Source organism: Choloepus didactylus, chromosome 8, assembly GCF_015220235.1.
Source record: "Choloepus didactylus isolate mChoDid1 chromosome 8, mChoDid1.pri, whole genome shotgun sequence".
NCBI lineage: Eukaryota > Metazoa > Chordata > Mammalia > Pilosa > Megalonychidae > Choloepus > Choloepus didactylus.
Genome location: NC_051314.1, coordinates 16,739,126 through 16,809,347, shown reverse-complemented (window position 1 = coordinate 16,809,347; position 70,222 = coordinate 16,739,126). Strand labels below are relative to the sequence as shown.

At 48.5% G+C, this 70,222-nt stretch overlaps 4 protein-coding genes across 6 annotated transcripts; 2 read left to right on the top strand and 2 right to left on the bottom strand.

Annotated features, from left to right (window-relative positions):
• Positions 1–10,451: 10,451 nt before the first annotated feature.
• TEX33 (testis expressed 33) lies at positions 10,452–30,661 on the bottom strand. The gene is given in 10 exon segments (XM_037848244.1): positions 10,452–10,576; positions 10,781–10,891; positions 23,197–23,341; positions 24,021–24,272; positions 24,274–24,402; positions 24,405–24,467; positions 24,469–24,497; positions 27,032–27,091; positions 30,452–30,541; positions 30,616–30,661. Coding segments are annotated over 8 exon segments (843 nt in total). The 5' UTR covers positions 27,054–27,091; positions 30,452–30,541; positions 30,616–30,661; the 3' UTR covers positions 10,452–10,484.
• An 11,138-nt stretch (positions 30,662–41,799) lies between these two features.
• Positions 41,800–49,026, bottom strand: TST (thiosulfate sulfurtransferase). The gene is made up of 3 exons (XM_037847047.1): positions 48,894–49,026; positions 47,606–48,237; positions 41,800–42,289 (listed from the first exon to the last, which is right to left on the bottom strand). The coding sequence occupies exons 2-3, from the start codon at positions 48,198–48,200 to the stop codon at positions 41,991–41,993; spliced, it is 894 nt and encodes a 297-aa protein (XP_037702975.1). The 5' UTR covers positions 48,201–48,237; positions 48,894–49,026; the 3' UTR covers positions 41,800–41,990.
• Positions 48,742–52,511, top strand: LOC119542550 (proline-rich protein HaeIII subfamily 1-like). The gene is made up of 2 exons (XM_037847341.1): positions 48,742–49,499; positions 52,436–52,511. Exons 1-2 carry the CDS (start codon positions 48,742–48,744, stop codon positions 52,509–52,511), a joined length of 834 nt encoding a protein of 277 aa, XP_037703269.1.
• On the top strand, positions 49,136–56,430 carry MPST (mercaptopyruvate sulfurtransferase). Of its 3 annotated transcripts, none has more exons than XM_037847046.1 (3): positions 49,136–49,265; positions 52,512–53,130; positions 55,840–56,430. In XM_037847046.1, exons 2-3 carry the CDS (start codon positions 52,536–52,538, stop codon positions 56,136–56,138), a joined length of 894 nt encoding a protein of 297 aa, XP_037702974.1. In that variant the 5' UTR covers positions 49,136–49,265; positions 52,512–52,535; the 3' UTR covers positions 56,139–56,430. The 3 variants fall into 3 exon arrangements, with proteins under 3 accessions (XP_037702974.1, XP_037702971.1, XP_037702972.1); XM_037847043.1 differs by having other exon boundaries at positions 49,229–49,359; XM_037847044.1 differs by lacking the exon at positions 49,136–49,265 and adding an exon at positions 49,269–49,389.
• Positions 56,431–70,222: the final 13,792 nt, after the last annotated feature.

Sequence of the window (70,222 nt, the reverse complement as noted above, 5' to 3'; positions counted from 1 at the left end):
CACATTTTCTCGGTTAATCCTTCCACCCTGTGAGAGAGGTGTTATTATCCTACTCTAGAAATTAGAAGCAGATTCCAACAAGTGAGATGGCCTTCCCAAGGACACAAGCCTGCCTAGTCAGTTAGCAAGAACCAGAAAGTTTCCTGTTGCCTCCTGACTGCAAATGTGCATTTGGATTTTCCTCCAGGTTTGCTGCAGCTCCTGCATGTCCTTGTCATGAGACCACAATTCCTGGAGGGAGAACGAGGAAAGGATCTGCCTGCCACCTGGTGCCATCACTGATGGTTTGGATTTGCAAAATTGACCATGCCGACTATTTACTTCTGGAGGGAACATAAACTCATTCCACTAGACCTTCGTTTCTTCACAAATGGGGATACTGGGGAGGGGAGGAAAGGCATGGTAGCTACATGGCCTCTAGATCCCCTCCTGAAGCGTGAGTATCTTGGACTTGTGATTTCTATACTTGGTCTGCAAGTTGGAGACACTGCCATTGGGGCGAGCTGGGCTGGGATTATAACCATGTGGGCTTGTCAACTGTGTCCTGAGTTAGAGCATTGCAAGTTGCTTTTACTGATTTCCCCACAGGTGATACTTGGAGATGAGAGAAATAATGAAGATGATTCTGAATCCATATGGGCAAACAAGGCCATGCATGAATTCACAGGATTCCACTCTGAATGAATGCTGCTTAAGGTCTGGTCCCTGTGCTATCTTGAAACAAGAGCCACCGTGAATCCATCGAGGGACTTCAGGAGCCCGAAGAACAGAGATGCTGCTGGAAACACCACCAGTGGGAGAAAGGACTTAGAATCTGAAAATCTATGCCTGTTTTATTTATTTTGCAAAATGACAGCTTCTCTATTGCTTCCTCAGAAGGAATAAAAGGCTCTCCACATTATTCTATTAAAATTTTTTTTTTAATTTTGGAGGATTTTATTCCATATTTCTTTATGTTAACTTCCTTCATCAAACTACTGGCATATATCTTAGACACATTTAGGAAGTAAAGATACATATGCTTGTCATTACATATTTTACCACACACATCAGCAGGATAGTATAGTTATAATATACCCTCATTTCCTGAGTAAGTAATTGACTCTTTGGTGAGACGCCTTAGTTGGAACAGGCAGCACTTACCTAGTGCTCTAGTTTGCTAATGCTGCCAGAATGCAAAACACCAGAAATGGATTGGCTCTTATAAAAGGTTTATTTGGTTACACAGTTATAGTCTTAAGGCCATAAAGTGTCCAAGAACACATCAGCAATCGGGTACCTTCGCTGGAGGATGGCCTATGGTGTCCGGAAAACCTCTATAAGCTGGGAAGGCACGTGGCTGGCGTCTGCTTCAAGTTCTCATTTCAAAATCGCTTTCTCCCAGGATGTTCCTCTCTAGGCTGCAGCTCCTCTTTAAAATGTCACTCCCAGTTGCTCTTGGGGCATTTGTCATCTTTTAGCTTCTCCAGAGCAAGAGTCTGCTTTCAACAGCCGTCTTCAAACTGTCTCTCATCTGGAGCTCCTCTCTCAGCTCCTGTGCATTCTTCATAGTGTCCCTCTTGGCTGTAGCAAGCTTGCTCCTTCTGTCTGAGCTTATGCAGTGCTCCAGTAAACTAATCAAGGCCCATGCTGAATGGGCGGGGCCACACCTCCATGGAAATTATCCAATCAGAGTTATCACCTACAGTTGGGTGGGGCGCATTTCCATGGAAACAACCTAATCCAAATGTTCCAACTTAATCCCTACTAATATGTCTGCCCTACAAGATTGCATCAAAGAATATGGCTTTTTCTGGGGAACATAATACATTCAAACCGGCACACTTAGTAACTGGTATTTTGAAAGAGAACTTGCTCTTGTTTAAACTTTATTTTCCTTCATTATTAATCTTTTTTTAATGCAATTTTATTGAAATAAATTCACATACTGTATTAGTTAGGGTTCTCTAGGGAAACAGAATCAAGAAATATCTGTAAATATAAGATTTTATAAAAGTGTCTCATGCCACTGTAGAGATGCATGAGTCCAAATTCTGTACAGCAGGCAGCGAACTGGCAACTCCGATGAAGGTGTTCGATGAACTCCTCAGGAAACACTTTGCTGGCTAGCCAAAGAAGAAGTGAAGACCCTCTATCTTTCTCCCTTAAAAGTCTTCAACTGATTGGATTAAATCCAGCTGATTGAATTCTCTCATTGCAGAAGACATCCCCTTCGTTGATGTAATCAATCACAGCTGCAGTCCATTGACTGATGATTTAATAAATCAGTCTTCTGTTTTATTAACCAGCTACAAATGTCTTTGCAGTAATGGTTAGGCCAGTGCTTGCTTGACCAGACTCCTGGGCACCATCACCTGGCCAAGTTGACACATAAACCTAGCCATCACACATACCATACTGTCATCCAAAGTGTACAGTGGTTCACAGTATCATCATAGAGTTGTGCATTCATCACCACAATCAATTTTTGAATATTTTCCTTACTCCAAAAAAAAAAAGATAAAAATAAAAGTAAAAGTAAAAAAGAACACCCCAAACATCCCATACACCCCATCCCCCCCTTTTATTCATTTACCTTTCATACCCATTTCTCTATTCAGCTGTCCATACACTGGATAAAGGGAGTGGGAGCCACAGGGTTTTCACAATCACACAATCACACTGTGTAAGCTATAAAGTTATACAATCATCTTCAAGAATCAAGGCTACTTGCAGTTCAACAGTTTCAGGTATTTCCTTCTAGCTATTCCAATACACTAAAAACTAAAAAGGGATATCTATATAATGCATAAGAATAACCTCCAGAATGATCTCTAGACTCCATTTGCAATCTCTCAGCCACTGAAACGTCATTTTGTTTCATTTCTCTTCCCCCTTTTGGTTAAGAAGGCTTTCTCAATCCCACAATCCCAAGTCCAGGCTCACCACCGGGAATCATGTCCCACATTGTCAGGAAAACTTACACCCCTGGGAGTCATGTCCCACATAGCGAGGAGGGCAGCGAGTTTACCTGCAGAGCTGGCTTAGAGAGAAAGAGGGCCACATCTGAGCAGTGGCAAGCTTCATAAGGGCAAGCCCCAAGATCGAAGGCTCAGCCTTCTAAATTGGTAGTCCCCAATGCTTGTGAGAATATCAGCAATTCCCCTGGTGGGGAATTTTAATATTTCCACATTTTTCTGCAGCCCCTCAAGAGGGCTTTGCAAATACGTTTTTATTCTCTGTCCAAATTACTCTGCGATGTAACTGGGCTTCACACTAGCCTGTACAAAACAACCAGATCTCATTCCCTATTCAAGTTTCCATGTAATTACGGTGTTTGAATAAACTGACCATACAACTTAAATTATATAGTATGCTACAAAAAATATAAATTTTGCACCAAATAAACATCTCTTCCTTTGGTCTCATGCAGAAGTTGAAGTTTTAAAACACAGTCAATATCATCCTTTATTCTTTGGTCTGATTTACTTTAGCCCTAACCAAATCCATTTTGTTCCTATCTCTAATTGAAGTCTGATCTGTTTTTCAACTTCTTTAACAATTGCCGTATGGGGTAATACTTTCATATGTTTAACTTTTAAGGGTTCCTCTTAATGTGCTGAGATGGAATCTTTAGCTAATTAAAAAGTCATAAAACACACTACATTTGTTCTCACGTTGCACAACAACAACTGTTCGCTTAACTCTAAATCAGCTCCCCAACCTTGTGTTGGTCACACTTTCCAGCCTGTGAGTTCTCTTGTTGGAGGGCATTTTAGAGCATAGAGGTGTGTCTGAAAAGTTCTAAGTTAAATATAAGGTGAAGTTGGGCCCCTGCAATATCACTCCAGTCCACCTTCCATTAGACTCATAACTGTGTCCATGAGTTTTGTGTTTTGTGAAAGCTACATAAATGGTACATATCCCACAGTGTCATTCTTTCTGCAGATCACTTGCACCCACTAGGACATACGGTGAGATCTTTCCATGCTGAAATATGTGTAAATGGTTCATTCCTTTCAGATGCAGTATATTATCCCATTTGTCCTCCTGCTGTCAGATTTTTGGTTGTTTCACTATTATAAATAATGTGGCAATAAATCTTTGTACAAGGCTCCTTGTGTGCATGTTTAAGAGTTTCTCCGGAATGTAGAGGTGGAATTTCTAGGTTGTCAAGTGTAATTCCATTTTTGCTAAATACCCTCTTGCCAGTTTCCAAAAAGGCTGTTTTTCACTTGTAATTCACCAAGTGTATGAGTTCCCATTTCCCTCATTCTCACCTACATTTACACTTTAAATTTTGCCAATCTGACCAATTTATTGTTTTAATTTGCATCTCTCTGATCATTCGGAACATTGGGCCTCTTTTCAACTCTTCTGTGGGGCTTCTTGAACCATCGTTAAGCCTCCATGATCCAGATGGACTATAGGCTCGTGCAGAGAAGGGCTGGGCATCGCATCTAAGCCCTCACAGGGTACAGCCCCATCAGGCGTAGACTCTACCTTTCCCTCCGCACCTCTGTGCTCCTCCTTGGAGCCCCACCCTCCAAGCTCACTGAGCCACCTGCAGCCCCCCAAATATGCCATGCAGAGTCTTGCTCACACGGTGCCCTCTGTCTGGAATGCCGTGCCTCTTCCTGTCTACCTGAACATACCTACTCACATTCCGAGGCCGCTCAAGGGCTGCCTCCTCCATGAGGCCTTCCGTGATGACCACGCCTCCATTCCATCCAGACAGAGATAGCCACTTTCTCCTCTGTGCTTCTGCTGGCCCTGGATGAACTCCCCACTGCATGTGTCAGCCTTCTGAGCATCTGTTTCTGATTTTTGTCTCCCTGCCCACCTCCCAGCCCCCAACTCTGAACCCTTGAGGAAGGGTGCTGCATCTTGTTCATCTCTGCCCCACCCCCACCCCCACCCCAGTTCATTGCTCGGGGCTGGGCAGACAGAGCAGAGGCTCAACGAATATTGCTCAGGTGGGAGGATGAGCCTCAAAGCCAGCTTCTTTAACATCGACCCTCTGTGGACTGTAGAGTCCTTGAGGACAAGGACTGTATTGAATTCATATCACTCTATCCCACGGTGCCAATATGGCTGAGTGTTTGTGGTGCGAGGTCCATATTTGTTAACCTAGCAGTGTGATTGTACAGTCTAGTTGAAAGTGGCTTTGGTCACTTTCCTGCGTTTAATCCCAGCTTTCTATTGGGGCGATCCCAGGCAATTTACTTGGCTTCAGTAACTGAGAATCTCAGTTAGGGATGATAATAGCAATGAGGGCTATTGTAAGAATGAAAGGAGGTCATGTGTGTGAAGCATTTGGCAAATAATTGGCCCTATTATCCTTTCCAGCTCACTACAGAGCTGGAGTCTGTTTTTGCCACAATACTCTGGGTGGCTTATTTTTTTTTGGTTGCCACATGGTGATGAACACATAGCAGCTGCTCCATGAATATGAAGCCTGGCTTGGCTGGCACCCAGATCAAGGCCTAGCAAAAATTAGGTACTTAATAAAGGGGCCAGGTTGAACTCAGTCCCTTGTACATAGTAGGTACCCAATAGATATGAAATCAAGTCAAAGTTACTTCCCTGTATTACATACTGATACAATCCTGTCTTAAAGAAGTCGTTCCCTTTTATGGAAAAAGGAGCAGTTGAGGGAGAAGTAGAGAGGTCTCTCCCCCTTCTCCTGGCAGCCATCTGCTTTGGATTTTTCCCAAATGTGATGATCACTGTGGGAGACTGTCATCTGGGTGGTTCCTGCCTTTCACAGCCTCGTGCAGTCCCCTCCCATAATGAGTCTGGGTTTGACCATGTGTCCCTGTAACCATAGGGACATTAGCAAGCCAGTGCAAAGACCCTGCACACTGAGTCCCCTTGGGAGGCTCCTTCTTGGAGTCCAGTCACCACACTGTGAAGCCGCCCAAGCAGAACATAAGAAGAAGCCACATAAAAGGAAGTGATGCACAGCTAGCTCCCAGCCACGTCACCAGGCACGTGAGAGCAGCAACATCTTTATAGTAGGTGCCACACAGGGCAGAAATGAGCCAGACCTGCAGGGCCCTCCCCAAATCACACAGCTGTGAGCAAATAAGTGATCAGTGCTGTTTTAAGCTCCTAGGTGGTGGGGTCTTTTGGAGCACAGGGATAACCACAGCAATCACCCATGAGTAGAGCATGTTCTGAGAGTGCAGGTCAGTGATCTGGGGGTGGGGTATGCTGCTAGCCTGGAGACCCACTGGGTAAAAGACTTCAGGATCAACTGGTAGATGTGACTTTGATCTGGGACCTCTTCCCTGGGGGACTCTCTTCCTTAGGGCCCCAGGTCCCAGGTCCCTCCCCAGTTGTTGCCAGATACACTGATAGGTTATGATGCTTTGCAGAAAGAATGAAATGTCCAGGCTCACAGAACAGGAAGTCCAAAGGTGGGTGACTTCGGATGGGTTGAAGAAACAGCTCAGTAAGGTTGCAGAGAACCCCAGCTGAGCTGCTACCCATGGTATCCTCTATTTTGAAGACCAGTTCCTCTGAACATAGGGTGTCTGCCAGGAGCACTCCGGGCTCCATGGCTCCTCATTCACATACAGCAGGAGAGAGGGCAGCTCCCTAACCCTCCAGGAAAACAAAAGAATTTCCCAGAAGGCTCCACACACCCACATATTTTCTGTGTCTTATTGGCCCAAATTGAGTTAATTGCCCATTGCCAAATCAGCCACTGTAGGGGAGGGAAGTTGGATTATCTTGAGACCAAGCAAACCCACCCCTGGATTAGAGGAAGTGGTTGGAGTCAATTCCTCTTAAGTCCAAGGGCTCATCAGGGAGGAAAGGATGTTTAGAAATTGGGGTTCTGCAAGGGATGGCATTCAGGGTAGAGACTGGCAGTGGCCACTACAGGACCCCTTCCCATAGGGCATGATGGAGAAGCCAGGCACACTGGGCTGGGGACAGGATTCCACTCAGCTCTCACTCCCATTCCTGGGATTAGAGGATGTATTAGTTAGGGTTTTCTAGGGAAACAGAACCAACAAGAGATACCTGTAAATATAAGATTTTATAAAATTGTCTCAAGCAACAGTGGGGATGCACAAGTCCAAATTCCATAGGGCAGGAAGTGAACTGGCAACTCCAATGAAGATGTTCGATGAATTCCTCAGGAAATGCTGGCTAACTGAAGAAGAAGTCAAGGTTCTCTCTCTCTCTCCCTTAAGAGTCTTCAACTGATTGGATTAAATCCAGCTGATCGAATTCTCTCATTGCAGAAGACATCCCCTTCATTGATGTAATCAGTCACAGTTGCAGTCAATTGACTGATAATAAACCAGGCTTCTGATTTATTAGCCAGTCAAAAATGTCCTTGCAGTAACACTCAGGCCAGTGCTTGCTTGACCAGACACTTGGACACCATCACCTGGCCAAGTTGACACATGAACCTAACCATCACAGTCCACCCCTTGTCATCTTGGCAGTTATACACATCACCTTAAACTGTACTTAATCTCTAAATAGGGCACAATTACAAGCATGTCTCCCTTAACAATACTCAGCTGCCCTGTGTGCAACTGGAAATGCACTAAATCTCTCCAGAATAGGGTGCAAGTCCTTGGATAACATTGACTTTTAAAGTTGATTTCCTATAACTTAAATACAGCATATCATGCAGAACCATCTATAAACCATGCCCAAGTTTTCTCTTCCTCAGTCAACTGATTGTAAGGAACTAAGAGGCCATAGCTCTGGGCAGGGAAAGATTAGGTAATGCGGCAGAAGTGGGGGCCATGGGCATTTGGGACACTTCCTCATGTAACTTAATTATGCCTTTAGGACCTGCTTGAGCCCTATCTTGCATATACCATTTCCATTTTATGAAGGAGTGCTGCTGTGCATGCCCAATTTCATGGCTTGGCGGGTTGGAAAATACCCAGATCATGATAGGTAACTCAGGTCTCATGGTAACTTGGTGGCCCATGGTTAAGCGTTCTGTCTCTACTAAGGCCCAATAGCAGGAATTCAAGGTAGACATGTGTTCATGTAACCTAGAATTCTTCTGTATAGACAGATCAAACACAAATTTAGTAGACTGCCCATCTCTTTTATTTCTAGATACTCTAAGATCTGCTAGCCAAAGCCACAAGAATCTGTGTGTCAGATTATTCTGACTGCTGCTTTGAGCCTGTTTTCCATTATGGTAGCCACCCCCACCTTGTCTTTGACGATTAACTGCTGCCATGTGGCTTCTGCCAACTCGAGATCCAATTATCCCCATTGTGTTCAAGAATTGCACTCGGTGACAGATATTCCCACAGTAATATCTGACCTACAGAGAAGGGAGACTACAGAGCTCTTCAGGGATGATGCAGCTAGTCTCAAAAATTTATTCCTTACAGTCCTGGAAAAAGGTGTGTCTTCTGGATATTCCAGGGCTGTGTGAGCAGGTCTTCCATGATAAATCCACTCTAACATTCCAGTCCTTCTAAGCCTTTGAATCTCCTCCTCTACATTATATCAGGGCAGTTCTTGCATTTCAACCTCAGGTAATATCAGCCACCTTTTGATCCATGTTTTAGCCAGCCACCCAAACAAACTTAACGCCCTTTCTAACACCTCAAGCTACAACACTGAAGGCAGAATCTCTGCTTAGTGGGCCCATATCAGTAAATTCAGCGTGATCCAACTTCATATTCTTTCCACCATTATCCCACACCTTTAATAGCCATTCCCACACATATTCCCCTGATTTCTGTCTATACAAATTGGAAAACTCATGCAGTCCTTTTGGAGTATAGTGTATTTCCTCATGGGTCACACTTTGTACCTCACCCTTCGGGGCCTGTTGGGACTTTAGTCTAGTTATAGGTCTTGAAGCAAAGACTGGTGATGGGGGTGGGTCATGAAAAGAATTAGAACTATCCCTCAAGCCATTTACCTCAGGACATTCTGTTGCAATTTCATCTGGTGAAACAAGATTAATCTCTCCAGTCAGAGGAGTGAGGGCTGTTTCCTCAGAGGGAAGTGATTACAGGTTTAGCAGGCACTGAAGGGTTAATCTCTTTAGGTGGAGGTTGGAGGGCAGGCTCCTCAGGGCAGACTGGAGCTGGGGAAGCTGTTTCCTCAGGGTAAACTGGAGGTGGGGGGCTGTTTTCTCAACACAAACCACTACAGGTAAATCTAGCAAAGACTCAGCAGAATCCAGGGTTCCAATGTCCTCACTGCCATTATCATCAATCCATATGCCCCCATCCCAAGTTTCAGGATCCCTTTCTTTTCCAATCAATGTCTTTACTTTAACAGTAGACACCCCGCAAGGTTGCAAATTTAGTTTATGTTGTAAATCTGCTACTCGCACAATGAGACCCTGGGTCTGGTTTTCAGAAATCTCAAGTCTGTGGCCACATGAAATAAGATTTTCTTTCTGGGCACACATAGAAACCTTTACGTCTGTCATACAGTGATTAAGTTTCAAATTTGAAGCCTTTAGCTCATCCCTTTCTCTTATAACTTTATCCAGCATAGCTAAGAGCAACCAGCCAACATCATTATACTTCTTAACTCCACAAAACTCTGTTAAGGTGTCAAAAACACTGTCACCCAGAGCCTTGCTTTGAACAAGAGTATAATTAGGAGAATCAAATGGTGTTATTTTGTGTATTGCCATTGCCAACTCACGCCATGGACTGTCAGTGCCATCTTGATCATTGGAAATGGAGTCATTAGTGCCTTTGAATCTAATCAGAGTAGAAAACCAATTGTAAAAGCCCATTTTAAGATTCTGTTTCTCAAGAACCACTCCTGGTACCAAGATATATTAGGGTTCTCTAGGGAAGCAGAACCAGCAAGAGATATCTGTAAATATAAGATTTTATAAAAGTGTCTTATGCAACTGTGGGGATGCACGAGTCCACATTCCATTGGGCATGATGCCTGAGTCCAAATTCCATAGCGTAGGCAGTGAACTGGCAACTCCGACGAAGGGGTTTGATGAACGTCTCAGGAAATGCGTCGCTGGCCAGCAGAAGTTAAGGTTCTCTCTCTTCTCCCTTAAAAGTCTTCAATTGATTGGTTTAAATCCAGCTGACTGAATTCTCTCATTGCAGGAGACTAAGCATTGATGTAATCAGTCACAGCTGCAGTCAATTGACTGATGATTTAATAAACCAGCCTTCTGGCCTATTAATCAGCCACAAATGTCCTTTCAGTAACAGTCAGGCCAGTGCTTGACACCTGGACACCATCACCTGGCCAAGTTGACACATGAACCTAACCGTCACAAAGGGTTAGGAGTTTGTGTGTCAGAGTGTGTGTGCGTGTGTGTGTGTGAGTGTACAGGGGGAGGTCTGGGAGAGAGACCCCCAAGACTCCTACCACCCCCTTCAGTTGGCCTCTCCAGCACCATACTTTGGCTCCTACCCAACATGAAGAGACAGCACCAAGCAGAGGAAAAAGGTTCAGATTTCTGCCTTTACTGTTAGCATTTTATCTGAGAGGAGGGCATCCCTTTGGTGTTGAATCTACTACTTTGAACCCTTGGACTTCTTTTCTCCAAGTTTTTCATCCAATGCTTTCTGCAAGTTCATGTTCATAGCATTTTTCTGGTGCCACCGTCCTGCAGAGAGGATGAGGAACAGCCACACAGATCACCAGGAGTGCCTCGGAGGTGCCCAGGCCCCAGCAGTGACCCATGCCTTTTCCAAGTCCACCCCAAGGCTCTATTCTCTCCGCTCTGGATTCTCTCTTGGACCTTTGGGCGCACCCTTCTTGCCCATGTTGGGGAGTGACCACCTACCCTCACCACCGGCTCCCCACCTACCCAGATCATCCGTCTTCCTGCCATGCCAGTGTTGTATGTCCCTCACTGATCTCTCAATCACTTCTGGGGTGTAGGAGGCCTTCATGAGGCTAATTGTCTCCTCAGGAGCCCCTGCAGAACCCCACAAAGAAATCCCGAGATGCCCCAAGTCAGTGGAGGTCACATACTCAATGGTTTATACTTGAATATCAATTTCCCCTATGAAAGGTGGATTGTAGAAGGACAAAAGAATGGACAGATTTCAGAATAAGGCAGGCCCAGGCTCAAACCCAGTTCATCATTTATGGGCAGTGGCCTCAGACCTCTCTGAGCTTCAGTTTCTTCACTTATAGAAAGGAACAAAATTTTCCTACAAGTTGGGAAGATTACATTATTGGGCAGTTTTGGGAGAATTTGGCATGTGGCAATTAATTAATAAATGTATTTTCAAAGAAGGACACTATATACTGATAAAAGCTTCAATTCATCAAGAAGATGCAACAATTATAAATATATATGTAATTAACAGCAGAGCCCCAAAAATATATGAAGCAAATATTGACAGATTTGAAGGGAGAAATAGACAGTTCTACATTAACAGTAAGAGACTTCAATATACCACTTTCAGTAATGGAGAGAACATCTAGACAGAAGTATGTAAATAGAGGACATGAACAGTGCTATACACCAACTAGATCCACCCAAAACAGAAGAACACATAGTCTTCTCAAGTGCACATGGATCATTCTCCAGATTAGACCATATTTTGAGTCACAAAACAAGTCCAGAATTTAAAAAGATTGAAATCATACAAAGCAACTTCTTTAATCACAGTGGAATAAAGCTAGAAATTAATCACTGAGGGAGAACTGGAAAACTCACAAATATGTGGAAATTAAGCAATATATTCTTAAGCAACCAATGGGGTCAAAGAAAAATTCAAAAGTGGAATTGGAAATATCTTGAGATGAATAAAAATGAAAACAGAACATACCAGAATGTATGGGATGCTGGAAAAGCAGTACTCAGAGGGAAACTTAAGGCTATAAATGCTAACATTAAAAAATAAGATCTCAAATCAGTAAACTAACTTCACACCTGGAGAACTAGAAAAAGAAGAGCAAACTAAACCCAAAGGGGGTAAAAGGAAGGAAATAATAAAGATTGGAGTAGAGATCAATGAAATAGAGAATAGAAAAGCTATAGAGAGAATCAACGAAACCAAAAGTCAGATCATTGAAAAGATCAACAAAATTGACAAACCTTTAGCTAGACTGGCAAAGAGGAGAATGCAAATAACTAAAAACAGAAATGAAGGGGAGGACATTACTAACCATCCCCACAGGAATAAAAAGGATTCTAAGAGGATACTACAAACAATTTTATGCCAACAAATTAAATAATCTAGATAAAATGGACAAATTCCCAGAAACACACAAACTGTCTACACTGACTCAAGAAGAAATAGAAGACATCAACAGACCAATAACAAGTAAAGATTGGATCAATAATCAAAAAACTCCCAATAATGAAAAGTCCCAAGACCAGATAGCTTCCCTGGTGAATTTTACCAAACAGTCAAAGAATTAACACCAATCCTGCTCAAACTTTTCAAAAACTTGAAAAGGAGGAAACACTTCCCAACTCATTTTATGAGGCCAGTATCATCCTAATACCAAAGCCAGATAAAGATATCCGAGAAAAGAAATAGATGCAAAAATCCCCAACAAAATACTAGCAAACCAAATCCTACAGCACATTAAAAGGACTGTACACCATAAACGAGTGGGATGTATCCCAGGAGTGCAAGGTGGTTCAACTTAAAATCAATATAATACATCACATTAATAAAGGGAAAAAAACCACATGATCATCTCAATTCATAAGTAAAGGTATTTGACAAAATCCAGTGCCCCTTCCTGATTAAAAAACACTCAGAAAAATAGGAATTAAAGGAAACTTTCTCAACATGATAAAGGGCATATACGAAAAACCCACAGCTAACATCATACTCAATGGTGCAAGACTTAACGCTTTCCTCCTAAGATCAGGAAACAAGACCAGAAGCCCACTTTCATCAATGCTACTCAATATTATACTGTAAGTTCTAGCCAGAGCAATCAGGCAGGAAATAAAAGTCATCCAAATTGGAAAGGAAGAAGTAAAACTTTCCCTATTCACAGATGACATGATCCGATATAGAGAAATTCCAAATAATCTACAAGAAAAATCCTAGAGCTAGTAAACAAATTCAGCAAAGTGGTAGGGTACAAGATCAGCATACAAAATTCCGGGGTGTTTCTATACACCAGCAATAAACAGTCTGAAAAGGACATCAAGAAAACAATTCGATTTACAATATTAACTAAAAGAACCAAATATCTAGGATTAAAGTTAACTAATGATTAAAGGACTTGTACATGGAAAACTTAAAAAACATGCAGAAAGAAATTAAAGAAAACCTAAATAAATGGATAGATATCCCATGTTCGTGGCTTGGATGACTAAAAATTGTTAAGATGTCAATACTACCCCAAAGTGATTTACTTATTCAACACAATCCCAATCAAAATTCCAACTGCCTTCTTCACCAAGATGGAAAAGCCAATCATCAAATTCATGTGGAAGGAAACAGGGCCTCAAACAGCTGAAACCATCTTGAAAATGAGTAACAAAGTTGGAGGACTCACACTTCCTGATTTCAAAACTTACTACACAAAGCTATAGGAATCAGAACAGTGTGGGACTGGCACAAAGACAGACATACGGATCAATGGAATAGAATTGAGAAATAAACCCTCACATCTTCGGCCAAATGATTTTTGACAAGGGTATGAAGTCCACTCAACAGGGAAAAAATAGTCTCTTCAACAAAAGGCCCTGGGAAAATTGGATATCCACATGCAAAAGAATGAACTTAGACCCCTACACCTCACACTATATACAAAAATTAACTAAAAATGGATCAGCAATCTAAATATAAGAATTAAAACTATAAAACTCCTAGAAGAAAACATATGGAAGCATCTTCAGGACATTGTAACAGGCAATAGATTCCCAGACCTTACATGAAAAGCACAAGCAACAAAGGAAAAAATAAATTGGGTTTCATCAAAATTAAAACTTTTGTGCATCAAATGACAGTATCAAGAAAGTAAAAAGACAACCTAGATAACAGGAGAAAATATTTGGGAAACCGTGTATCTGTTAAGGGTTTAATATCCAGAATATATGTATAACAGCTGTAACTCAACAATAAAAAGACAAACAATCCAATTAACAGATTGGTGAAGGACTTGAACAGATATTTCTCCAAAGAAGATATATAAATGGCTAATAAGCATATGAAAAGGTCAATATCATTAGTCATTAGGGAAATGCAAATCAAAACCACAACGGGGTACCGTTTTATACTTACTAGAATGGCTATTATGTTTTTAAATGGAAAATAAATGTTGGCAAGGAGAAGATTTTGAAATGATAATAGCTAGAATTGGTCCAGAATTGATGGAATAGGTGAATTCTTAGATTCAAGAATCATAATAAATCCAAATTAGGATAAATACAAAGAAGTCCTTACCCAGGCACCTCCAAGTCAAATGTAGAACACCAGAGACAAAGAAATCTTAAAACTAGCCATAAAGGAAAAACAGCTTATTTACAAAGAATAACAATTACTTTGAGTTTAAACATCCAAACCAGAGGTAAGTGAATTAATATCATCAAAGTGCTGATAGAAAACAATTGACTACCTAGAACAGTTTACAGTATAACTGCCTTCCAAGAATGAGAAAAAAAAAAATAATAATTTTCTGATAAACAGAACCTCAAGTTTACCAAAAACAGAACCTCACTAAGACAACTTTTAAATGTACTTTAGGAAAAAAAAAAAAAAGGCTCAGGAAGAATGTATCTTCTTGAGATACAAAGAGAGGTAGGCAAAGAAAGAGGAAACTAAGTAAATCTAAATATATATGGAGTATAATAACAAGGTCAGTGTCTAATTTATGGGGTAACATCCTGATGAGGTTGATGACAGGGAACAGTTTTTGAAGATTCAAAATTTTGAACAGAAATTAAGGCAAAGGCACTTTGAGAAATAAAAATGGCTTGAATTCATCAGGTTGATATAGCAATTCTAAACTTGCTGTGCTTGAATAATCTCAAAGTAGACAAAGCAAAAATTGACAGAAATAAAAGGAGAAATTGACAAATCTGCCATCATAGAGAACATGATTCAACTTTTAGTAATTAATAGATCAAGCAATGACTATTAATAATTAGAAGATTTGTACAGAAACAATTAATAAGCCTGATGCACTAGACAAACCCAGCACCCCAAGAGATTTTTAAGCACACGTAGATCATCTACCAAAATTAAATGTCTGCTGGCCTATAAAGCAAATCTCAATGATTTCAAAGGACTGAAAACATTACAGACTGTGTTTTTTGATGACCATGCTGTCAAGTAAGAAATCAATTTTTAAAGCAATTTTTACTGTCATTGGTACTTATGGCTTCAAATGCTTGTGTAACAGGATGTTAGAAGTTTTGACTAAGGCAATAATGGATGAAAGAGATCAGATATGAAAGTGAGCTATAAGGCAGACTCCTACTGATGAAAATTTAAAATGTGTCTAAACACCTGTTAGAGAACTTTCCCCATCAAAGGTATAAAATGGACAGGTTGGAGGAAATCTACATGGACGCTTTAAGAGGATTTCCTTGGTTTTCTATGTGCTGTGTGTCCATCCTCCTCAAAGCGGAGGTGACTCTCACAATAAAACAAATTGGAGGGGTCTTAATGGGGTCACTGGGAGAGCTTGATATCTATCCCTGGGCGTTTGGGGACACCAAGACTTGAAGCAAAGAGCTGTGGCCCCTGGCCCGAGATGGTGAGACAGAGAGAGAATTCAAGCCAGCCACACTGCCACAAGCAAGGAAAGAGTGCAGTTACATTTCTCATGGAGCACATGCAAGTTAGGTGGATGGGGGGCAGCCTAGGGCCATTTTAGATCCTACCCAGAACTTTCTAGGGGGCCAATGGGACACCAACAGAGAGAGGCTATGAGGAGTACACCCAAAAACCAGGGAGGGAGGGAGATTTGGTAGCAAGAGGAAAACTATCACCTGTGCCGTAGAAAGTGCGGTAAAATGTCCCCAGTGGGGGCCTCTGCAGAACCCACAAAAGTGCCCATGAGGAAAACGCTCGGCTTCAAACACCTGCCAAGCCAGGGAGCGCAAAACCATCTTAAGATAAAACCAGTCATGTAAACATTGTTTTCATTCCCTTAGCGCCCGGCTTCCCCCACCTCGGACATGGGGAGGAGATGAGTTAAAAAGAGGAATGCTGACCTGCTCCCCAGGAACAGAGCTCCCTGCTGGGGCCCTGGCGGGGGGAGGAAGGGAAAGTGATGATTAAAATTCTTCACTGGAGACATTTCAGTTGCTGACTTGAAACTTAAGTAACTTAAAGTAACCATAGAACTTCTCCTTCTTCCTCCTCCCTTTTCCTTTTTATAAAACAGAGTAAGCAGGAAATCAGGGGGCCCATGTACACTTTCATCCAGAGTCAGGGAAAGACCCACAACCATGGAACAGGTATAAAGGATCAATGAGGCAAAAATAATAAAAGCAGCTTGGATGACATCTCCCAAGTCCTACCTGTTCATAGGATACCTGTTTTAGAAAAGAATAAAGGCTAGCAATTAAGAAGCTGAGCATCCAATTGGATGAGTCTGGAAATAAATAAATAAACCCAAATAAAGTAAAAAGGAGAAAATAAAGATGGAAAAAAAAACAAAAAAACAAAAAAAACAAAAAAAAACCAAAGCAACTAAATAGAAAAGAAAGATACAAAGAGAGGCCCCAAAGAGGCTTTTTAAAATTTTTAAAAGCATTGAAGTATGAACAAACAGCATTAGGAATGAAAGAAGAAATATAACCACAGATACAGCCAGGATTTTAAAAAAGAGACCATTAACAACTTTATGTCAATAAATAAGAAAGTTAAGATGAAATTAGATAGTTTTTTATAAATGTCATAAATGACTTTAAAAACACTAGAAGACATGAATCGTTTGTTTTTTATAGGAGATTCTGCAAACATTCAAGAAACATTTAATTCCTATTTTATCCTACTCTTCCAGATAATAAAAAGCTCTTCAATTTATTTCAGGAGATTATTAGTTTAGCAAACAAAATACAGCAATGTATGAAATAGACCTCAGAAAATGGCCACATTAAGGCTCCAGCTACTGGTAGAAGGATAATAGGTTTATAGAGGTGTGTTAAAAATGTAAGGGCAGGAAAAGCATTGAAAGTCCAGGAAGAGACTCATACGTCTATATTCAATTGATCTTTGACAAAGGTGCTAAGTACATGCAATATGGAAAGAACAATTTCTTCAACAAATGGTGCTGGGAAAACCGGATACCCACATGCAAAAGCATGAAGTCAGACCCCTCCCTTGCACCATAAACAAAATGGATCAAGGGCCTAAATAAATAGCTAAAACTGTAAAACTCTAAGAAGATAACATAGAGTTAAAACTTCATGACCTGGGATTCAGTAAGGATTCTTAGATATGACACCAAAAGCATGAGCAACAAAAGAAATAGATAAATTCAGCTTCATCAAAATTAAAAACTTTTGTACATCATAGGACACGATCAAGAAAGTAAAAGGAAAGAAGGGGAGAAAATAGTTGCAAATCATAGATCAGATAAGAGCTTAACATCTAGAATACATGAAGAACTTTTACAAAGCAATAACAAAAAGACAGCCCAATTTAAAAAATGGACAAAGGACTTCAATAGACATTTTCCCAAAGAAAATATACAAATGGCCAATAAGCACATAAAAAAATGCTCAACATCATCAGCCATTAGGGAAATGCAAATTAAAACCACAATGAGATGCCACTTCATACCCACAAGGATGGCTATTGTTTGAAAAAAGGAAAACAAGTGTTGGCTAGGATGCAGAAAAATAGGAGCCCCGTGTTGTTGGTGGGGATGTAAAGTGTAAAATGGTGCAGCCACTGTGGAAAGCAATGTGGCAGTTCCTTAGAAAGTTAAGTACAAAATTACTATATGACCAGAAAAAAGAGGGTCTCAAACAAATGCTTGTATACCAATGTTTATAACAGCATTATTCACAGTAGCCAAAAGGAGGATACAACCCATCAACAGATGAACGGATAAACAAAGCATGGGACATATGCACAATGGAATATCATCCAGCTGTAAGAAAGAAGTTCCGAGACATGCTGCAGCATGGAATAACCTTGGAAACATTATGCTCAGTGAAACAAGCAAGACCCATAAGGACAAATATTGTTTGATGTCACTAATAAGAGATGTCTGGAAATAGCAAAGCTGCAGAGACAGAAAGTAGTTTAGAGGTTACTAGGGGACACGGGAAAGAGGAAGGAAGAAGGGGTAGTGTAGGTTTGGAGGATATGGATTGCATGTAAATGTATATTTTTTTGATGTAAGGGCATTGCAATGGGCTGGATGGGGACCCTAAAAAAGAGACGTCCGCATCCTAACTCCTGAATTACCTTATATGGCAAAAGATGTTGGATCTTGAGAGGAGAAGCTTATCCTGAATTATGGGATGGGCCCTAAATGCGTTCTCAGGCATCCTTATAAGAGACTCAGAGGAGAAGACACACTCAGAAGAGGAGGCAGTGTGGCCTCGGAGAGAGAGACCCAGGAACTCCCGGAGCCACCGGAAGCTGGAAAGGGCAAAAGACAGAGCCTCTGCCAGCACCTCAGTCACAGGCTTCTGGACTCCAGAGCTGTGACAGAGTCAATTCCTCGTATTTTAAATCACCCTGTTTGTGACAATTTGTCCCAGCAGCCCCAGGAAACAAACACAGGCAGCTTCTGGGTTATAATGACGGACTGAAAAAACACACATCTGTTTTTGCTCCCTTCAGAAAATCCATTAAAACTATAGTAAAGGGATATATATAATTTTTAAAGGCATAATCCCACAAGGCTGTGTGGAATAGAAGAGATGGTATCATAATTCTGGAAGATGGAAAGCATCAATAGCAGTGGGGAGAGGTGCGAGTCAAAGAGATTTACACCACAGACTCCCCAAATCCTCGGGAACTGGCAGCACCAGGGGAGTCTGGAACTGGGGAGAAGGGGGAGGAATTGGGGACTAAAATGAGGATTGGGGGGAAACTGCTTGAGAGGCAGTAGTTCTCTGGTTCCCCTCCCCGGTCCACATGCTGGGGGCTTTCCCTCTCAAACTTTACAGGAGCCCAAAGGCTAACGACCTGGAGAAGGAAAAGCAAAGGCAGGAAGGTGGGGCGAGGAAAGAGTGTGGGCTCACGGGAGGAAACCCAGGCCTCTTTCCCTGTGCAGCAATCAAGCAGTCAGACCCCTTTCCTCCCAGTCAAGAGATGGAAGCCTCTTCCACTACTCTGCCAAAGGGGAGCCTCCTTAACCCAATAAGTGATATCTCCAAAAAAAAAATTTTTTTAGTATTATATTTAATGGTCAAATGTTAGAATCAGGAAGGAACAAGGATGCCTACTTGCACTGCTTCTCTGAACCACTGCCCTGGACAAGGCAGCCAGGATGGCTAGTTATGAAAACAAGTCAGCTGACATAAAGATGGGGCAAGTCTGGGGGTAGGAGCACGGACTCTGGCCCTAGGCTGCCAGTGTTCAAATCACAACTTCAACTGTTGCTAGCTGTGTGGTCTTAGGCAAGTTATTTATCCTTCCCATGCCTGGACTTTTTTCTATCTCAAAAATGACAAGTATAGCACCCACTGCATAGGGTTCTTGAGAAAATTAAAATTTAAATGTACGTAAATTACCTGGAGCCTTGCCTGGCACAAGTTACATACTATATATGAAAGTAGTTATTGTTATTCAAAAGAAGCCCCAAAGAATCTATAAACAAATCACTGGAATTAACAGGAGAGCTGAGCAAGGTTTCTGGTTATAAGATTAAATAAGAAAAATAAAATTTGCATCTGTGTATGCCAGCAGCAAATTTAGAAAATGTAGTTTTTAAAGATATACTGTTTGCCATAAGCAGCAAAATAATAATAAGAAGAAGAGGTTCTTCGAAGTATCTAACCAAAAATTGCTTTATCTTTATAGAAAAAAATGGTTTTGAATGTTTTGACAAATATTGAAAATAGACTTAAATTAGTGAAGATATATACTATATTCATGGATTGTGTGCTGGTTTGAATGTATTATGTCCCCCAGAAAAAGCCATATTCTTTGATGGAGCCTTGTGGGGCAGACATTTTGGTTCTGATTAGATTTGCATGGAAATGTGCCCCACCCAACTGTAGGTGATAACTCTGATGAGATATTTCCATGGAGGTGTGTCCCCACCCATTCAGGGTGGGCCTTGATCAGTGGAGCCATATAAATGAGCTGACGGGCAGAGGGAACTCAGTGCAGCTGTGAGTGATATTTTGAAGAGGAGCTACAGCCAAGAGGGACACTTTGAAGAAAGCACAGGAGCAGCTGATGAGAGACAGTTTGAAGACGGCCAATGAAAGCAGACTCTTGCTCTGGAGAAGCTGAGAGAGGACAAATAACCCAGGTGCAACTAAGAGTGACATTTTTGAGGAACTGCAGCCTAGAGGAACGTCCTGGGAGAAAGCCATTTTGAAACCAGAACTTTGGAGCAGATGCCAGCTACGTGCCTTCCCAGCTAACAGAAGTTTTCCAGACACCATTGGCCATCCTCCAGTGAAGGTACCCGATTGCTGATGTCTTACCTTGGACACCTTATGGCCTTAAGACAGTAACTGTTTGACCAAATAAACCCCCTTTTATAAAAGCCAATCCATCTCTGGTGTTTTGCATTCCGGCAGCATTAGCAAACTAAAACAGAGTGGAAAATTCATTATCATAAAGCTGACAAGTGTCCCTAAATTAAGTTAAAGAGTCAATGTACTTCCAATCAAAATCCCAGCAGTTTTTCATGGAAATTGACAATCTGATTCTAAATTGTATTATATAGGAAGAGTAAAGGACTTGGACTAGCTGAGACATTAGCTGGGGGTTGGGGGTGAGGAGGGCTGGGGGACTGCCCCACCAGATATCAGACTACTTATAAAACCTTGCTAATTGAAAGTGATATTAGATCAGAGGGCAGAATAGAAAGCGTGGAAACAGAACCACACACATATAGAAATTTAATGGATGGCAGAGGTGCAACTGCAGGTCACTGGAAAATAGACGGGACTATTCAATAAGTGACAGTGAGACAACTGGTAATCCACATAAAGAAGGAATTGAAAAATAAATCCCTACCTCACATCAAAAAGAGAGATCAACTCCAGGTGGATTAAAGGTTTAAATGTGAAAAGCAAAACTACTTGTTTTAAAAGACTATATAAAAGATTATCTCCATGACTCAGCATGGGATAGGATTTTGTCAACCTGCTCCTTCTGGAACCTTCTGTATCTCAGTAAATGGCAATTCCATCCTTTCAGTTATTCAGGTCAAAAGCCTTGAAATCAGCCTTAATTCCTCTCTTTCTCTCACAGCCACATCCATTCATCTGTATATTCTGTTGGCTCCATCTCACATAAGTCCCCAGCATCCTCTGCATCCTCCACGGCTACCACCATGGGCCGCCATACAGCCCGATGCTGTCCACCAGTCCAGCTCCCTCCTCCAACCACCATCTGTCCCTCCTGGAGTTTTGCAGCTGCCTCCTCAGTGCCCTCCCTGATTCTGCCCCAGCTCCCTGCAGTCTCTTCTCAACACAGCAGCTCGAGTGATCCTTTGATCTGAGTCAAGCAATGCCACTCTCCTGCTCAACACCCTCCCTCCATCAGCTTCCCATCTCACACAGAGAAAAGACCTTACAAGGGTGCACAATACAGGGGTGCACAGTGCCCTCTGTGGTCTGGCCCATTTCCTCTCACCCCTGCCCAGCCAATGCACCTCACTAAACTCCAGCAGCGAGTGCGAAGACAAGCCAGGTGGGTAGAGGCAGAGCAGGAGGTCAGGATGGACCCACTGACAGTGGAGTGCTGGGGGAGGGGGAAATGGGGCAGGGAGGAGGGAGGCCCCTAATTTGTAGTGTCTGCCAATTTCCAGAGAGATACTGCTGCTACCGTGGCTGGTTTTAAGATACCATCAAGATGCCAACCAGTTTGGGAAAAATTAACATCTGGGATGAGCCAGCTCCAGCCCAGCCACAGCACAGATCTGTTTCTTAGACTAGATGATGGTAGGCAGATGCTTCTTATGTTGTTTTTTTAACATTTTTGTATAAATTGCCATACAAGGTTGCATATGAGAACTATTGTGTGACAATTGTTAGAGAAATGGGAAGGCAGGATTTCTGAGTCCCAGGCCAGAGGGGAATCGGATCTTTAATGCCCCTTCCTCCCCACAGCACCACCCCTCCTCCAAGCTCAAAGAAAAATCCAGAAAGGCTTCCAGTGGGTGTCTGTTTCCTTGGGTAATGGGGAGCCCAGAGAGGTGGCGGAGTTTGCCAGCCCTGGGGGCACAGGAGAGTGCCTGGAGTGGGAAGGGGGAAGGCACCGGGCCTGAAAGAGCTGACCTTCTGCAATGAGACCAAACCAGAATGTGGGGGTGAAGAGAAGCCCCTACAAGCTGGCTGTGGACTCCCAGCTGAGCATTAAAACCCTGGGAGAGACGGTCCTCTTTAGGGAAGTGACCCTGGGTTGGGGCTTTGGAGGCAGAAGCAAAAGCTGGATTTGAATCCAGATCTGCCTCATCCTTTTGATGGGTCTTGGCGAACTGCCTCAAACCTGCCTGTGGAGTGGGGCTAACAGCACACCCCCTTCCCAAATAGGATTCGCTCTGTAAAGATCAGAGCTCCCAACCCACCCTTCCTTTACCCAGGCGGTGTCGCTAGTGGGCTCTAGGAAAGACAAACGATGGGCCTGACAGCTCCTGAGCACTCACAGCAGGCCACAGGCCAAGCGCTGCCACGTGCTGCTCCCTGGACTCTTGCCAACCACCCAATGCGGGTCTCACTACCACTGTCCACGTGGCACTGAGGGGCTGCCTGAGGCTCAGGGGGTTCAGGATCTTGCCCAAAGACACCCAGCCATTGAGTAGCAGGGCCGAACTGTGAACCCAGGAAACCTGACATTGTCACTGAGACCAAAGGTGCCTGGGCCTCCTTTTGGAGAGTAAGAAGCCAGAGGTGTCCGGGGCTGCGAGGGGACTTGCCGCCAGCTGGGACGGACTGTTTGCCCAGCACGGAAGACTTTCCAAGGGCACCGGATGCTCCCAGTCTTGGGCGCAGGCCCTGGCACAGAGGAGGCTCCTGGTGCCCTGGGAAGTGAGTGTCCCTGGTGGGGTACCTAGACCCCACCGAGGTTCGACCCCAAAGGCCTTCGCTGACCAAGGCCTTGAGTGCACAGGTCATTCTCAGTCCCCGCTCTTGCCCTTTGGCCTGACCTTGAAATAAGTTTGACCGCATGTTGTAGCCCAGATCATAGTAGTCTGAGAAGATGGAGGAGAGTTCCACGGGGTTCTGGGCCCTGCTGGGCCATGAGCTGGACCTCTTCTGGCCCTCCACGACTTCACCAATGGCCCTTCGAGCCTGAAGGCGGAGGGAGGGAGAAGAGAGAAGGAGGGGTGGGGAGGAAGCAGGGCCAAGCCCCCTATTGCCCCTCTAACTCCTCCTCCCTGTTGCCCTGCCCTCCTACTCCCTGCTCCTCCCCGGGGAACCCCAAAGTCCCACCGCCACCCTCTTTCCCCACCCCATGGGCTGGGAGCATCCGGGACAGTAATAACCACAAAGCCTCCTCCATGCAAGGAGTGTCTATCCTGGGCAGCACTGAGAGAGGTCCTTAGCATGCGTTTTATTCCTGCCATTTATAAATGAGGAAACAGCCTTGGGGAGGGCAGGGATGCCCCCGTTTCTCAGAGCTGGTGGCACAGGCACCCTGGCTGCCTCCTTGAGTGGCAGCAACACACGTTCAGCTCTAGCTGGGGCCAGACACAGCCAGGGCTGCAGGTTACAGCCAGGGCTGCAGAACCTGCAGACCCAGTTTGGACACTGGCCCCACGTAACTGGGCGAATTGGTTAAGTTACTTATCCATAAAAAATGGGGATAATGATACCTTCCTCGTAGGGGTGTTGGGAAGAGGTGTGAAGGGTTTTCAACGGAGCCTAGACCACAGCAGGTGCTCGGTAAATATTTGGGCTCCAATGGATTGGGCCCAGGGCCCTTGGGACCCTGTCTCCAAGGCGAACCCTCCCGTAGCCCCCTGCACACCTGCTCCTCAGAGACCAGCTGGTCCACCACATTGCTCCCAAACTTGTGGCGGATGTTGTTGGGAATGACGCTGTTCTTCTCCCGGCTCCTGGGTTGGGCCCTCTCGGTCCTGGGCTGCCAGGCTGGGGCCTCCTTGGGCCCCTGGCATGGCTGACCTCCATCTCGGGAGGCCTTGCTCCCCCTTGAGGAGGGCCTGGGGTCGCCCTTCTTCAGGAGCCCAGGCTGCGGGTCCTTCCCCCGAGGGAACCTTGCCGACGGCCGTCGGGGGCGGAGGCCGGATCTCCTCGGGGTGGTCCAACCCCAGCTGGCTACTTCCGGTGCTGCCTCCCTGGGGCAGGGGTGCCTGCGGGGAAAGCGGGGCCTGGTACTTGAGCTGCGAGGTCATCCAAGGGGCTGTGGGCACGTGCTCCAGGGCTCTGCATCCTGCTGCCCCTCCTTGTTGGTATTCAGCTTGGGCCCTGGTCAAGGTGACAGTACCTGAATGGGGGAAGAGAGACAGGGAGGCAGAGGGAGAGAGTGCAGACCAGCTCAGCAAGTGGAGGGCAGGAAGGGGGTCCCGGAGACAGACACAGAGCCCCAGGAAGTCAGGACAGCCAAGAGATGGGGACAGAGAGGAAGCTCAGGAGTCAGTGATGGGAGTGAGAAAGCAGCAGAGAGGCAAAGGGAAGAAGATATTTCAGGCTGCCGAGCTCCCCGCAGCACAGCAGAGCAGTCACTGTGGCATCCCATGTCGCTTTTGACCATCGGAGCTGCAGCCCAAGCCTGCCTGTCCCGCCTCGAAGCCCAGCTGTGTGACCTTGAACAAGGGGTTTGACCTCTCTGTGCCTCCATGTCTCTGGCTCCATTTGATTAATTCCTTCCCCCATCTTGAACAATCCATCAGGGGAAAGGTGGCAGCCAAGGAGGCTGCAGAGGCCGTGCCTGGGCTTGGTCAAAGCACACGACTGGAAAGTGCCAGAGTAGGGTCAGGAGCCCTGGCGCTTGGCTCCCCATTCACAACAGCTCCCCACCCCCCACTCGCCTCCACCACTCTCCAGGATCCCCACCTGGTTGGCTCCCCTCCTCCCACCCACCTCCCTGCCAAGGGCTCCCAGGCTTAGGCCCCTGCTCCCAGCCTGCCAGGAGCCCAGCACCCATTGCTTCCCCAAGGCTGCCGCCTCATTGTCTTCACCCTTCCCTGGCTCCAGCCAGAGAGACCATGGGCCCTCCATCCCTCTCAAAAGATAGATTGGTTTTGCTTTTGTTTGTCAGTAGCATCAGATTCTACACATAGTTTTGTAACTTGGGGTTAAAAAGACTTGACAGTTTGCCTTAGGATCTATCCTGGCAGCGGGTATAGACCTCACTTTCCCTTCAAACCGCACAGGATCATAGCCCCTGCTCACTGGTGGAACTTCAGATGGTCCAGGTTTCTTTTTCAGTGGAAGCCGCCTCGAGCACCAGGCTCTGCCGGCCACGGGTGGCTTTGCGTAACTCTCACAGAATCCTGGGATGCTGTCACCGTATGATGGTGCTGTGGGAGAGCCCCTCCTGCCCACCCCATGGGGGGCTGCAGACCCTTCCCCAGCACGGTGGAGATGAGAAGGCTGGGGCTCAGGCCTGCCTGCTTTTGTTGCTAGAAATCACCCGCCCCTCCATGGTCCCAGCAAGCTGAAGTCAGACAGCATTATCCTGCTGTCTCTGCTTTGTACCCTACACAAAAGGGGGTGAAACCTGATTTCTGAGGCAGCTTTTCCTGATCCTGGGTTCTGTCCCAGCAAGCTGGCAGCCAAGCAGAGGATGGCTCCAGGAGGACGAGGCTGCCAGAGGCTGGGGACCATGGGAAGGGAGGAGACTTTCTCGGAAGAGTGGAGGCAGAGGGTGGGAAGGGCACCACACAGCACCCAGCTGGTCAGCCAGAGCCCCTCGTCCTGCATCTGGGAGACCAAGGAGCAGCGCAGGGGTGGGCTCCTCCTGAGGTCCCACAGGGTTTGGGGCTCAGGACTCCTGCAGTAGTGCTCCCCACTTCTCCCTGGGCTGTGCTCCTGCCTGTCTCCTCTATCACCCTCGGCCTGTTTCTAGGGGTTAGAAGCTCTTTGATGGCGGGACTCAGAGAGCCACTGCGTTCATGAATTCATTCGCTGAGCACCTACTGTGTGTCAGGTGCTGTGGGAGGCAACGGGGAGATGACAATGAGCTAAACAGGCCAATCCCTGTTTGTTGAATGAATGAACGGCTGCCTGCCTTTTGCTTTCCAGGAATCCCATTGCAACTCCATCTTGCCTCCACTGCATTCTTCAGCTGTGAAGTGGGCAGAGAAAACCCTACTTCACATGCTAGAGTGACGTGCAAATGATCAGAGTTGTCCACACTTGGCCTTTTATAGTTTAAAATACAGATTCCTGGGCCCCTCCCAGAGCTGTCACACAATCTCGGAGGGGGAGGTGGGGAATCTGAGTGTTTAACAAGGGCCCCAGGTCATTGAGGTCATTTAAGGAAGCTCCCAACAGGAGTCTCGCTCCAACCTCCCTGGAATCCCCTCTCCCACATCCTGCCTGCCTTCTCAGCCACCCTGCTCTTGCCAGACGGCAGTGAGGAGCCTTCTCAGAGCTGACCTGACCCAGCCATGCCTTGTCTCAGGGCAGACCCCACCCACAGGGATTCAGCCCAGGAGCTGGCAGGGCCTCCTTTGTCACATCCCTCTGTCCTTCGGCCACATTGCATCTCCTTCTGCTCCACCAAAGCACCATTCCCTTCTGATGCACAGGGGTGGCTGGGGGTGTCACCATCTCCCCTCTAATTCTGTGCCCCTGTGGGTGGAGACCATATCGAGGATAGGCCCCAGGCCTGGCACAATGGGAAGGGCTTATCACTAATCCTTGTCCTCCCTTTCTCTTCTATCTTCAAACAGAAGGCCCTCGAAAGTCAGGGTTGGGACAGTGGGTCTAGAGGCCAAAGCAGGACCGAGGAAGAGAAATTAAGGAGCTGTCCCCTGCTGCCCCAGGATTCCCTCCAGAAGTCCGCCCTCCTACCTGCTCTGTGGCCCAGCTCCATTGGCTCCTGTTCTGGGACAGGCAATTCCAAGCTTAGTCCTGTAGGCAAAGAAACACACTCCGTCATCTCAACTGACACACAGTCTCAGTGAATGAGGATGAGCTGAACGGGGAGGCGGGGGCCATCTGCTCTGGTCCTTATAAGCAAGTGCTTTCTGGCACTGCCCAGACCAACGAAGTCCCCTGCCCCATCGACCCACCACCTCTGCCACTGGGCTCTGCCTCTCGGATCCCTGCAGGCTCCGCCCTCTTGGGAAAACCCTGGACATCCCCACCAGTGGTGCCCAAAAGGCCTTTCTCAAACAGCCTGGGAACCCCAGGCTCCTCTTCATCCTTCACAGTCATTTTCTTCCATCCTCTCCTTCTCCCCCAGTGGGGCCCTGGCTGAGTATGGGTTCTTGCAAATAGGACTGTGCCCATTTTACTGGCTAGAAATTAAAGGTCAAGGGATGGAAATCAACTTGGCCAAGACGGAGGAGGGCCAAGAGCAGGAACCCATACTCTGGTGCAATCTCAGTCTTGGAGGAACAGGCCTTTGGGTCAAATTTGAGGGGCAGCTTGCATCTTCAAAAGCTTCTACAGCTTGCATGTTTGTGCTCCTTTTCTGAGGTTACCTTTTTCTTAGTTACAGTCCCTTATTTTATCCCATTTGGGCCTGTTGAAGATTTTTTAATATAGTTTTTTATTAGAGAGGTTATGGGTTTACAAAAAAATCATACAGAAAATACAGAGTCCCCATATAGCCCCCCTTTTATTAACACCTTGTAGTCATGGGTACTGGTCCGTAGCAATTCTGAAATCTAGCCACATAAATGTTGGGTATTTCTTGACTAGGTTTCAAAGCCTGGGCATAATTCTCCATGGCTCTCAGCTCTGCCTCCTGGACTCTTGCTTCTACTCTTTTTTTAATGAGTAACATGTATTTGCAGCTGAGCAGTTTTCTCAGCCTACTTTCTTCTGGTAGGATTTGGGGGCCCAATGATTTCATTTCATTTTGTACTTTATCCTTTTCATTCCAAGTTGGCAGTATTTCTACTAATAATAGTTTTCTCAAAAACAATGAAATTTGTAGAGATTCACTCCACTGAACTAAAGCCACAGTATCCTCTACTTGGGGCTCCTGTTGAGGGACAACACCCTAAGTTTCCTAGAGGCTCCTGTTCCATTAAGAGGATAGGCGGGGCATGATCTTAATTTATTTAAAGGGACCTTTGTGTGACTGAATCATTTGCTTATCCTTCGATCTTTCTGAGGCTTTAACAAAAGGTTGGCAGTCATATACTTGGCTTTATTGCTATGGACCCTTGACTTCTTTGCATTCCCATTTTCCTCATTTTTGAATAGGAATGTCTATAGCTCTTCTTTTATGCCTGTTGCACGTTTGTATGTTCAAGTGGTTTAGGGGACAGATAATTTAGTTTCACAGATCTTACAGATGGAGAACTGTATTCAAGATGCTGTACTCAAGGAACAATCCCCCAAGGAGCCTCATCCATGCATGGATCTGATCTATACAGTGAGCTTCTAGATTTTAAGCTGAATGCTGAAATGGGATGAGTCTTCTGGAGAAGTTGAGAGGGAATTAATGTATTCAGAACGTGGAAGGAATGTATATTGTTGGAGGCCAGCTAGCGGACTGTCGTAGGAGCTCTGACATGGGTCCTTATAATCTCTGCCTCTCGATGTTCACACACTTGTGTAAGTCCTTCCCCTTGATGTGGGGCTGCACCTAGGGACTTGCTTTGAACCAACAGAATATGGCAAAAAGTAATGGCATGTCACTCCCAAGGTCAGGTTATGAAAGACCATCCCTTCTCAGTTCGCCTGCTATTTTGGAACCCAGGTGGCATGCTGTGAGCTTCCCTCTGGAGAGGCCCACAAGACAAGGAGTTGAGGATGACCTCTGAGCTCATGAGAAACTGAAGCCCTCAGTGCAACAACCCACAAGGCTGAGATCCTGCCATATGAGTGACCTTGGAAGTGGATCCTTCTCTAGTTGATCCTTATCACAGCTTAATGAGAGACGCTGATACGGAGGACCCATCTAAGCTGGGTCCGGGTTCCTGACCCACAGAAACTGTGAGATTATAACTGTTATTGTTTTAAGTCACTACCTTTGGGAGGGTGTGCCAGTTTGGTTATATTATGTCCCCCAGAAAAGCCATATTCTTTAATGCGATCTTGGTGGGGGGGGGCAGACTGATTAGTCTGTTGATTAGGGTGGAACCTCTGATTGAATTATTTCCGTGTAGGTGTGTACCCCACCCATTAGTTCACTGGACTGCATAAGAGAGGTCCAGAGTGGACGCTGATGCTTGCTGACGCTGAGAGAGGCTTGGAATTGCAGACAGAAGGCTGTTTGGAGATACTAAGCTAAGAGACAAAGCCCAGAGTTTGCCCCAGAGAAACTAAGAGAGGAGACCCAGAAGCTTAAAGAGAAATGCCCTGGAGAAAGAAGCAAGGATGCATAGGAGCTGAGAGACAGGAGTTAAGAGAGACACCCAGAGATATTTTGGAGAAAGCCATTTTGAAACACAACCCTGGAGCAAAGGACAAGCAGACGCCAGCCACCGTGAGCCTTCCCAGCTGACAGAGGTGTTCTGGACGCCATCGGCCATTCTTCGGGGGAGGCAGCTTCAGCAAACCGGAAGAGGGGGTGATTTGTTATGCAGCAATAGATAACAAATACAACTCAAATGCCAAGAACTCTCACATGCAGTAGGTTAGTCTGTCTTCACAAATACCCAGTAAGGTGGATATTTTTGGGGTGCGGGGGGAGGGGGAGAATTAAACCACGAGCAATTTTAATGACCTAGTTTTCTACCTCCCATTTCCCCCACTCTTAGTATTTTTATTATTACTGCAAGAATAAAAGATTCCTGAGAGCCTGTCCCCTCTCTCCCTGGGCCCTCTTGACAGGACTCATCCTCACCAACCCCACAGTGGATTTCTGGAGAGGGGAAAAAAAGTGAAAGTCACTGCAGGGGTAGGGGCTTGAGTGCCAGGGACTTTCAGGGGAGCTGAGAGGTGCTAGGAAGGACAGGGACAGGCCCAAAGGGAAATGTCACCTGTACCTGAAGGAGTTGAGGAGTGTGTCCATGACTTGCCCCCAGCATTGGTCTTTCCCCATAACTCTGTCTAGTAGGCATAAAACAGTCCCTTCCTCCCACCCACCAGTCCCACACTGGGGGGTTCTCACCCTCGTTTCCACGTAGAGAAACTGAGGCTTTGTAAGGAAAAAGGACCTCACCCAGGTGGAGCTGATACCAGGCCCCACATCCTCTGTGTCTTTCAAGTAAGCTTTCTACTCCTGCTCCCCGTTGGCCCCAATGGCACCACCAGCCCAGAGGGGCCTGGAGCAGCTTAAACAGGAGTTTGGACTCACTGCCAGTTTCTGACCTGGGGAGAAAGGTCCCAAGAGATGTCGATGAAGGAGGGAGGGAAGATAGGTCCAGTTGCAGCCTGGGCACTCTTCACTCACAAGCAACTCTGAATGGGGAGAAGAAAGGTCAAATCTTGTGCTCCGGCAGACCCCTGGCCCACCCCACAAGTCCCTGCCTCACCTCTGCAATCTCTTTCCTAACATCTGAACCACTCGGGTGTGTGCTGAAGCCCAGGAATGCAGATCTGCACTGCAGAACTCCCAGTGAGGACCCAGGGCTGGTTGCTAGGGAGCAGCCCTCCCCTGCTGCTCATTGGAGTTGCTATGACAATCATCACACACAGGGCTCTGTTACCTCAGATGGCTGTTAGGCCCAGGGTGAAAGAGGCCAGGTGAAAGGAGAGGCCTTTGTGCATTTGTCCCCTCTCTCACCCATTCATAAAATATTTACCAAGCATCCACCATGGACCATACTGTGTGTCAGATATCAGGGATGAAGAGAGGGCTCAGATGCAATCAAGGGCAGAGGAAGTTCTTGGGAGTACAAAAGAATAGGTGGAAAGAGTGAAGAACTCTGTCCAGGGAAGAGAAGGCAGGGCTCACAGAAGGGCCATATGAAATGGATCTTGAAGGATGAGTAGGAGTTTAACAGAAATGATTAGACTATTAAAGGCATAGATGTGCTGGAAAACATAAGTGTAGGTCATAGGAGGGGTCAGCAGGGAAAGCGAGATGTATCCAGAACTGTCCAAGCTGTAGGTAGAGGGATCAGGGATCTGAGAGTAAATAGAGCAGGCACAGGACAGTAAGGGTCCCCTCTCCTCCTTCTGAAAAAGAGTTCCAGAAGGAGATGAACAAAGTGGCTTCTTTCATGAAGAGTGAAAATGAGGCTAGCCCTGGCATGCCCAGCCTTTAAAGGTCTCCCTGGGAAACAGAGAACATGATGGTTAACCCCAGGGGCTTCAGAGGCTGGGCCTGCCACTTATTAGATAACTTTGGTCAACTTTTTTTAGCTGAATTTTCCTTGTATGTGAAATAGAAATAGAACCCACCTCCAAGGGTAAGGGTAAGGATTGAATGAAGTCATTTTTGTGAAGTGCTTAGCACATTGCCTGGTGAACCCAATCCATCAGCAATTCCTACAAAAGCCACCAGACCTGGATTCCTTCTTCCACTTCCACTTCTCCCCTCACTTACCCACCCATTAGTCCAGGCTACTGTCCTCTCTTGCCTGGGGTACCACAGTTTCCTTCTCACTGGCCTACCTGTTTTTGCTCTTGTTCTCTGTATTATCTAATTTTCAGGGCAATGTTACTACAAATTTAGCAGTTAAATGCACATTTATTACCTCCCAGTTTCTGTGGGTCAGGGATCTGGGCATGACTTAGCTGAGTTCTCCGATTCAGGGTCTTAGAAGGCTGCAGCCAAGGCATTGGCCTGGGCTGCAGTCCCATCCGTGGCTTGACTGGGGAAGGGTATGCTCAAGCTCCCGTGGTCGTCAGCAGGATTCAGTGTTCTTTTAGTTGGTTGTACTGAAGGCCTCAGTTTCTTGCTGCCTGTTGGCCAGAGGCCACCTTTAGTTCCTTACTATGTGGGTGTGATGGTTTGAAGCTATATGTACCCCAGAAAACTATGTTCTTAAATCTAATCCATTCCTGTGGGTGTGAACCCATTGCAAAGAGGAGCTTTGATGAGGTTATTTTGGGTTAAGAAGGTGTGTCCCCCCTCAGTCAGGATGGGTCTTAATCTTCTTACTGGAGTCCTTTACTGGTGGAATGAAGTTCAGGACAGAGAGAAAGCCACAGAGGGAGCAGCCAGAGGCTGAAACTAATGGAACCCAGAGGCCAAGGGAGAGGCCAGAAGGGGCCACCGTGTGCCCTGCCATGTGGCAAACTGAGGACCAAGGATTGCCATCAGCCAGCTTCAGATTGCTACAGTCTTTGGGAGGAAGGCATCACCTTGATGACACCTTGATTTGGACTTTTTCCCAGCCTCAAACCATGAGAGAATAAATTCCCATTGTTTGACCCAACCCGTTTTGTGGTGTTTGTTTGAGCAGCCCAAGAAACCAAAAATAGGTCTCTGCAACATGGCATTTCTTCATCAAAGCTAGCAGGAAACAGAGTCTCCTTGCAAGACTGACCTTTCAGTCTTATGTTTCATAAATTTGGAAGTGGCATCCCATCACCTTCACCATATTCTACTGGTTAAAAGCAAGTCATGGGTCCCATCCATACCCACAAGGAGGGAATCAGACAAGGTGTGAGCCCTAAGAGGTGAGGACCATGGGGACACTTTACAGTCAGCCCACCACACCCCCTTATGGCCCTTTCTCACCTCAGCAGCCAGGTGATCTTCTTCCAACCTGTGCTGAACCATGTCACACCTCTAATCAAAACTTTCCAATTGCTTCTCACCTGAACCAGAGTAAAAGCTAAAGTCATCCCAGTTAATCCTCTGCTAGGCCAGCCTCGGACTGGCTGACCTGCTCCTCACCTCTCTGACCGCAGCTCCTCCAACTCTCCCACTTGCTGCCTCTGCCCAGCCAAACTGGCCCCCACTGATTCCAGAACATACCAAGCCCAGTCAACCTCCTGGCCTTTGCACTGGCTGTGCCCTCGGCCATGACTTTCTTCTCTCAGGTATCTGCATGGCTGGATCCTTCACCTCCTTCAGAACTCTAGTCAAATGTCACTTTGCAGATGACTATTTTTGGTTATATATATATATGTATATATATAAAATATATATTAATAGAGATTATTAGATATTATTGTACATATTATTAGAGAAATTGTTGGCTTACAGAAAACTCAAGCAGAAAATACCAAGCTCCCATCACCCCCATTATTAACACCTTGCACTTGTGTAGTACTTTTGTGACGACAGATGAAAGAATATTTTTATAATTGTGCTATTGACTCTAGTCCATGTTTTAGATTAGAGTTCACTGTTTGTGTTGCACGGCCATCATTTTTTAAAAGAACATCCAGCCCACCCCACCCTCTCTATGGCCCTTACCCTGCCTTTTCATCCATAGCACCTGACACTGTCAGACATACTGTACAAGTTTGCTTACCATCTACCCCCCACAAGTAGGACCCAAACCACTCGAGAGGAGGCCCATGGGGTGTTGTGTTCAGTGCTGCATCCCCAGCACCTGGAACAATGCCTGAGTCAGTAGGTGCTCAGAAAACACACACACTGAATGAGCTTTGGGATTGGAGGAGCTGAGAGAGGAGGAGAAGAAGGTGGAGCCATTGTCATTCCCGTGTCCGGCCCTTCAGCCCCTCTCTTCATCTCTACTTGAGGCTCTAATAAGAGACCTGTAGGTGGCCTGAGAAGAGTGCATGTGACAGGGGCAGCTGTCCAGCCTGCCCAGCCCTCCCCACACCAGCCCCCAAAGGCCTCAGCCTACAGCCCCACTCCCCGAGCCCCCGACCCTTTATCTAATCTCTTCAGCATCTACCGAGCACCTGTTTACCCCAGATGCTGGGCTAGGGGACATCAGTGGCAGACTTGGTCCTGGGCCCTCCAGGACCCTGTCTTAACCGCAGTGGGCTGGACAGCAGGAAGCCAGGAATCCCCAGTAAGTGAGGCCTAGAACACTTCTTTCAGCCCCAAAGGAGGGTTCAGAGAAGCTGTTTCTGGGAAACTGGGAATCCAGCTACGTTGAACTGGTCTGCTGGCTACTTTCTTCCACAGTACCTTCCTGATTCTGCTGCCAGAGACCTAGGACCCTTCTCCTTGGGGGTCCCCCCGATTGCTCAGCACAGGGCACCCAAAGTGGGAGGCCACCTTCCCTTTCAACTGCTTCTGAGCATTACCTCTTCAGAGAGGCCCTAGGGCCTGTGTTACTCCTCTTTGACACTCAGGAGCTCCATTGACCCCTTCCCCCCAGGGGCCGGGCCTACCACGGGAAGGCTTAGCTTCCTGGCCAGCCCTGGTCTCACGTCTCTGGCTTCCCAATACCCCTTCTAAACTGGCCTTCCAGGAAGCTCCCAGCATATTCTGGGACTCCTGGCTGCACCCTTTACCAGACCTAGGTCATGAAGCCATGTCCCCAGTGTGGCTTTCCCATTGGGGTTGCTATGGAGGATTTCTTCCCTTGGTGAGTGTGATGGTTGGGTTCATGTGTCAACTTGGCCAGGAGATGGTGCCCAAGTGTCTGGTCAAGCAAGCACTGGCCTAACCTCTACTGCAAGGACATTTGTGGCTGGTTAATAAACCAGAAGGCTGGTTTCATGAGGAGTTCATTGTACACTTTCATTGGAGTTGGCAGTTTGCTGCCTGCCCTACGGAATTTGGACTCGTGCATCCCTGCAGTTGTGTAAGACACATTTATAAAATCTTATACTTACAGATATCTCTTGTTGGTTATGTTTCCCTAGAGAAACTTAACTAACAGAGCTTGGTACCAGGAGTGGTTCTTGGGAAACAGAATCTTAAAATGGGCTTTTACAATTGGTTTTCTACTCTGATTAGATTCAAAGGCACTAATGACTCCATTTCCAATGATCAAGATGGCACTGACAGTCCATGGCGTGAGTTGGCAATGGAGATACACAAAACAGCACCATTTGATTCTCCTAATCATACTCTTGTACAAAGCAAGGCTCTGGGTGACAGTGTTTTTGACACCTTAACAGAGTGTTGTGGAGTTAAGAAGTATAATGATATTGGCTGGTTGCTCTTAGATACGCTAGATAAATTATAAGAGAAAGAGATGAGCTAAAGACTTCAAATTTGAAACTTAAACACCGTATGACAGATGTAAAGGTTTCTATGTGTGCCCTGAAAGAAAAATTTATTTCCTGTGGCCACAGACTTGAGATTTTGGAAAATAAGAAACCGAGTCTCATTGTGTGAGTAGTAGATTTACAACATAAACTAAAACCTCAACCTCACAGCATGTCTACTTTTAAAGTAAAGGCATGGACTGGGAAAAAAATGGGACCCTGAAACAGGATGGAGACACATGGATTGATAAAAATAGCAGTGAGGACATTGGAACCCAGGATTCTTCTGAGTCTTTGCCAGATATACGTGTAGTGGTCTGTCCTGAGGAAACAGCCCCCCACCTCCAATCTGCCCTGAGGAGACAGCTACCCAACCTCCAGCCTGCTTTGAGGAAACAGCTTCCAGACCTCCAGTCTACCCTGAGGAGCCTGCTCTCCAACATCCATCTAAAAAGATTAACCCTTCAGTGCCTGCTAAACCTATAATCACCTACCCCTGAGGAAGCAGCTCTCACTCCTCTGACTGGAGAGATTAATCCTACTTCACCAGATGAAATTGCAACAGAATGTCCTGAGGTAATTGGCTACTGGATAATTCTGATTCTTTTCATGACCTACCCCCACCACCACTCTTGTCTTCTAGACCTATAACTAGACTGAAGTCCCAACAGGCTCCTAAGGGTGAGGTACAAGATGTGACCCATGAGGAAGTACACTATACTCCAAAAGAACTGCATGAGTTTTCCAATTTATATAGACAGAAATCAGGTTAATATGTGTGGGAATGGATATTAAAGGTGTGGGATAATGGTGGAAGGAATATGAAGTTGGATCAGGCTGAATTTATTGATATGGGACAGCTAAGCAGAGATTCTGCATTCAATATTGTTGCTTGAGGGGTTAGAAAGGGCATTAACAGTTTGTTTGGGTGGTTGGCCAAAACACATATCAAAAGTTGGCTGAAATTACCTGAGGTCAAAATGCCAGAACTGCTCTGGTATAATGTAGAGGAGGGGATTCAAAGGCTTAGAGAGATTGGAATATTAGAGTGGATTCATCTTGGAAGACCTGCTCACACACCCCTGGAATGTCCAGAGGACATACCTTTTACCAGGATTGTGAGGAATAAATTTGTGAGACTAGCTCCATCATCCCTGAAGAGCTCTGTAGTCTCCCTTCTCTGTAGGTCAGATATTACTGTGGGAACTGCTATCACTGAGTTGGAATCTTTAAACTCAGCGGGAATAATCAGATCCCCAGTTGGCAGAAGCCACGTGTCAGCAGTTAATTGCCCAAGACAAGGTGGGCACGGCTACCATTATGGAAAACAGGCTCAAGGAAGCAGTCAAAATAATCTAACTTGCAGAGACTTACAGCACTGGCTAGTAGATCATGGAGTACCTAGAATAAAATAGATGGGCAGTATACCAAATTCTTGTTTGATCTGTATAAGCAGAAGAATTCCAGATCAAGTGAACAAAAGTCTACCTTGAATTACAAAAACAGAGAGTCACAGCCCCTTAATCTATTCCCAGATTTGAGACAGTTTACAGGACCCAGAGCCCCTTAAATGAGGGGAAGGTCGGGTACCCTTGGGGAAGGACCCTGTTACACTGCCAAAAATTTATACTGTTACTCTTCCTCCCAGTCTTCCCCCAAGGGACCTATGGCCTTTTACCAGGGTAACTGTGCATTGGGAAAAAGGAAATGTTCAGATATTCCAGGTATTATTAGACACTGGCTCAGAAGTGACATTAATTCCAGGAGACCCAAAATGTCACTCTGGTCTACCAGTCAGAGTAGGTGCTTATTGAGGTCAGGTGATTGATGTTGTTTTTACCTCAGATATGTCTCACAATGGGTCCCGTTGATCTGCGGGCCCATTCTGTGGTTATTTCCCCAGTTCCAGAGTGTACGATTGGAATAACATACTCAGCAACTGGCAGAATCCTCACATTGGTTCCCTGACTCATGGAGTGAGGGTTATTATGGTAGGAAAGGCCAACTGGAAGCCACTCAAACTGCCCCTGCCTAGCAAAATAGTAAACTGGAATCAATACCAGATTCCTGGAGGGATTGCAGAGATTAATGCCATTCTGAAGGACTTGAAGAACTCAGGGATAGTGATTCCCACCACATCCCCATTCAACTCTCCTATTTGTCCTATGCAGAAAATTGACGGGTCTTGGAGGATGACAGTGGATTATCATAAGCTTAACCAGGTGGCGGCTGCAATTGTAGCTGCTCTTCCAGATGTGGTATAATTGCTTGAGCATATCAGCACATCCCCTGGTACTTGGTATGCAGCTGTTGATCTGGAAAATGCTTTTTTTCTCAATAGCTGTTAGTAAGGACCACCAGAAGCAATTTGCATTGAGCTGACAAGGCCAGCAGTAATACCTCCACTGTCCTACCTCATGGGTATATCAACTCTCCAGCCCTATGTCATAATATTGTCCACAGGGATCTTGATCATTTCTTCCTCCCACAAGACATCACACTGGTCCATTACATTGATGACATCATGTTGATTGGACCTAGTGGGCAAGAAGTAGCAACTACTCTAGATTTGTTGGTAAGGCATTTGTGTGTCAGAGGATGGGAGATAACTCCAACAAAAATACAGGGGCCTTCCACCTCAGTAAAATTTCTAGGTGTCCAGTGGTGTGGGGCATGTTGAGATATCCCTTCTAAGGTGAAGGATAAGCTGTTGCATCTGGCCCCTCCTATGATCAAAAAAGATGCACAATGCTTAGTTGGCCTCTTTGGATTTTGGAGACAACATATTCCTCATTTGGGTGCGCTACTCCTGCCCATTTACCAAGTGACCAGAAAAGCTTCTAGTTTTGAGTGGGGACTGGAACAAGATGAGGCTCTGCGACAGGTCCAGGCTGCTGTGAAAGCTTCTCTGCTGCTTGGACCATATGCTCCAGTTGATCCAATGGAGCTGGAAGTGTCAGTGGCAAATAGAGATGTTGTTTGGAGCCTATGCCAGTTTGATGTATTATGTCCCCCAAAACGCCATTATTTTTGATGCAATCTTGTGTGGGCAGACATTTTAATGTTGATAGATTTTGGAATCCTTTGGGTGTTTCCATGGAGATGTGATTCAATCAACTGTGGAAAGACCTTTGGTTGGATAATTTCCATGGAGATGTTGCTCCACGCATTCAGGGTGGGTCTGAATTAAATTACTGGAGCACCATATAAGGTCAGACAGAAGGAGCAAGCTTGCTACAGCCAAGAGGGACATGTTGAAGAACACACTGGAACTGAGAGAGGAGCTTCAGCTTACAGAGACATTTTGCAGATGGCCTTTGAAAGCAGACTTTTGCTTCGGAGAAGCTAAGAGAGTGTGAATGCCCCAAGAGCAACTAAGAGTGACATTTTTGAGTAGCTGAAGACTAGAGAGGAATGTCCTGGGAGAAAGTCATTTTGAAAGCAGAACTCCGGAGCAGACGCTGGCCATGTATCTTCCCAGCTAACAGAGGTTTTCGGATACCATTGGCCATCCTCCAGTGAAGCTACCCAATTGTTGATGCACTGCCTTGGACACTTTATGGCCTTAAGACTGTAACTGTGTAGCCAAATAAACCCCCTTTTATAAAAGTCTATCCATTTCTGGTGTTTTGCATTCTGGCAGCATTAGCAAACTAGAACAGAGCCTTTGGCAGGTTCTTATGGGAGAATCACAACACAGGCCCTTAGGATTTTGGAGTAAAGCCTTACCATCTTCTGCAGATAACTACTCTCCATTTGAGAAACAGCTGTGGGCCTGCTATTGGGCCTTAGTAAAGACAGAACGCTTAACCAGGGGCCACCAAGTTACCATGAGACCTGAGTTGCCTATCATGGACTGGGGGTTGTCTGACCCACCAAGCTATAAAGTTGTGTGTGCACAGCAGCCCTCCATCATAAAAGGGAAATGGTATATATGAGATAGAGCTCAAGCAGGTCCTGAAGGCACAATAAGTTACATGAGGAAGTGGCCCAAATGCCCATGGCCCCACTCCTGACACATTAACTTTTCTTTCCCAGCCTGGAGCTATGGCCTCTGGGTGAATCCCTTACAATCAGTTGACTGAGGAAGAGAAAACTTGTCCTGGCTTACAGATGGTTCTGCATGATATGCAGTTACTACCCGAAAGTGGACAGCTGCAGCACTGCAGCCCCTTTCTGGGATGTCCCTGAAGGACAGTGGTGAAGGGAAATCCTCCAAGTGGGCAGAATTCCAAGCATTGCACATGGTTATTCATCTTGCTTGGAAGGAGAACTGGCCAGAGGTGCATGTGTATACTGATTCAACGACAGGGACTTGGAAGGATCATGATTGGAAAATTAGTGACAAAGAAGTCTGGGGAAGAGGTATGTGGATAGACCTTTCTGAGTGGGCAAAAACATGAAGTTATTTGTGTCCCATGTGAATGCTCACCAGAGGATGACTTCAGAATAGGAGGATTTTAATAATCAAGTGGATAAGATGACCCGTTTGTGGGATACCAGTCAGCCTCTTTCCCTAGCCACTCCTGTCATTGCCCAATGGGCTCATGAACAAAGTGGTCATGGTGGTAGGGATGGAGGTTATGCCTGGGCTCAGCAACATGGACTTCCACTCACCAATGCCAACTACGCCACAGCCACTGCTGAGTTCCCCATCTGTCAGCAGCAGAGACCCACACTCAGTCCCTGATACAGCACCATTCCCTGAGGTGATCAGCCTGCTACCTGGATGCATGTTGATTACATTGGACCACTTCTACCATGGAAGCAGCAGCAATTTGTTCTCACTGGAATAGACACATACCCCAGATATGAGTTTGCCTCCCCTGCAAGTAATGCTTCTGCCAAAACTACCATCCGTGGACTTATGCAGTGTCTTATTCACCATCATGGTATTCCACACAGCATTGCTTCTGGTCAAGGAACCCACCTCATAACAAATGAAGAGAGGGAATGGGCACATGCTCATGGAATTCTCTGATCTTACCATGTTCCCCATCATCCAGAGGGCAGCTGGGTTGAATGGCCTTTTGAAGACTCAATTACAGCCCCAACTAGGTAGCAAAACCTTGCAGGGCTGGGGCAGTGTTCTCCAGGAGGCTGTGTATGCTCTGAATCAGCGTCCACTCTACGGTGCTGTGTCTCCCATAGCCAGGATTCACAGGTCCAGGAATCAAGGAGTGGACATGGCAGCGGCACCACTCACTATCACTCCTAGTGATCCATTAGGAAAATGTTTGCCTCCTGTCCCTGCAACCTTTAGCTCTGCTGGTCTACAAGTCTTAGTTCCAAAAGGAGGAGTGCTTCCACCAGGAGACACAACAATAATCCCATTGAACTGGAAGTTAAGACTGCCACCTGGCCACTTTGGGCTTCTCATGACTGAAAACCACAGGCAAGAAAGGGGAATACTGTACTGACTGGAGTCATTGATCCTGCCTATCAAGGGGAATTAGCACTGCAGCTACACAATAGAGGTAAAAAAGAGTTTTTCTGGGATACAGGAGATCCCCTAGGGCATCTCTTAATACTGCTATGCCCTGTGATTAAAGTCAATGGAAAACTGCAAGAACTCAATCCCGGCAGGACTACCCATTTCCCAGAAACTTCAGGAATGAAGGTTTGGGTCACCCCACCAGGCCAAGAACCACAGCCAGCTGAAGTGCTTGCTGCAGGTAATGTAAACATGGAATGGGGAGTGGAAGAAGGTAGTAATAAATATGAACTATGACCATGTGGCCAATTACAGAAATGAGGACCATGATGGTGTGAATATTTCCTTGCTTGTTTCATGTCTGTATTTGTCCATAAAGTAAATATCTCTGTTTTCTTCTCTATCTTATCCCCTATCTTATGACATGTATCTTATGACAGTATTTAAGTTGCAGGAAATCAAGTTTAAGAGTCAATGTTACCCAAGGACTTGCACCCTATTCTGGAGAGATTTAGTGCATTTCCAGTTGTACACGGGACACCTGAGTATTGTTAGGCAAACACTGTAATTGTGTTGTATTTAGAAATTAAGTATAGTTTAAGGTGATGTGTGTAACTGCCAAGCTGACACGGGGTGGACTGTGATGGTTAGGTTCACGTGTCAACTTGGCCAGGTGACGGTGTCCAGGTGTCTGGTCAAGCAAGCACTGGCCTAACCATTACTGCAAGGACATGTGTGGCTGGTTAATAAACCAGAAAACTGGTTTATTAAATCATCAGTCAGTTGACTGCACCTGTGACTGATTACATCAATGAAGGGCGTGTCTTCCACAATGAGAGAATGTAATCAGCTGGATTTAACTCAATCAGTTGAAGACTTTTAAGGGAGAGAGAGAGAGAACCTTCACTCTTCTTTGGCTAGCCAGCAAAGCATTTCCTGAAGAGTTCATCGAACACCTTCATCAGAGTTGCCAGTTCACTGCCCGCCCTAAGGAATTTGGACTCGTGCATCCTGCCTTATGAAACTTGGACTCATGCATCCCCACAGTTGTGTGAAACAATTTTACAAAACCTTATATTTACAGATATCTCCTGCTGTTTCTGTTTCCCTAGAGAACCCTAACTAATACAGTGAGTTCCAATGAATCTGAAGGAGATGGAAGGACAGGACAAGGAGGGAAACCAAGCAGAGGTGGATGAACACAGCTACTCAGAAAGAGCAGAATTTATTCCAGTGTTGTTCAGGAAAGGAAAGGGAGATCTTTACACAGGAATTCCAAAAATGCATCAATTTCCTTTGCTAGAGAGATGTGGACCAGTTGCAGGTGGTGCCGGGGTCTCTAAACTGGCCTGAGTCAGGGGCATGCGGATGAGGGCCCCACGCTCAGGCCTTCTCGCCCTTCCACTGGGACACACGGGTCTCTGGCGGGGACCGGCGGAACCACTCGGACCAGGAGCCGTCGTAGACCGCCACGTCGGGCTTGCCGCAGAGATAGGCGGCCAGGGCCACGTGGCAGGCGGTGACGCCCTTCCGGCACGTGGCAATGAGGGGCTGCGTGAGGTCCACGTTCTTGGCCTCAAACATGGTGCGGAGCTCCTCGGGACTCTTCTCAAAGCCTTCGACCGTCAGGAAGTCTGTGAACGGCATGTTGACCGAGCCGCGGATGTGACCCGAGTCAAGTCCTGGGGCGGGGGCAGAGGACATAGGTAAGGACGGGGTTGGGAGCAGCAGCGAAGGGGTTGAGTGGGGCCTGGTGGTTGCAACTGGACTGTCTATCAGGATAGGGAGTTTAACAAATAAAACTCACATCATTGTCCTTCTTGGAGCTCAATTTATTCCCAGACCTACCTACATGCGACACTCACAATTTGAGACACCTGCACCCCAGGAAACCTGTCTTGAAGTAGGAATGTCCAAAATCATACCTGTTTCAGAAGACAGGGGTATGAGTCTCAGCTCCACCATTTACTAGTCATTTATACCTTGGGGAAATAGCGTCACTTATCTAAGCCTCAGCTTTCTCATCTGTAAAATGGGCTCAGTGGTCCATACCTATATCATAGGGCTGTAGAGAGCAAATGAGATGATTTAACACAAACACTCTGTGCTGTGCCAGTTGCTGGAAACACAGAGGAGAAAGAGAGAGACACAGCCAAGGCCCTTGGGGAGATTAGTCTAGCAAGGAAGACAGACATTAAACAGATAACCACATAATTCATTCAATATAATACTGCTCCATTTTACAGATGAATACACTGAAGGCCGGAGAAAGGCCACGGAGAGAGCAAAAGGCAGGCTCGGGATTACACCAGGTCCCCTGGATTTCCTGTTCAGCACACAGATGTGGGAAGAGCAGGTGAATTGGTTTTAGACCTATATTCAAATCCCAGCTCCACCACTCACCAGCTGGGCAAACATAATTAAGTCACCTCTCTGAGCCTCAGTTTCCCTGTGGGTGAGATGGGAGTAAGAGCAAGCCCCTGGAGGAGGGGCTGTGGAAAGCAGTAAATAATATCAGGGAAGTACTGCCTGCTGAGGTTGGCGTGTAGATTGCACAATTGTCAGCTCCTAGCACATCATCACCTGCCCCAGGTGGGAGGTAAAAAGAATGGGATGGAAGCAGAGTAAGAGTCTAAGTTGGCGCTGGGAGCCTGTCCAGAACCATCTCTGCACCCAGTGAGGCCCGTCTGACAAATCCAGCCATGGAAAAGAGCAGGGAGCAGACAGCAGGAATGGGTCCCAGCCTTGGTCCAGGCTCCCAGCAGGCCCCTGGCGTCCTCCCCGCCACAAGGCCCCATACCCTGGCAGAATTTGGGCACTAGGAGTGGGACCGGAGACAGGTTTGCCTTGGTCTATTTGGACTCCACCTCTTCCAAAAATCCCTAACGACCCTGTAAATCCCGGGCTGTGGTGCAGGACCAGGGTGGGTGGGAGTGGGAGTGAGAGAACATGGCCGGGGTGGCTGAGGCAGCGCAAAATGAGGAGGTAACCCCACCTAACTCATAGGGTTGGGGGAAGTTTAGCTACTGTAGGGCGAGTCCCTGGTACACCGGGCACGTGGTAGGTAAACGACCAGGTCAGTAACATCCCTGTTCCCTTCACCCCCAAGGCCAGAGGAGCTTCTGAAATTCTCTCACATGAGTCAAGAATTTCTTTGATGAAACAGATGTCACAACTTACAAAATTATAGCAATTCCTTTCTGTTGTGGGTTTCACCTTTTTGTCTGGAAACTCTAATCTGAAATCGAACATGTGCCGATCCTACCAACGAGGAACAGTGTATCTGTTGGCTTCGAGAGGGTTCTTCGCCAGGGAAGCCAACTTGAAGATGTTTTCAGCACCTTGGCATGGGCTGGATTTCTTTAATTTACATTTAAAAGCACCAGCATTTATTTTCAGTTCTCTTTTTTCTCCCCACCCTCAATGCTTCATTGTTTTCTTCTGATTATACAAAGGGCCCCTCTTCTGACTATTTACAGCTGAAGTTAAGGAGGTCAGGAGGATTTCTGGAGACCCCCACCTCCCACACTGGACCAGCCTCGGGCCCAGCCTTGGGCCCAACCTTGGGCCCAGCACCCAGCAAGGGCTCAAGGCCTGCCTGGGGAATTTAAATGAGGAGGCACCAGACCTCCTGTCTGTGGGCAGGGCTGGGATGAAGCCAGGCCAGAGAACCTTGGAGAACAGCCAAGTGGAGGCAAGGATCGCAGGACCAGGAAGCAGGGCCTCTTTGCTGCCTTCTCCCAAGTCCCGTCTCCAGCTACAGATTTGTGGTTTTCTCTCCCCCATGAGGCATGTCACCGACTCATAACCTTGGACCCCAGGTGCCCCTCACAAAGCAGAGGAGATTATTTTTCCTGGCACTGATAGTATGCCTGGCTCAGAGAGGGGAGGTAAGTTGCCTCAGGACACACAGTGAGGCTTGTGAATGGAAGTCAGCTCTACCCAACTCCAAAGCCTGTTTCCTATGACCGCCCTGGGCCTCCGTGGCAAAGGGGGCCAAGGCAGGGGCATGGATGAGATGACCTCGTGTTTCTCTGCTACTCAGAAAATCTGGGACTTTGTGCTCCAGCTTTGGCTGGGAAGATGCCAGTTAAAGCAAACTGAGTTAATATCCCATAGGCCACTGACAGTGGACTTCCAAGGCCAGGAAAACCTGCTTGGTTCTTTCTTGCTTTCCTCTTAGATTAAGGGATCTCATGTAGCAGCAGCAGAGGACCGTCCCCCAGCCCTGGCCACTTGCAGGCAGGGAGCCCTGAGACAACACGGCAGAGCTGTGACCCTTTCCCTCAGTCCCCGCGTGTGCCCACGGCTCACCCCTCCTTCAGCACTGGCCTTGGGCATAGCCACCTTTGGAGCCTGCAGACCCACCTGGATCAGGTCTCGGCCCCTCCCCTCGCTAGAGAGGTGGCTTCTCCAGGTCCCCACCTGGCAAAGGGGACCAATCCTGACCCCTGCCTGTCTCCCCCGGAGGAGCTGCTGTAGGTGTCCAGGAGAAAATGTACGTATATAAACAGGCCGGCAGATAAAAGCGCTCATTCGGGGTCAACATCTTCCCTCCTCGTGAGGGGGAGGAAGAGAATAACCTTCCTAAAGAAACTGGGCTGAGCAAACTCCTACAACTCTTCTCTCGCTTCCCCCAGCGCTCCTGTGAGGTGAGCAGAGCTGGTTTCCCTGAGGACGGTTCAGAGGCGAAAGGGGGTGCCCACGGCCACAGATAAGTGCCAGAGCCAGGCTGTAAACCCGCATCTGACTTCCACCCTGAGCCAAATGAAGGCCTCTGGGGGCACAGAACTGAGGCTGGAGGGAATTTGTTTGCCCAAGGCTGGCAGGAAGTGGCTGTCCAGTTTCTGAGGCTCTGATTTCCCCACCCGACTCCCCAGCTTCCAGCTCCTCCCAGGGATGCTCAGGGCCCAGGCCTGCCCCCCAGATCCTCCTGGGCACTGCATCTGGATTGCTGAACCCACCAGGTGCCTCCAGATCCCACCCCAGGCTGGCACCTGTGAATCTGGCAGAGCCTCATGTGCCTTTGCATCCACAAAATGCCTCATATGGGAGGCCAGCAAAGCCTCTCAGAGGATGCAAGATGAAGTGCCACCTACTCTTCGTCTTCCCAGGTGGCACTGGTGTTTGTAGAGTTCTTTATACTCTCAAAATACCTTTCCAGTCCCTGGAATAAGTACACACCCAGGGAGGGAGATGGGTAGAGCTGCTCATTTTACAATAAGAGAACCCAAAGGGGCCGAGCAATTGGACGGAGGCCGCACCTCAAAGGAGTGGCGAGCTAATATTAAAGTCCATGTTCCCTGGTACCCCAGATGGGAACTGGGGGAGGTGGGAAAGGGCCACAGAGAAGGGAGGGACTGAAGAATTCAAGGCTTTCAGGGCTCTCAGAGCCTCAGTTTCCTCACCTGTAAAGTGGGGGTGAGGAGACTGGACCTCCCTTTGGGTTATTGCTGTTTGCATCAGGGCAGGTTGGCAGGCAGCCAGGGGGCCAACCCCATCGCTCCTCCCTGCCGGAGGGAGCTTAAGTCCCAAGGAGAGCCCGTCCTGAACCAAGGCCAGGAGGGGCTGCAGGGGTCCTGAGGAAGGAGGTGTCAAATGAAGCCAAATCTTCAGTTCCAGGCCTTCAGAGAGCAAGACGCACCAGAAAGATGCAGGGCCAAGAAGCTGCACTGCAGAGGTCCGAGCTCCAGGCCCTTCTGGCTCTGCATTAACTAGCTGCACAGCTTTGACCCACCCCTTCCTGAGGCCGCCCCAGTCTCCCAGGGTCCCACGAGGTGATCTTTCAGGCCCTCCAGCTCTAAGAATGCATGGAAAAGCTTTCATAGCCTTCTCTCCTTCTGAGGCACAAAAAGGAAGAGGTATTTTTCAACAAGTTAAGCAAACTGTTGCACAGCAGTTAGGTGCTACAGATAAGGGGCTCTGCCTGAAGACACAGCCTTGGCCCAGGGACCACCAGGCCACCCAGAGAGGCGACAGTGAGCTGCAGGGGGTGTTCAGGCAGGGCCTGGAAGGTGTCCAGCAGGAGTGATGGTGACGAGACCCCAATCCAGTGCGTAGGAAAGGCCAGATCTATGGTTCTCTCTGATTAGAAGGTTCTAGAGCTCAGTGTTTCCTCTCCTGAGGCTCCCCCTGCCCAACACCCCAGCAAGGCCCCCCATCCTCCACATGTAAGTACTCAGGAGCCATCTCCCTGGGGATGCCTGGTGGAGGGGATTCCCTCCTGGCCCTCAGAGGTGGGGGTGGGGCAGGAAGAGCACAGGCTTTGAAACCAGGCAATGTGGGGTTCAAACCCCAGCTCTGCCATGTACTGAGCAAGTAACTTAATATCTCAGTTTCCTCCTTTCTAAATGGGAGTATTAAGCCTCCTTGGATAGGCTAATGCAGCGTCAAGTGCTTATCCTGAAAGGGCAGCTGCAGCTACAACTCTGATGTTACAGCTCAGCAGACCCTGCTGTGGCCGGAAAATTTATCAGTCAGGGTGCCTGTTGCAAACATCAGCCAGGGGTCCCAGTTGGGCTGGATGGAGGTGGGGGGAGAGCTGGGGGAAGGATACTGGTTGTTATCTGTAAGGTTTCTGGTGGGGGAGGGGATGGGCCCTGAGAAGTGGGGTGTGTCCTTGGGAGACCCGTGTACGGCGATGCATGTGTCAGCTCCTGGGTTAGACCCTTTGGGTACAACCTAGGCCATGGGGAGACACCGGTACCCAGGTGTGCATGCAGGTGGATGTCACTAGTCCCCTCTGCCAACGTCACCTCACACAGATGCTAGGTCACTTGTTAGCACATGGCTGTGGGGACACTTATGTAGGTTGTCATGCATCAGAGCTGAAAAAGCCTTTAGGTTTGGCTCTACCATCTCAGTTTACAGATAGAAAGACAGACCCACATTGGGGGGTAGAGGTTGTGGGCAAAACCTGGAGTAGGTCCCAGTCGTCCTCAGGGCTCCCTCCGCTAGGCAACACCACCCAGGGGCCACCCGCCCACCAGGCAACCTACCTACTGCATCTGGCTCCGGCTCAGTGCCCAGGTACCGCCCTTGGGACCGTGCATCCACAAGCTGGAACCTCTTAGATTTGAGGTTCTCCAGCACCTGCTCATAAGTCTTGAGCAGGGAGTGGTCCAGTGTGGCTTTGAACTTGGCCGGTTCTGGGTTTGAGAGTTCGGCGGTCACCGGGTGGCCCTCCTTTATCCAGTTCCGGAAGCCTCCATTGAGCACTGACACGGTGCGGTGGCCAAATACACGGAACATCCACCAGGCCCGTGGCGCATAGAAGCTGCCCAGGTTGTCGCCGTCGTAGACCACCACGTGCGTGTTGTTGCTGATGCCCAGGCGGCCCACGTAGTCAGCAAAGCCCTCTTCGCTGGGCAGCATCATCTCGTAGGGCGATGTCGTGTCCCGGCACTCCTCTATATCAAAGAAGGAGGCGCCAGGCACGTGGCGCTCCAGGTACTCCCTGCGGGCCTCGCGGGTGCCCGGTGGGTACCAGGAGGTGTCCAGCACGCGCAGGCTGGGCCCCAGCTTGCCGGTCCGGACTGACTCCGCCAGCCACTTGGTGGAGACCAGTGCCCGGTAGAGCAGCTGCTGAACCATGGTTTCGTGTCTGTGTGTCACCTGGTGCCAGTGGGAACTAGGAAAGAGAGAAGAGCAGGAGGAGGGTTTTGTACAGTGGGGTGAGGCCTGGGAGGAAGAGCTGGGGCCCTGGTTTTCCCACCCACTCCCCCAGGGTGTCCTGTTTATAACAACCCAATAAGTCTGTTGCAGTGTGACAGGTTTGCAGGTTCCCTAAGGAAAGCCTGCTCCTCCCGTTCCAAGGGCCTGGGGCCTGTGCAGAAGAGGATGGGGCAGGAGCTTCTGAGGGCCCCGATTGCCCCCTACACATGACACCCACAATGCTGGCCCTCGGGATCCTGCCAGAAATGCGCGGTGAAAAGGTGCCCAGGGAGGAGGAAGCTGGCATACTGGGCTTAGAACCTCCATCCCTGGGAGGGGAGGAGAGTGGGCGCAAAGGGAAGGAAAGTTCACTGTAGCCCTCCCACACAAGTCGGCCCTGGACTGCTCCCTCCGCCAAGCCTCCGGTCTCTCCCAGCAGCTGGCCTCGGGCGCCAATAGTCCAGCCCCTGCTCGGTGACCTATGCCCCAGTTGGGTCGGAGGTTCCCGGGGGCACCGAGGCACTCCGCTGGGCTCGCCACGGGGACCGTCCTCCCGGCCGTCTGCAGCCCGGCCGACGACCCAGTCCCCGGGGGTCCGCGAGCCCGGCCGCCGCCCCCACCGGCCGCACTCACTCGCCCTCGCAGCCGCCCTGGCGCTCGCCCCGGCCTGCTGGAGGAGTTTGCCGGTTCAAACCCGGAGCCCGGAGCTCCCCAACCGGCCGACACCATCAAGCCGCCGCCCGAGGGGGGACAGCGCGCCGCCCGCCGCCACTCCGCGTCGCCTGTCACCTCGCCGCGCCCGCCCTCGCGTGCCCCTCGGCGCACGGAGGCTCCCACGCTCCCGGGGGTCTGCCGGGGTGGCCTGGCGGCGCAGGAGTGGCGCGGGACCCGGCTCGGCGGCGCGGGCGTCCCCCAGGCGCGGCCAGTGGAAGGCGCGGGCAGCGGTGGCTCCGAGTGGCCGCGGCCGAGGGCTGTGCCCGAGTCTCCGCCCTCTGGCCGCCGCAGGTTGGTGGCGGTGGGAGGGCCGCCGCGGGCGCGGGGAGGGGGCGCGTGGCGCCCAGGCTCGGCGGAGCCCGGAATCCCGGAGCACGAGAGCCGGGTAACTGCTGCGCTTGCCTGTCTTCAGCGGGTGGGCGTTCTTTGGGGCGCGCGGCTCGGGGCGGAAGAGGGGCTGCAGTCTAGGAGGGAAGGCGCGTCCCCGGAAACGACTGTCCGCCGCCGCTTGGCCGGGCCTGCAGGGTGGGGTCGGACCGGCAGTGGTGGGTGGGCGTGGGGGAACCAGGAGAGAGCAGGGAGAGAAGAGGACCAGACTAATGCAGCCGGACAGAGAGGCGGGCAGAGGAGGACCGGCTGCCCCGGAGGAGAAACTGGCAAGGAACTTGCAGGAGTGAAAGAAACTTGGATTTGTCAAGGCCTGCTGGGTGCCGCCACTTTGGGGAGCATTCCTTGGATCCCACAGCGACCCTGTGGGGTGGGCCAGACGCTCCGGCTTAAGAGGAGGGGGAGAGGCCCGGACTGGCCGCAGCTGGGCCTTGTTAGCCCCCCCGGGGTGTCCGCCGGGGACACCCATGGGCTGCAGCTGCCTTTCTCATTGCCCACAGCCCTAAGCTGGTCTGAAGCCCCATAACTGTTTTTTTTTTTTTTTTTTTTTTCCACTGCCTTTGTTTTCAGTATAGTTTATTTAATTGTAAGTTTATATCATTTCATTTTTGACAATGGCTGTGTTTAACAACAGGCTGGCAAAATCCCTGAAACATCTAACAACTGGCTCTTGCAAGCCTGTAGGCCAGCCTGCTCCTGCACGGTTTTTGCATGTGCTCTTTCACAGGCCTGTGTTGGGTTTCTCACCCCACCCCCATCCCTTTTAAAGAAATGGTTTATTCTGAAAATTATATTGTCACAGGAGGTTACAAAAATTCATTCTTTGATAAACATTTACCCAGAGAATCCTCTGAGCCTTGTGCTTGGCGATAGGGTCCCAGGAGGGGCCAGGCTGGGGAAGTCCTCGAGAAGCACCTGCTCTGGATGGGCCTGGGGCTGTCCTGTATGTCCTGGGGTTCCTCACTCCCAGAGTGCCCCCCCATGGTGGTTCTGGTCCCCCATGCACACAGTGACCTGGTCCCTCCCCAGACCCTCCTATGCCACCCACAGTCCTTGGTGAGAACAACCAATCAAGCTAAGCAGGCAGGGCAGGGTGACCTCAGATCTCTGAAACTCTTAAGATTCTAGATTAGCTGGTGTCAGTTCAAGGGCCACCGATGAAAGCAAATTTGAGGAAAGGATGGGCTTTTATTAAACCAATTTTAATGTTTATTAAAATTTGCCATATGTAGGGCATTAGGGTGGCACCTCTATCTCCATAATTTAATCTTCTTTCCAAGAGGTGGAGGTCGGGGGGGGGCTCCATTATAAGAAACAGAACCTGCCCAGTTGCCTGTCATCCCCACCACCCAACTAGTTGAGCAGTAGACTTGGGGTCTCTCTGATTCCCAGACGAGACCAGTGGATCCTTGGGAATGAACAAGGAGCCCCAAGAATGGAGGGAGTGGTGGGAGGCAAGGATGGCTATGGTTCGAAATGGGTTCTTCAGGGAGGAACCTGTGGTGTCACCCACAGATACTGGGATTGCCCCTTTAGCCAAAGCCCCTTTAGTAGCCTCCTTATTCTGAAGGTCAAGGTGTGGTTTCCTGGGTCCTTGGAAAGGTCGCATCAGTTTGTTCTTCCCCCTCCTCCAGGAAGCCTTCCCACCCCTTCTTCTCCCTCCGTTCTGTGCTCACATTGGACTCTGGGCACCAGTGTCTTGAGCAGGCCCAAGACTTCACCCTTAGGCCAAGGGCCCCTTGAGGTAGGGCCTGGCCACATCCAGAGTTCCTCAGTGCCCTGCACAGAGACACTGGCCATGGGGCAAAGAGGGTTCCTCAAAGCCAGCAGGTGACAAGGCTGGAAGGAAGGTGGGCATGGAGTACACATGTGGACTCCCGAGGCCCTGACTCGCATTGTACCTGGGGCTGGGGAAGAAGTTAAATCCACAGGCCGCGACTGCCTGGCTCTGGGACCACGGCCAAGGCCCTTTTCCCTCTAAGTGACGTGGCCTCATTCAGAAAGCAGGCGTCCTCATACCCACCCTTAAGGCTGTGGCGCTGAGCATGTGGCCCAGCCACAGGGTGCTTCCAGAGTGTTTGTTCTCTTCCCACCCCTGATGCCTCACAGTGGGACTGCTGGGTTTGGAAGCAAAGGTTGTGCCCCACCCCATCCCCACTGTGCAGGGGTGCCCCATGGAGGGGGCAAGTGTGGGGCTGACTGCAGCCCACACATCACACTCCACTCACCCACCATGTGCCCTGCTGGGGGTTCTGCGTCTGTCTAGCAGAAGGGGCGCTCTTTTCTAGTCCGCACAAAGGCACTGTATGGGTTAGGGGGTGCCCAGAACAGCACTCAACATGTTTGGAGAATCTTGGCCCTGGAAGGCTGCAGCCTGAAATGTCCAGGTGGGCTGGAGGGGGGATGTCGTGGTTGCTACTGGCTAGAAGAAAGGCAGGAGAGAAAGCTGTGGCTGCAGGGACCAAGCTGGCCTTGCTGGACGCTCGGAGCCACAAGGCACATGCGGGGACAAGCCTGGACTGTGTGTGGGACTGGCTGGCTCCATTGTAGCTGTTGACCTCCATCGAGTTAGGCTTCTCTGAGCCTGGGTGTCCTCTTCCTTGTAATGGGGAGAATAATACAAACCTTTTGGGGCTATTCAACAAATATTTGAGAGCCTACTGAGACACTGTCCTCAGGGGTGGTGAGGATTAAAATGGCATAGGGTAAATTCCACCTACTGTTCTATCAGAATGTGTCTGAATGCTTGATGAATGAATGGATTCCATCAGTTGCTTTGGTTTGGTTGCAAATAAGGCTAAGGTGCATTTGGGGGAGAGGCTGAGATGGCCCCAGTTTGCCCAAAAGTGCCCTCAGGGCCTTCCCCTGCTGGGCATCTTCCTAACAGCTCCAGCAGTGGGTGGTGAGGGGCCACGTGGCCCTCACTGCAGGGGTCACGGTCACTCCATCACTTGGCTCTGTGTACATTTCCAGTACCTGGCAGAGAGAGGCACTGTGGCTGGTAGTCAGAGCCTTTCCTGGACTCTGCCCTCCTTGGGCTCCACCTCCCCCGCTGGCCCTCACCCCTGCTCCAGTTCCTCGCGAGGGCGTTTCCCACCCCAGGGCCGGCCCTTCCTTCGCGGCCCTCTTGACCTCCTCCCTGTCGCCTAGGCCTGCAACCCGAGTGCCGCCGCCATGGCTTCGCAGCAGCTGTTCCGCGCTCTGGTGTCGGCGCAGTGGGTGGCGGAGGCGCTGCGGGCCCCGCGCCCCGGGCCGCCCCTGCAGCTGCTCGACGCCTCCTGGTACCTGCCCAAGCTGGGCCGCGACGCGCGCCACGAGTTCGAGGAGCGCCACATCCCCGGCGCCGCCTTCTTCGACATCGACCAGTGCAGCGACCGCTCGTCGCCCTACGACCACATGCTGCCCGGCGCCGCGCACTTCGCCGAGTACGTGGGCAGCCTGGGCGTGGGCGCGGCCACCCACGTCGTGGTCTACGACGCCAGCGACCAGGGCCTCTACGCGGCTCCGCGCGTCTGGTGGATGTTCCGCGCCTTTGGCCACCGCACCGTGTCGCTACTCGACGGCGGCCTCCGCCACTGGCAGCGCCAGGGCCTCCCGCTCAGCTCGGGCAAAAGCCGCCCGGCGCCCGCCAAGTTCCACGCCGCACTCGACCCTGCCTTCGTCAAGACGTACGAGGACATCAAGGAGAACATCGAGTCCCGGCGCTTCCAGGTGGTGGACGCCCGCTCCGCCGGCCGGTTCCGGGGCACCGAGCCCGAGCCCCGAGACGGTAACAGCGCCGGGGAAAGGGGCTGGGGGTTCTCCCGGTGCGCGGAGCCAGGCGGGCCTCTGTGTCCTGTGTGCGGCTCTAGCCTTGCCCACCTTCCCTTGCAAGGGCAGCAGCATGGAGGGCAGGGGATTCGACAGGCCAGGAGGTTTGGTTGCTAGTGGCCTGGCTGTCCAAGCCTCAGTTGGCTTTATTCATAAAGGGGAGGCAATAATAGTTGCCCCACCCTGCTCTCATGTTTGGGGGCACCCGTTTGTGACCCAGGGGAGTCCTGTGTAAGTGTGAGAAGCTGTTATCAATCCAAACAGCTGCCACCCCAGTATTGTGGGTGTGTCACAGCGACAGGGGCCTGGTTCAGACCTTCTGCCAGCTCCTGAGGGTGAGGGAGTGAGGAGGAGTCTGGGGAGGAGGGAAGGAAAAGTTTCTCAGAGGGGACAAGGAGGGCCTAGAGGGGAACACTGAATGGGGAGCCTGGTGAGAGCAGAAGCAGAATAGAGCATTGGGGCAGAGACTTCTGCTGTGGGCTGGGCAAGGATGCTTGCAGGAAAGCCCTGTGTGATGGGGGAGGAGTCCCTGCAGGGCCAGGGCCACTTGTGCCCATTGTACAGAGAGGGAAATGGAGCCTTAGAAAGGCTGCCTTGCCTGAGGTCTCAGGAAGCAGCCAAGCCAGTAGTCAACATCATTTATTTTCCAGTCAACAGCCCAAAGCCCGGCCAAGTGCACTTATAATTTGCCCCCAGTGAGGGACACATGCTTTGCTTGGTGGCCCTTCAAGGTGAGGGTACAGCTCTGCTCTTACACTTGCCAACCTTGGTCAAGAGCTTGTTCTTCCTTGCTCTGGGCTTGTCACTACATAATGTCTCTGACCCAGTTTGCTTTCTGTATGTTATATGGGGATGCTTGGTGCATTCCAGCCTCTCTCAAACGCCAAGAACAGACAGGGAGGTGGGTCAGCAGCTGCAGGGGACACACAGTCAGAGGTGGCCTGGAGAGCCCGGCCCTGGAGTCGGAATGGCCTGAATTTGAATCATTAGCTGTTGGGTTTACTTTGTTGCTAGTCTTAGTCTTCCGCATGTAAATGGAAACACTGGTATCACCTGCCTAGTAGGGGGTGGTGAAAAGGAAACAACCTGTGTATTTGTGTATGTGTGAGTGAGTGAGTGTGTGTGTGTGTGTGTGTGTGTGTGTGTGTGTGTGTGTGTTGGGAGCCCCTGGAGTTTGCCCACAATATGGGGGAGGTGATGATCCTCTTTATTAGTCCCCTGGCCTTGCTTAAGTCCCCTTCATGCTGCAGCCAAAATGGTCCATTAAACATGGAAGTCTGATTTCCCACTGTCAGGTCAAAGCCTCAGAGTCTTAATCAGGCCTGCTAAGGTTTTCTTGCCCCCCCCCCCCGGCCCCCCCCCCCCCCCCCGGGCTTCGCTTCCATCAAGATGCCTGTTTTAGTTTCCTGGTTCCTAAAGCAAATACCAAGCAATGGGCTTGGCTTAAACAACTGGCATTTCTGGGCTCACAGTTTTGAGGCTAGGAGAAGTACAGAATCAAAGTATCATCAGGCAATGCTTTCTCCCAGAAGACTGTGGCATTCTGGGGCTGGCTGCCGGCGATCCTTGGTCCTTGGCTTTTCTGTCACATGGCAAGGCATATGGTGGCCTCTTCTGGCTTGACCCTTCTCTTCTGGTTCCATTGAACCAGCTTCTGGCTGTTCCCTCTGGCTTTCTCTCTCTGTGCCTTCCCAAAAGGCCTTCAGTGATAGGATTAAGGTTCAGCCTGAGTCAGCTGGGCCACACCCAAACTGAAGTTACCCCATCAAAAGGTTCTATTTACAAGGGTTCATGCCCACAGGAATGGATTACATTTAAGAACCTGTTTTTCTGGGGTACATGGCTCCAAACCACCATAGTGCCCTTTAGTCCCTCCAAGCACCGTGTGGTTTCCTGCCCCCTCGGTTTCCCTCGGCCCCTACTCCCCGTCCCCTTTACCTGGCTCAGTCCTACTCACCCTTCAGGACTTTCTTGGAGAAGTTTCCCTGACCCCTTCCTACCCCATAGACTAGAGACAGTGTGGCCTGATGGTTAGCAGCCTGGGCCCTGGACCAGCCAGCCTGGGCCTGAATCCTGACTGCCCGTTACCAGCTTGGGCGAGTTATTCTCTGTATCCCAGTGTCCTCATTTGTATGAAAGGGAGGATCAGAAGTTTCCCAGAGTGTCAGGGAGATTAAAGGATGAAATACAGCAGAGGGGCTTAGAAAGGAGGGACTATCAAGCACTCGGTAATACCAGTCATTGTTATTATTATCATTATTACTTTTAGAAATGCCCAGTGCCACCCTGTGGGGCTTTTCGATTACCTTTCAAAATAGGAAATGCCTACAAGTTCTCGCTGGGCAAAGGTCTTGTTTATTGCTTTGTCGCCCCCTAGGGTGCATAGTAGGTGGTCAGGAAACCTCAGGGCTGAGTGTGGCTCTGGTGGAGTCAGAATGTTAGGTTCTAAGGCCCAGCCAGCAGTTTGTTAGATGCATGGCCTTGGGCAGCACATAACCTCAGCATCTCCATCTGTAAAATGGGAATGCCCGTAGCGGTGCCCAAGACCCATGGCCGTGAGGGTGAAGTGAGGGTTTAGCCCGCACCTGGCCTGGAGGCTCTCGATCCGGCAGGCTCCACACGTGTGGGTTAGCAGTCATACCTTCCTTCCCCTCATTCTCTCCTGCAGGCATCGAACCCGGCCACATCCCGGGCACTGTGAACATCCCCTTCACAGACTTCCAGACCCAGGAGGGCCTGGAGAAGAGCCCAGAAGAGATCCGCCACATTTTCCAGGAGAAGAAGGTGGACCTGGCCCGGCCACTGGTGGCCACATGTGGCTCCGGTGTCACAGCCTGCCACGTGGTGCTGGGGGCCTACCTCTGCGGCAAGCCCGACGTGGCCGTGTACGACGGCTCCTGGGTGGAGTGGTACATGCGTGCCCAGCCCGAGGAAGTCATCTCTGAAGGCCGGGGGAAGACCCTCTGAGGCCGTGGGACACAGGCAAGGCCGGGCCATGCCTGGTTGTTCTGGCTCTGCTTTCACCGTGACAGTTTCTTCGCCCAACTCAGGTGGCTCATGGGGTGACATCTCAGAGGCCAGGAATTCTGCCGACTGGTCAGCTCCCAGTGGAGGGGGAGCTAGGGAACATTCGTGGGAGCAGAGAAGGTGGTGGGTGAGCACAGGAGGAGGGAGACCCCACATGGTGCTGAGCTGGGGCCTGGCCCCCTTCTATTTTACTGTTGAGGAAATAAACCAGCCAAGTGCTAAATCCTTGTCACTGTGGGGCCGTCTCGGTTTTCCTAAGGGGCCAGTGGCCCTAGCCTGTCCCTGCAAAGGCAACTTCGTGGAGCCTGGGGGTCGTGGGGATCCTGTCCCTGCCTTCTGAGCAGGTCTGGTGCCCCAGAGCCCTTTTTTCCTGTGACTGATGACAGCACACACCCCTACCCCATAATCCTGGGGATCTCCTTTCTGGCTTCAGGGTTGTTTGAGGTGAATCTTGCTGTGACATGTGTGGGTCCCCACCCAAACCTCCCCACCCACCCACCCATCTCCCCGTATATCCTCATTTCAAGAGAGGGGTGGGTCCAAAGCTCAATAGGAGGCTGTATCATGCTGAGGAGGCCTGTCCCAGCCCAGCCAGGATATTTAGGAGAAGGGCTGTGTTTAGCTAAAGTAGAGGAGAACGCAATTCTAAACTCTCAGAGTAAAATCCGGGAGCTCACACTTGGAGGCAGGTCTCTGGAATTGGCAGGGGTGGGGCAAACCCAGGTTTCTGTTCAAGGAGAACGTCTTCTCCCAGACTTTCCAAGGGTGGGGCCTCCATACTCCGTCCTCTATATTTATCCTTCAGGCAGAGGTGGGCATAGGTATCTGTGAAGGCCCAGATGCCCCCTGTCAGGACTCAGTGGCAAAGTGTCAGTGTCAGTCAGTGCTGGGGAGAGCCCCAGAAGTTACCTTGTCTGGTCCCTCTGGAAACAAAACCAGAGAGGGGGAGTGACTTGGCCAAAGTCACACAGTGAATTTATGACAGAGCTGGGATCAGTCCCCGCTCTCCTGACTAGAGAGTTACTGAATTTACTGTTGTCACTGACTCTGCAAACCCCATCAAATTTCCTCTAATGCTGAGTCATCTTCCAAGTCCACAAAGACAGAGAGGTGCCAACAGCACTAAATTTTGGTTTATATGAGTAAGAGCTCTGGAGTAAGTCCCAGCTTCCCTGAGCCTCAGTTTCCTCATCTATAATAGAGGAATAATATGTTACTTCAGAAGAAGGAAATTCAGAGAACTGAGCCAAGAGCCCATTGCAAAATCCCATTTTTCTAGCCCAGGGTTTCTCAGCACTATTGACATTTGGGGCTGGATAATTCTTTGTGGTGGGGCTACCCTGTGCATTGCAGGATGGTTAGCAGTATCCCTGGTCCCCACCTACGAGATGCCAATATCACCACCTAGTCGTGACAACCAAAAATGTCTGCAGACATTGCCACGTCATGGGTGTGAGGGTGCACTGGCGGAGGGAGGCAAAATCATCCCCAGTTGGGAACCACTGAATTAGGAGCAAATAATACAGTTGATCCCAGCAGTCAGGAACAGTGCAGCCAGGGACCCCCAACATGGAGAGGGGTCCCTGTCTCCCCATCATAAACTCCCCTGAAGGCTGCATTTAGCAGTGTAGAAATCCTCTTCCCTTCACACTGCTTTGTTTTCTCTCCCAGCAGTGTAGCTCTCTGGGTGGTTTGTGATCTAACTTTCTGTCCTAGTACTCTATTTAAAGCTGCTTGACCTTGATCATGCTGCTGAGCCTTTCTGACAATCTGCTTCATCTTTTAAATGGGAATAATTTCTCCAGAGATAGGAGGATGAGATGAGATAATCTACATAAACTGTTTAGCTTGGTGTTGGCATAAGTAAGCATCAAATGTTAATGTTATTTTTATTTTTTTATTAGAGAAGTTGTAGGTTTAAAGATTTAACGTTATTTTTAATAACATTAAAAATTTCACTTATTCAGCATGTTGAGTGCCTCCTGTGCTTCAGGCATTGGGGGAAAGAGTTCAACGAATAAGAGAATTGTGTTCTTGCCCGCAAAACTTTCTGGCCAGGGAGGGAAAACCATCTTGGTGTCTTATATTTCCAGAGGAATGGGAGTACTGCCAGATGATTGATTTTATGAAAGACTTAATTTTACAGGGAAGAAAACAGGCTCAGAGAGGTCACACAGCTGATTAAACAGCGGAGCTTGTCTTTGCTGGACTAGAATTCTCAGTGTGGGAACCTCTCCAGAGGGTCTGCCTGCAATGGTTTCCAGATCTCAGGCTCAAGTGGGGATGGAGTGTAAACCAGGGTTTGGAAACATGGATGACAAGCTCATAGAAGATGGCCACGTATTTCCTAACTCCACCAGCTGCAGTCCAGGGGTTTTGGTTAAACTCCCTTCCCCCACCCCAGCAAGGAAACCAAAGCTGATCCGAGCTGAGGCTTTTTCCTCCTAGGAAGGTCCTTGATGGGTCTGGCCTGACGCAGGAGAAAGATCTAGCCTTGCCTTTCTAGGATTTGCAGAGCTGTGTTTAACTTTGCAGGAGTTTGCCAGGAATAACCCAGAGCCGCCCGAGCTCATTCCTGCCTCCTGCAAGCCTGAACTCCCAGAATTATTAACTGCTCACTGCAGGATCAGCTTGTTAACCAGCACCCGGGGGCTCTGCCAGCCGCCGCCCCCACCCACTCCATTCCAGCCAGGAGCTTGCAACACTGCATGCAGCTGATGAAATTTTCGTCCATTTGGCAGATGTTTGCTGAACACCTCCTCGGTGTCAGGGACAGTGGAAGTGCATTTCCCAACTGTGTTTCACTAGCTGTGCAGCAATAGTTCCACACCTTGGATCACTGGGGCCCAAAGCCTCTCCCTGCCATGCTGGACCCAAGAATAGATTGAATGTGGTCATTCCATCCTGGTGCTGTAGAATCAACTCTGGATCAGGCCCCAGAAGGTCTGCCTTCCAGACTCTTCCTATCAGGGCCTCGGTCTTCTCATCTGAAAAATGGGGAGCAGACTCGACCCTGCCATGCACAGGGTAGGTGTGATGTTAGATAAGGTAAAGTTCAGGGTACTGTAAGGTGTCACTCCTACTGGAATAGCCCCAGCTATATAATATGCACAACAGAGCTTTGTTTTCCTGAGCTCCTGGAGAAGGAGTCACTGGGGGGAGCTGGAATTTCCAGGTAACTGAAGCTGTGTCATTGTAAGCACCAAAACTTTTAACGTATTAACCTATCAGGAGGTGCAAAGGTATACTGAGCACACCTGAACTCTCGGCAGCTTTGTTTCATGACATTATTGCACAGTCACAAAACAAAGCCACTAACCCCTTTTCAGCTCTCGGTCCTGGCTACTCCACATTCTGTTTGCTGACTGTCCTTCCTGTTTACTGTCCGTGTTCTCGGAAGTCCCCTGAGGTCTCCTCCTAGCTCTGCCCTCTCTCTGGATGATGCCATCCAATCCAGTGGCTTAAACCCCTGTGTAAGGACCAATGACTCAACTGTACCTCTAGCTGCTTGCTCTCCTGAACTCCAGGTCTCCAGTCCACTGCCTGCTGGGCCCTTGACCCTTCCCCTCCATCTGTTTTCTCGCCTCGGGGTGCACGGCCGCTACCCATCAGCCTCTTGCACCCAGACCTGGCATTGAGTTGTCTTGGACTCCCCAGCCTTAGCTGCATAGCCAGGCCCCCTTCCTCCCCATGCCCAAGTCACATTGACACAGCCCAGGCTCTCCCGTTTATGCCAGCCCACATCTCAGCAACAGGCCCCATGCCAGGATCTGGGAGCAGAGAGGATGAAGAGGACCCTGAAAGTGGAATCAGCCTAGTGGGGTGGGATGGGGGCACAGAAGACAGGGTGGAGGGGCTGAGTCTGAGCACCCCTCCACACGGGGCCCACAGCCCTTTGATGAATTCCCTGGACTGTGCCCCCTCGCTCCATGTAAAGCAGCCTGGGATAGGGGTTCACAGTGCAGCCCCTGGCCTGACTTCCTACTCCCTGGCTACGTGAACACAGACACAGGCCTCGATTTCCTCGTCTCTGCTATGGTGATAATCCCAGGATCCACCTCATAGGGTTGCTATGAGGATGAAATGATTAGACTTATACAAAGCACTGAGAGCAGATTCTGATACAGCGTACATTGAATAAATGTTTATATTATTACTATTGTTAATATTTGTGGGCTAAGAGCTCCAGGCCCTCAAGAGCTACTCTTGGCTCTTCTGAGAGCAGAGCTAGAGAGGCTCCCCAAGGTGGTCCGGGCCCTCTGGCACACCCCCCCTCAAGCTACCCACTTGCTGCTCCTTCCCTGGCTCTGAGCAACTTCTGGTCATCCTTCTTGGGCCCGGTACTTACATCCAGCTCTGTCATCTTGACTTAGTGGATCTTGGCATGACCCACCTTGGCATCTGCTCAGTCCATGCTGGTGCCCTCCTGGTCCACAGCAGTCTCTGGACTTGGACGCCAGCCTCCCAGACTCCCGCAAAGTGTCCTCTTCCTCCTCTCCAAGAGCCAGGCAGTGGGAGAGAGAAACCATGGGTAAGAAGGGGCAGTGTGCCACTGGGCAGGGAGGATCCTAAAGGATCCCCATGGAGGCCTGGCATGTGCTTGGCCAGCAGTCAACTGAGGAACCGGCACTGGGCTGAGCCCAAAGGGTGGGTGGTAGGGCAGGATTACCAACACGAGGTGAACTGGACTAGAAGAAGCCAGAAAGGGGTGTTGGAGCTGAGGTCCTTCGAATAAGTCCCAGAGGGTGAGAGCAGAAAGGAGAGTGGGTGGCAGAGCCTTGGAATAGAGATGGAGTCAACTCCAGTTAGGAGCAAGGGTAGGAGGGAGCGAGCCCGGGAGGCTGCTGCTTGCCTGGCCTGGCCATCGGGTGTTTTCGGGCAGACATATTGCAATAAGAACAAGGTAGAGCGTAATCATGGGAAGTCAGGTGCTTGCAATGACAGCAGAGTCCAATCGGAAGTTGCATGCAGTCACTGAGCTCCAAAGTTACATCATACTGACCCATTTACATGTCAACCTAGTCCATTGCCTTTTTGTTTTCAATTGGCCATAAGAAAGGTTTTAAAGATCTCAAAATAAAATATTAGAATAGGCAACCAGAGGAAGTTGTGGATTCACTGTAACTAAATAATTATGGTTTTATAAAAATAGATTATTGTTTGAGGAGACAATGCAGGTAGTCTGAAGAATTCAAAAGGTACCAAAGGCTACTTGGGGAGTTCCCCTCCCAGACCAGTCCCTGGGGAGCCAGTTCCCTTCTCCAAGGCAGCCACTGTTATCGTTTCTTGTGTATCCATCCAGAGATAATTTGTGCATTTAAAACACAAGCCCATATATGCCTCTCTTTTGGCACAGTTGCACATACAGAGTTCATCACCCTGATTTCCCCTTAGCATTTTACTTCTGTAACTGTGTTGTATCAGAACGTAGAGATACTCCACTCTTCCAAATGCCTGTGCAGTGTTCCTTTCATGGATACACCCTTATTTAACAAGTTCCCTGCCATCCCTGCTGATGGACATTTTTGTTCTTTTCAGTCTTTTGCTAATACATGTGATGTTGCCATGATTAACTTGGTGCAAATGTCATCTCACACGTAGGTTTAAGAGTATCTGTCCTCTTGAGGCAGAGCAAAGACACACCAGGGGACAACAGCGTGGGACAAGGGAAACCTACCCTGTCCCTCCCTCTCCTTCTACCCCCATCCCCACGCCTGCCTTGGAGGTGGTGGAGAGCGGAAGGAGAAGAGAAGCTGGATGCTGCAGAGGAGCACACGACACCCTGCCCTGTTTCTCCGTAAAATGGGGATTATGATCGCATCTCCCTGTTGGGTTAGGGTAACAGAGATGATTCACGAGAGTGCTTGGTGCAGTGCCCGGCACTGGAAGGGCTCGTAAATGTCCCTTTGGCAGTAGGGGAGGTGTCGGGGAGGACCAGGCAGATGGGCAGTAGATTCCTGGTTCTGTGTGATCAATCTGTGGAATTATATCCACAGGAGTCAGAGAGACGTATAGGGGCGAGAGTACGGCCCCTAGGAAGCCGGTAAGAGTTAGGTCGGCTGTCAGCCTCAGTGCGGGATTGCTGAGCTGCTGAGGAGGGAGCCGGGAGCAGAAAGGACCACGTGCGTGGCCCCGGAGCTGCCGGCGTGGCTTCCGGAAGGCCAGGGCAGACCGGCGCGCCCCCTGCTGGTGAGGCTGAGCCGCCCGCCACACTCCCCGCGGGGCCAGGACAGGCTCGCGAGCCGGGAGCCCCGGGCGGAGGTGGTCCAGCAGGGACCCGGCCGGCAGACCTCTGTGCAAGTAAGAGACAAGCGCCGCTTCCTCCAGACACGTGACTGCCATTCGCGATGTGCATGGCGCCCCCTAGAGTTCTGCAGAAACTACGGGTCCTCTGAGTTCTTCAAGGCAAGGCTCTGGGTCTCAATTCATTTGGGAAACACTAAAGCCTGGGATTTGGGGCGGGTTTGGGAAATGTCCGAGCATTGGAGGAACTTCTAGGTAAAAAACATCCCAATTTTGTACTGGTTATCGTTCAAGTATTCAAGTCTGTAGGCCAGTTATCTAGCCTCTCTGAGCCCCATCTGTAAAATGGGGATAAAAATACTTACCTGAGTTAGATAATACTTCTAGCCCAGGGCTTGGCACACAGTAGAAGCTCAATCCTAATAGCTCACATTTACCGCATGTCATAACACTTATGTAAGTATTAATAACATTATGATGTAAATATTGCAAATGGTGTAGTGTGAGGTTTGAAGTCGTTGGTAACTAGCTCTGTGTCTCACAGCCACAAAGATTCAAACCCTGGACGATGACACTCAGAAAGTCTGTTCTTATGCACAGATATTTCTAGCTGGTCTGGGTGGACTTGTTCCTTATTAGAATCTTCCAGTTTCTGCCCTCAGGTGACCTGAAAAGGTGGAGACTCAGAGCCAAGGGCCCTTACCCCAAGGGTAAGCAGCAGCACTGGCACCCAGGCAATGCCAGGATTGGATGAGATCCAAAGAACAAAATAAGCAGTTGAAACTAATCAGAATGTTCTGACATTCTGCACTTGAGAAAGAGGAGGACTGAATCCAAAATATCCATCTTAGTCACAGAACTGACAGTGGATGTGAAATAAACCACTCAGATGTGGGGGTGGGGTGGGGAGTGCTGAGAAGATGAGGAGTTCAAAACAGGACACAGTGACGTGCTCGGGTGAGAACTTCGGGATGTGTTTTTATGCTCCTCCAGCTCTACCTGGTAGCAGAGAGACCCAGGTCACTTTAGGTCACTGGGGCTCAGCTCTGCTCTCTGGAGCCTGGATCATTTGGGGTGGCCTTTCTCTACCTGTCCCTCCACCTCCAGCAAGGAGGAGGTGGTTGGGTTGGTTCATCTCTGACTGATGGGACAGCCTTTGGTTCCTGCACTGTTCTCAGGTCCAAGCAATGATAACAGGGTGGATACCAGGGTGATTGATTTGATGGAAGACAATAATCATTGAGTCTTTGCTCAGTCAGTAGGTTCATATGTTAATTCACTGAGGTTGATACTGCTATTCTCACTTTAGAGAAGAGGAAATTGAGATTCAGAGAGGTTAAGTGACATTCCCAAAATCACCCAGCTAGCACCCAGCAGGCAAGCTGCAAAGTCTTGTCTGGGAGCGCCGGCCCCTTAACCATCTCTGTCCTGACTTCTATGCAGAATTGAGAGCCATATTTAAAAGCACCTGAGGCTGCTCTCCCCAGAAGGGACAGCAGGGGGCAGTGTAACCAGTAGACATTTGACATTTCCCCCCCTCCAGGGTAACCATCGCCCAAGAGAGTGTCTAAGGAATGTTTAGTTTGGGATTATTGTCCTCTTATGGGGAAAACATGCACAAAACTATGACACGCCAGTCCATGAGTACAAACACGGCAGTCTGGGATTCCATGCTTTGTCAAAAACCTCTCGAGCCCAACACCCCAAAACTGAAGCCTCCCCTAGAGCGGGGGCCATCTCGGACACTTTCACTCCATGGTTCAATCCCTGGCGCACAGTAGCGGCCCCACAAACACATTGGTGGCACTGAATGAAGGGTTGGGAGAGAGGGAGGAGTCAAGAGCCCTTTTCCAGAGGTGGGTGTCCCCTCTCTTTTCAACCCCAAACCTTTCCACCCAAACTCAGCCTTCCCCAGCAAAGCCCAGACACAGGCAGGCATGTGGTGGCATCTGTCAGCTCTATTTGGGTCCTGCCACCTGGTTCTTAGCTGGGTGTCTGAATGGTGAGGCTGTTGCTTCAGCTGCTGGCTGAGGGAATGCTGGCGTCTGGAGATGGGTGGGGGCCTCTGGGGAAAGGAGGGGGAGTGAGACTGCTTTGGGACTGAAGGTGCTGGCCCAGCATCCCCCTGACATCTCAGGACTCCAGTTAAGAGAGTGTGAGGCCGAGCTACGGCAGCTCCTGGGACATGGCAGCCACGGGCCCTGGCACAGGCCAGCAATGGGCCAGCCATATGATGGCAGTTTCCTCATCTATAGCGTGAGGTTAAAGAACGCCTGCTGCAGGGTACTACGGCTGTGGGGGCAGGAGAGCAGAGTGGGTACCAGCTATGGCTTTCGTGTCAAGGAGACCAGGCTTTGAGGCTGGCGGTGCCCTCAGTAGCCATTTCCAGCCCAACCTAGGAAGGGCCTCCAATCTCAGAGCCATGGTCTCATCATCTGTAAGATGGGGATGGGAACAGGAGCAGTTTCATGGGGTTGTTGTGAAAATTAAATGACATACTGAACAGGAACTAGCTGGCACAGAACAAACCCTCAAAAAATAATATTGTTATTGAAGATACCTGGAACACAGACTCTGGCATGTAGTAGATGATAAACAAACGGAAGCTATGGCTGTAACTTGTCTTCGTTGAATACACATGCTACACACTTAGAACAGTGTCAGGCATGTAGGAAGAGCTAAATCAGTTAAATAAAATAAATGGAAATACAGTGTGAAGGAAAGAGACCTGGCCCCTGTCCTGTAGACAGTCCCAGTGTTGTTATATTTGTTTGTTTTATGTCCCATTCACTACTTCTGAGCCCGGCCCTGTGCCAGTTACCTTTGATAATGGCATCTTGGGGATGGTGTCCATCCAGGAACCCTACTGTTCGGTGGGAGAGAGGCAAGAAAATGATATAGTGGGAAGGAGGTGCAGAGTGGCTCTGGGCAGGGCCCCACATGGTGAATGTTGGCTCCCTCTCTTCCCCCATTTCTCCCTCCCTGCCTCCAGGCTTCCCCCCCACGCCCCATCCCTATCACCCACTATGTACACAAATGCCTGATTAAACTTCCCAAAATGCCACATTCACAACATTCCTTGACATTCTCCAAGCCCTGCTGCCAAGTCCACCTCCTCACTGGGGCACCCATGCTGGGAGAGGCAGCCCCAGGGAGGTGGGGGCTGGTTCTGGAAACCTTGCATCTGCTCCACGTCTGCTGTGACTTGCTCAGTGACCCTGGGCAAGCTACTCTGTGTCTCAGGTCCTCAGTTTTGTCACATTTAAAGGAGAAGGTTGGGAGTGATATCATCAACATGATGATGTAAGACATGTCCTGGAAAAGTCTCCCCATAGAATCAACTAATAAAAGGACAAATCCCACTTGCTTGGAACTCTGGAGGATGATAGAGACTGGACAAGGACTCCACAGACACAGAATCAAAGAAAACTAATCACCAAAATCAGGCAGGAGATTTTCATCTGGGAACCCCCCTCCCAGTCTGGACCCCGCCCCCTCACTCAGTCCCATGCAGCTTGGGAGTTGCAAAGAGGCAGCCCGGCTAGGTCCACAGATGCAGACTGTAGAGCCACTCACAGCAGCGAGTTAGAGCCCCACGCATGTCCAGGCACATGGACCCAAGTCTGCAGAGATCCAGGGTGGAACATAAGCGGTTAGGGAGAGCCACATACAAAAGTGCCCCCGGGGGTGGGGGAAAGAGAGACTATGGCAGAACTGTTGGCAAGAGGCGCACATGCTCAGTCCAGTCTCTCTTTGCTAGAGCACCTAAACACAAAGTGGACCTTTCTGGATTGACCCCATCCGGCTCCCCAGGAATACCCTAATGGAGAAGAACCAGAGGCAAAAAAGCCTCATGGGGAAAAAGAGGGGGAAACTGAGCTGCTGTGAAACAGGACAGGTCCCAGAACTGAAAAGTGTGAGAAAAAGGGGGCACTGAATGAGAGAGAGAATTTAAACAAATCATAGGAGCCAGGGATGAAAAATTATGCACAAAAACAAACAACAGATCAAGATTCCTGGAGAAGGAAGAGAGGAAAGGAAGCTTTCTCCTGGAGGTGAAACAATTGTGTAAAAAGTGCAGTCTTAAAAATTTTACTGCCTCTCCAGGGCAAGAATCAGGTGAAGAAGAGCTGAGAAAATCTGAACACTTAAACATGGACTACTCTAAAGGTCCAGAATAAGGTGGACCAAGCATTAAAGAAAAGCCTTAACACAAAGCCAGTCAACAATAAAACCCAAGGAAAGAGAGACAAACTGACCTTCAGGTTAACTCATCACAATAATCAGATGCCCAGACAGCAGCAAAAAAATTACAGGCCGTACTAAGAAACAGGAGGATATGGCTCAGTTAGGGGAACAAATTAAAACTTCAGAGGAGGCATAGGATTTGGAACAACAAATCAAAGAAGTTCAAACAAATCTCCTAAATCAATTCAAGGAGATGAAGAAAAATATGGATATAGAGCTAAAGGATATTAAGAAGACATGTGAGCATAAAGAAAAATTTAAAAGTTTAAAAAGAAACATAACAGAAATTATGGGGATAGCACAATAATTTAGATTAAAATACACTAGACGCATACAACAGCAGATTTGAATCGGTGGGAGAAAGAATCAGTGAACTGGAAGACAAGACAATTGAAATTATACAGTCAGAAGAACAGATAGAGAAAAGAATGTAAAGAAATGAGGAGTGTCTCATTTGAGTGACATGAAGCATACAAAAATATGCATCGTGGGTGTCCCAGAAGGAGAAGAGAAGGGAAAAGGAACAGAAAGAATATTTGAGGAAAAATGGCTGAAAATTTCCCAATTCTTATGAAAGACATACAGGTCCAAGAAACTCAGTGTATTCCAAACAAAAAATCCTAACAGACCTATTCCAAGACACATCCTAATCAGAATGTTGAATGCCGAAGATAAAGAAAAAATTCTGAAAGCAACAAGAGAAAAGCAATTTGTCACAAACAGGGATCCTCAATAAGACTAAGTTCTGATTTCTCATCAGAAACCATGGAAGTGAGAAGGCAGTGGTATGATATATTTAAGGTACTGAAAGAGAAAAACTGCCAGCCAAAAATGCTTTATTCAGCAAAACAGTCCTTCAAATTGAAGGAGACTTTAAAATATTCATAGATAAAAACTGAGAGAGTTCATCAATAAAAGACCTGCCTTACAAGAATTACTGAAGGGAATTCTATAGGTTGAAAGGAAAAGCAGGAGAGAGTGGCTTGGAGTAGTGCAAAGAAATGAAGATCTGCAGTAAAGGTAACTAAAAGAGTAAATGCAAAACCCAGTGGTACTATATCCTCAATATACAGCTCACTCTTTAATTCCTATAAGAGTCAGAATACAATTAAATAAGAAAAAGGCATATTTCCTGATAATGGACACATAAAATACAAAGAGGTAAAGTGGAACAAAAACAACATAAAGAGAGGAAACGGATATGGGAGCAGAGAATGTTATGCTATTGAAGCTAGGCTGGTATCTTTTCAAATTAGTAGGTTATAAATGTAGGTGGTATAATACAAACACCAGGGTGACCACAAAGAAAGTATTTTAAAAATATATAAAAACAGAAATGAGAAAGGGATCAGACAGAAATATCATAAAAGATCAACTATACAGAAAAGGAGGTCATGATAAAGGAAAAGAGACACAAAAAAAGAGGTGACATATAAAAACCAAAGGACAAAATGGCTGAAGTACGTACTGCCTTTACAGTAATAACACTGACAGTTAATGGATTAAACGCCCCAATCAAACCACACAGAAGGGAAGAATGGACAAAAGAGCATGATCCAATTAAATGTTGTTTACAAGAGACTCACCTTAGATCCAGAGACACAAACAGGCTGAATGCGAAAAGACAGAAAAATGTATTCCATGCAAACAGTAACCAAAAAAGAGCTGGAGTAGCTGCACTAATATGGGACAAAATGACTTTAAGTCAAAAGTAGTTACAAGAGACAAAGAAGGAGCAGGATGGGTTTCTACAGCTCTAGGACTGAACATCAGCCTTCTCAACTTTCACTCCTCATGTGAACTTGTTTCATTCAAACAGGCCCATGATTGGTGTCTGGGAGATGAGATGACTTACGTTCCTTTCCCTCTAGACTGTGCTCTTTCCTCTTCCCCAACTTATCCACCCACCCCTCTCCCCACCTCCCCAAGAGCCTTCCTGGGCTCCTTTCTCCTGAGCTAACTTTTCATGTTGTCTTTGAGGGTCTCCCCCACTCCCAAGGCTGATGATGTCCCCACCTGTTCTCTCCAGCCCACGTTGCTCTCCTGAGTGTCACACCTGGAGGGACAATTGTCACTTGCCCCACAGGGACTGCAACACGGGTTGCTTCCCAACCAACCTCCTAACCCCTCTGCCTGCCCTCAAACTTGCCTCTCCTCCTATACTGCCTCTCCTGCTCCATGATGGAACCACCGTGACTTGGTTCAAACTAGAAACTAGGGCAGTCAGTTTGACTTCTCCTTAGCCCTGCTGCCCATAGCCCTTGGACCCTGGGTCCTTTGATTCCACCTCCTAAATATCCATTGAATCCACACACCCCTGTGTTATCCTGATGACCCTGTGTGCCAGTTTGGATGTATTATGTCCCCCAAAATGCCATTATCTTTGATGCATGCTTGTGGGGGCATATGTATTGGTGTTGATTAGATTGGAATTCTTTGATTGAATGTTTCTATGGGATGGGACTCAATCAACTGTGGGCAAGACCTTTCATTGGATTATTTCCATGGAGGTGTGGCCCCACCCATTCAGGGTAGGTCTTAATTGGATCTCTGGAGTACTTCAAAAAGAGCCATACAGGTCCAGATGCTTGCTGCAGATGAGAGACAGTTTGAAGACTTTTGCTACAGAGAAGCCAAGAGAGGAAAAATGCCCCAAGAGCAACTAAGAGTGACATTTTTGAGGAACTGCAGCCTAGAGAGGAATGTCCTGGGAGAAAGCCTTTTGAAACCAGAACTCTGGAGCAGACGCCGGCCACGTGCCTTCCCAGCTAACAGAGGTTTTCTGGACACCATTGGGCATCCTCCAGTGAAGGTACCTGATTGTTGATGACTAACCTTGGACACTTTATAGCCTTAAGACTGTAACTTTGTAACCAAATAAACCCCCTTTTTTAAAAGTCAATCCGTCTCTGGTGTTTTGCATTCCAGCAGCATTAGCAAACCGGAACACCCTGCTTTGGTTCGAGCTTCCCCACCCCTGTCCCAGGTAGCAGAGGCGGCCTCCCAACTGCTCTCTTGTGTTTCCAACCATTGCCCCCTGCAGTTCCCAGAGGGATCCAAGTTGCAAAATGACCATATCATTCCCCAGCCTACAACCCTGAAATGGATAAGGAAGTATTTCCTGCTAAGGTTTTGTTTTAGCTAAACATTGTTGAGGGCTAAGTTCCAGAAGTGGTGCTAATCTTTCCAGGTCAGTTCTCATCCCACCTCATTCATTCCTTCATTTGTTCAATACTGCATGATAATTCTCTCCCCTTAGGGCAAAGTACTACGGTTTTATGGTTACAGCACAGTTGACTTTTAAACTAAAGCTTGCTTAAATAAAGTGAGCAGATTTAAATTGAAAAATAGTGAATGCTACATGTTTTGCAGACTTATAATTTAATCCACTCACCAGTGCTCTGGGGTAGTAACTATTATAATTCCCACTTTGCAAAAGAGAAAAACTGAGGCTCAGCGAGGAAGCTGCTCAAGCTCATACACCTGGTGAGTTCCCAGGAGCAGGCCTCTAGCAGATCCCTGACCAGCTCCCT

What these genes read in the sequence shown, in the direction of transcription:
- MPST (XM_037847046.1), top strand. Translation starts at nt 52,536, where the DNA reads ATGGCTTCGCAGCAGCTGTTCCGCGCTCTGGTGTCGGCGCAGTGGGTG. An exon ending in CGAGCCCGAGCCCCGAGACG is followed by an intron (nt 53,131 to 55,839) that starts GTAACAGCGCCG and finishes TCTCTCCTGCAG; the next exon opens with GCATCGAACCCGGCCACATC.
- TST (XM_037847047.1), bottom strand. Translation starts at nt 48,200, where the DNA reads ATGGTTCAGCAGCTGCTCTACCGGGCACTGGTCTCCACCAAGTGGCTG. An exon ending in GCCGGAGCCAGATGCAGTAG is followed by an intron (nt 42,290 to 47,605) that starts GTAGGTTGCCTG and finishes CCCCCGCCCCAG; the next exon opens with GACTTGACTCGGGTCACATC.
- LOC119542550 (XM_037847341.1), top strand. Translation starts at nt 48,742, where the DNA reads ATGCCCCAGTTGGGTCGGAGGTTCCCGGGGGCACCGAGGCACTCCGCT. An exon ending in CGCTTGGCCGGGCCTGCAGG is followed by an intron (nt 49,500 to 52,435) that starts GTGGGGTCGGAC and finishes CCCCTGCTCCAG; the next exon opens with TTCCTCGCGAGGGCGTTTCC.